We start from the raw sequence: 72,089 nt of genomic DNA on the forward strand, positions 1-72,089 counted from the left end.
GGTTTTTTTCTTTCTTTCTTTCTTTTCCTGCCCTGCAGTTATTGGTAGCTGATAGCTCCTTTTAGGAAAAATAGCCAATTCAGTTTGGGGTCCTTTGACCAAATACTCCTGGCTGCTGCTTTGCCATGTCTCCCTGCCCTGTTTCCCACTCCTGCCTCTCTTTAGGCCCTTGGAGTCTGCATCTCCCTCCCTGCACCAAAGCCTAACCTAGGCTGAGTAGCTGCAAATGAAAACTCCTGTACTCTGGTTTAAAAAAAAAAAAAACTAAACTGTGGCTTTCTCTCCAACTGGCCCTGGTCTACGGGCTTCAGAATCCACCAAGGCCAGCAGCCTTGCCTCCTTTCACAGCTAGATGCTGCATGGGCCATGGGTCTCAGTTCGGGTGCTCTGGGCTGTGGAGCCCAGCCTGGGTTCCAGGCCGCTATCTTCTGAGGGAACAGGCCCTCCCGTAGCCATGAGAAGGAAAACCCCTATTTTGTAAAACTACTGTTTGGAATTATCTGCTGTTATTTTGGACAGACTCCAAAGTTAAAAAATAACTTTGCTTTAGTCTGTTTGAATAATGAGAAAGATAAACTTAGCTGCCTGACCTTGTAGGCCAGACACTAGATATGCCCATAATCTCAATGCCATGCCAGGTGCATTTTTTAATTGGATAGAACTGTGTTGTTTTCAAGGCCAGCAGCGAGATAACCACTAAGTGCACATAGGGCTGGCTCTTTAATAAAAAGGGAAGTTCTACTTGTAGCCTTGCTTAGAATTTGAATTCATTTTCTCTAAGCCCACTGCAGTGAATAAAGTGAGTCTCTCCAAACTCTCCTCCGGCATTGTTTGATTGTTCCGAATCTCTGTAACAGCCAGGAGCTCCCTCCTCACTCTCAGCCCCTGGGAACTGGGTCAGCTCCTCTATTGACTTCACCCTTCCTACTGGTCTCCAGGTGTTTTCTGTCCTTCCTTAATATAAGTCTCCTCCTCAGCTGGACCTCAGTTGGTAATTCCAGGTGAATGCGCTTCACTTTAGTTATATTTCCAGTCTGGCCCTGGGACAAGGTGCAGGACAGGTCTGCCTATTCAGCTGCCATTTTTCCTCTCAAGACATAAATATATCTAATGCCAATTTGTAATATCATTGTTTTTATGAACCTATTTCATGATGTTCCACTCAATTTTCTTTCTTCATCCTTCATTAAAGCACTGTAAAGTAAACTCTAGTGTGCAGTGATGAGCTAATACCCATTTATTATATTATACCATTGTCAATGAAACTGATTTTTTTCACATTGTTAACCTTACTTTCATTGATATTTCTATCCTTCATTTGACCAGATGTAACAGACTAAAATACAAAGATCAGTTGGAAGGTAATTTTCATTTCTCTATTTAAACTGTTATTGTGGACTAAAAAGGGGACATAGGCAAAAATATATGGATAAGAGAAAGCTAATAGTGGGTTGAGGACCTGGGGAAATAGATTAATGATTAAAGGTTAGGAGATAAAGAGGTACATGCAGCCCTGGCCAGTGTGGCTCAGTTGGTTCAGGTTCATCCTATGTATTGAAAGGGCATCAGTTCTTTTCCTGATCAGGGCACATACCCAGGTTTTAGGTTTGATCCCCAGTCAGGGTGCATATCAGAGGCAACTGATAGGTTTCTCTCTCACATAGATGTTTTTTTCTCTCTCTCTCTCTTAATCTCTCTCTCTCTCTCTCTCTCTCTCTCTCCATTACCCACTCCCTTCCTCTCTCTCTAAAAAAAGTCAATAAAATCATATTTATAAAAAAGAGGTCCATGCAGACTGTTTAGGTCAGTGAATCCTAACTTTTTAAAAATTTTGTAATTCATTATAATTCATTTGAACTTACCAGTACATGTAAATAATATTTCAAGGTTATTTTTTTTAAAGAAATGAAATCATCTGCCAGCTGTGCGAAGGAAGGCCTAGAGATGTAATAAAGATATGACAGCAAGATTCCTTAGAAAACCTTTACTTATGTAGGGGAGGCAACATTTTACTACTCTGTTAGGCTCTTCAGCTGGGCCTGAGAATTAAATTGACACAATACAGATTAACAAGAGAAAAGAAGATAATTAATTTTTTGTGTGTGTGTGTGACAATAGGTGTATTTACAAGAAAATGAAGTTTCAGAAAGTGGCAAAACCTAAATGTTTTTATATTAGTTTGAACAAAGGGAGGCAATTGTAAAAAAATAACCAAAATATATGGGGAGGCTAAAAGATGATAAGAGTTATTTTTAATGAAATCTGTTTGTATAGAATTCTCTTAGTCCCTAATCTCTGTCTCTAGTGATAAGAATGTTTCTTTCATCCTTGTGTAATAAGGAGGATATCTTTCACAAAGGAGTGTTACCTTCTGCTTTCTGGAAGAAAAAAAAAAGGTCTTACACCTGCTATTTTTTCAAGTGCCCTTAGCTCAAAATAATCCTTATGCCACAGGAGCATATTTTGAGGCAACATATTCTGCCACCCTTCACTTTAGTAAGATACTCTACAGAAGTTAAAGCAAAACAATGAGGATCTGGTTTAGAGCAGCAACAATGCAAGTGAAAGGGAGAAGACCTATGAGGCAAGTTGCAACTGTAGGTGTGGTTATTGCTTAAAATATGAGGATGATTTAGATCAGATGAAATGAATTACAAAGGCTCTAATCCAAAGAAAGGAAGCTGGTTGCCAAACTGCTAGTTAAGATATGAAACACACAAAGAGAACAACTACCTGTAACCATGTGTGTTACCTTGTAATTTTATCTTAAAGATAAAAGCAAGAAAATTATGTGAATTTATATAATTTGCAATGTCACTAAAAACCAGGCACTGAAATTCTTTTCACTACATAATCAATTCAGTAAAGCTTCTAGATTTCTAAGTAAAAATGATAAAATTAAGCCATATCATAAAGTCATGTTTTATCCTATATCCTATATAATAAAAGCCTAATATGCAAATTGTCCCCTTGACCAGGAGTTTGACCCAGGGGGTGGGGCCGGCTGGCCAACTGCGGGAAGGGAGGTTACGGCCAGCAGCCACCAGCTGCTAGGGACCCTACCTGTGCATGAATTTTGTGCACTGGGCCTCTAGTATGGTAATAAAAGCCCAGCAACCGAAACGGTGGGATGACCAGAATGACCAGAGACCAGAGGACCTTGGCCCTTGGCCCAGCCAGCCCTGCTCCCCAGCAGGGACCCCCACCCCGATCTGGGGCCCTCATTAGGGCAGGCCGGCCAGCTCTTACCAGTGCACCGGGCCTCTATCCTATATAATAAAAGAGTAATATGCAAATTGACCCTAATGGTGGAACGACCAGAGCGACTGCTCAACCAGTCACTATAAGGTGCACTGACCACCTCTCGGTCCCTTTTCCTGACCAGCAGTCTCCAATCACCCGATGGCAAACAGGGAACCAGGGGAGGGTGATGGGGGATGTGGGTGGTGCCAGGCCAAGGCCCCCACCCTGCCAATTGCCCCACACACAGAGGGAAACCCATGGAGGGGGTGGGACCAGCAAGTGGGCGGGAATGACCAACCTCTCAGTCCCTCCCCCTGGCCGTCAGGCTCTGATTGCCTGATGGCGAATGGGGAACTGGAATGGGTGGTGTGGGGGGGTGGGGCCAGCTGCGAGGAGCTGGGGAATATGGCCTTGATCACCGGCCAGGCATAGGGACTGTACCCGCGCGCGATTTCGTGCGCCAGGCCTCTAGTTAATATATAACAAAATGAAGGATAGCTATAGATACTGGGGAAAATTTCAACAGCAGAAATCAAACAAGAAAGTTGATTAAAAGAATCTTTATTTAAAACGTTTATAAGACAGCTGCAAAAGAAACAAAGAAAAGGTTCTGATGAAGATGAGTGAGACTCAGCATGACTCTAAACCATACCTATCCCCTTCAGAAACAGAAAGGGTGAGTTGGTATTTTCTCTACAACTTAGGAAAAACATACTGAAGAGCATCCTTATTTTCTCACCTTCTAACTCAGACAAAATATTGGAAGAGTGAGTGCTGAGGTGAGAATCTGAAAATGTGAAAAATGAAAATGTATTGTAATTTTAGGCCAAGCATTAAAAAGAATTATAAGTGATTCACTAAAGAGGAAAAAAAATGACATAATATAAAATGTTTAATTAAAACCAGAGAAGTCAGAAAAGAGGAAAAATTAACAAAAACACATGAAATAAATTTTAAAAACTTTTACAAACATTGTAGATAGGCAGAGCAGACTTCAAAACAAGAATACTGTCAGAGATAAACAAATGCACTACATAATAAAGTGTTAAGTCTTCAAAAGAATCATCCTAAGTATGTCCTAACGTGACTTAACAACAAAAAAGTCAAAATATATGATACAGAATATATAACACAATGAAGAATTAGAGGAATTTACCATTAAAGTTGGAGAATTCAACTTCTCTGTCACTAATTGATAGATCAAGTGGCAGAAAATGAGTAAGAATAGATAACAGTATCAATCACTTTGATTGAATTGATATTTTTAGACCATTCCATTCAACAACAGCACAAAACACATTATTTTAAGCTCACTTACATAAAAAATATAAAGTATGTCTCATAAAAAAATAGAATTAAACTGGAAATCAGTAACAGAAAGATGGTTTAAAAATTTCAAAAACACATTTGTAAATAACACATTAGTCAAAGAAGTGTCAGGAGAAATTGAAAAAAAATTAAAGTAAATTAAAATGAAAATACAATCAATCAAAATTTTCAGTGAAAACAGTGCTTAGAAGTAAATTTATATAATTAAAAGCACATATTAGAAAAGGAAGATTTAAAACTAAAACTTCTGTTTGAAAACTAGACAAAGAAGTGCAAATTAAGCCTAAAGCACACAGAAAAAGTAAATGACATGAATTTGAAGATAAAACAATCAAATTGTATGGTAGGCTGAATAATAACCCTCCCCTGTAATTTAGGACCTAATCTTTGGAACCTATAAGTGTTACCTTATAAGACAAGTAGAACTTTGGACTTGGGATTAATTTATGGATCTTAAGTAGAGAAATTACCCTGGATTATCTTATTGGCCTTAAATGAAATCATAAGTGTCCTAGAAGAGAAAGGCAGAGGAAGATTTGAGATATGAAGCTGAAAGCAAGAAAATAGAATAAAAGAAAAAAGGAAGGGATTGTGCACTAAAGATTCAAGCTGCTTCCAAACGCAATAATAATAATAATAATAATAATAATAATAATAAAAATATTTCTCCCTTAAGTTTTTCAAAATGAACCAGCTCTGCTGACACTTTGACTTTAGCTTCAGTGAAACTGATTTCAGTCTTCAGAAATTTAGGATAATACATTTGCATTATTTTAAATCATAAGTTACTGGTGAATTGTTACATCAGCCATAGAAAACTAATACCAATTTAAAACCCAATGAAATAATAGAGAAAAACACACACAAAGAAAATAGAAAAAAACCTCAGTAAAACACAAACATCCAGCCAAGCTAACCAAGAAAAAAAGAGAGAATATACTTATTATAATATGAAAAATAAAATAGCCATCAATACTGGGTATTAGTGATAATAAGAGAATATAATAAACAACTGCAGGCCAAATTTTTATAGCATAGATAAAATGGACCAATGTTGTAAAAGGCGCAAGCTACTAACACTCAAAAAATGAGAAATAAATAATCTGAATAACTCTCTACCTATAAGAAATTGAATCATTAATTAAAATCACTCCAAAATATTAAGCACCAGGCACAGGTGGTTTCATTAGGGAAATCTTCCAAATATTTAAGTAATAAATGATACACAGTCTCTACAATCCTTCAGAATAAAGACCATTTTGGAACTCATTTTATGAGACCAGCATTATCCTAGTAGCAAATGCAGATAATTACAAGAAAAGAAAACTGCATGCCTCTATTTCTCATGAACATAGACGCAAAAATCTTTAACTAAATATTAGCAAATCAAATTCAGCAATATATACTAATGTATAATGCAGAAGAATATGAGGTTGGTTCAATAGTCATCAATCAATCAATGAACTTCAACATATAAACACACTGAGATAGTATGTGTGTGTGTGTGTGTGTGAGAGAGAGAGAGAGAGAGAGAGAGAGAGAGAGAGAGAGAGAGAGAGTTTATATCAATGGATGCATAAAAAATAAACATTTGACAAAATCCAATACAAATTCACAAGAAAAATACTCAAATACTAGGGATAGAGATGACCTTCTTTAACCTAAAAAAAAATGAATATTTAAAACCCTATAGGAAACATCATATTCAATGGTGAATTACAGAATGAATTCCTAAGGTTTGAACAAGGCAAGAATGTTCTCTCTCACCACTATTATTATTATTTTTAAAATATATTTTATTGATTTTACAGAGAGGAAGGGAGAAGGATAGAGAGTTAGAAACATAGATGAGAGAGAAACATTGATCGGCTACCTCTTACATGCCCCCTACTGGGGATGTGCCTGGAACCAAGGTACATGTCCTTGACCCTAATGGAACCTGGGACCCTTCAGTCCGCAGATTGATGCTCTATCCACTGAGCCAAACTGGTTAGGGCTCACCACTATTATTTAGTATCACATTGGGTGTTCTAGGTAGAGCAATAAGAAAAGGAAAGGAAAAAAAATGTATACTGATTGATAAGGCAGACATAAAACTGTCCTTTTTCTCCTACAACATGAGAGACTCTATAGCAAACCCAAAATAATTTACAGGAAAAAAACACATCTGGTACTAATAAACAAGTAGAATGCAGTTGCAAAATACAAACTCAAAATATAAAAGTTAGTTTCCTACATATCAGCATATACTTGGAACTTAAACTTTTAAAAAATACAATTTACTAAAATACTGAAATACTGAGATATAAATCTAACAAACTATGTATAAGATCTACTGGTATATATAGAAAACTACAAACCATTGAAATAAATCATAGAAGATCAAAATCAATAGGCAGACATGCCATACTCATGGATTGGAAGTTCAATGCTATTAGAATGTCAATTATTCACAACTTCTTCTATAAATTCGATGAACTCTCAATCAAAACTTCAGCAAGATATTTTGTGTCAATATACAAACTAATTCAAAAATGCATTTTGGAAGGCAAGGACTTAGAATAGCCACCAGAATACTGAAGGAGAACCAGCCTGCAATATTGACACTAATCCATTTCAAGACTTCCTATAAATCTTATTTTAGCTTACCATAAATACAGAGTTATAAAAAATGTAGCAATGATAAAAGAATAGCACCTAGATAAATTGAAGAGCATAGTGTACTAAAAATAGATCCACATAAATGTTGTAAACTGATGTTGGACAAAGATCCAGAGAAAAGATAGACTTTCAATAAATATTGCTAGACAGCTGAATGTCCATTTAAAAGGGACAAAGATACAGACCTACAAGTTTACATAAAACTTAATACAAAATAAATCATAGACCTACATTGTAAGTGCAAAACTATAAAAAAAATGAGAGACAACTCATAAAGACATGGGTTTGTAATGAGTTTTTAGATATTGCACCTAAGCACAATCCACAAAAGAAATAAATTATGTGATACTTTTCAAATTAAAAACTTGTATTCTGGGAAAGACAGTTTTAAGTGAATGAAAAGACAAGTCACAGGCTGGGAAAAATATTTGAAAATCACAGGAAATAGAGGATTTGCCTACATAATATACATAGAACTCTTAAAACTTAATACTAAGAAAATAAAAATTCAATTAAAAATTGGCAGAAAATAAGAACAGATAACTTCACCAAAGAAGAATAGCAAGTGACAAAAGGACATGGAAATTATACACAACATCGTTTGTCATTGACATTGAAAATTAAAACAACAATGAGATATGACTATATATCTATTAAAATGGCTGAAATCCAAACATCTGATAGATCAATAGTTGAAGAAGATGCAGGGCAACAGAAACGTTCATTCATTGCTAATAGGAATTCAAAATGGTACAGCCACTTTAGATATAGCTTAGCAGTTTATTACAAAGCTAAATGTAGTCTAACTAGAGGCCCAGTGCATGAAATTCGTGCATGGGAGGTGTGTCCCTCAGCCCAACCTGCACCCTCTCTAATCTGGGACCCCTCTCACAATCCAGGGCTGCTGGCTCCCAAATGCTCGCCTGCCTGCCTTCCTTATTGCCCCTAACCACTTCTGCCTGCCAGCCTGATCACCCCCTAACCACTCCCCTGCCAGCCTGATTGATGCCTAACTGCTCCCCTGCCAGCTTGTTTGCCCCTAACTGCCCTCCCCTGCAGGCCTGGTCACCCTTAATTGCACTCCCCTGCAGGCCTGGTCACCCCTAACTGCCCTCCCCTGCAGGCCTGGGTCCCCCACAACTGCCATTCCCTGCAGGCTTGGTCACCCCTAACTGCCCTCTCCTGCAAGCCTGGTCACCCCTAACTGCCCTCCCCTGCAGGCTTGATCGCCTCCAACTGCCCTCCCTTGCAGACCTGGTCCCTCCCAACTGCCCTCCCCTGCTGGCCATCTTGTGGCGGTCATCTTGTGTCAACATGGGAGCAGTCATCTTTGACCACATGGGGGCAGCCATCTTGTGTGTTGGAGTGATGGTAAATTTGCATATTATTCTTTCATTAGATAGGATAGAGGCCTGGTGCATGGGTGGGGGCCGGCTGGTTTGCCCTGAAGGGTGTCCCGGATCAGGGTGGGGGTTCCATTGGGGCGTGGGGTGGCATGGGCAAGGGGCCTGTGGTGGTTTGCAGGCTGGCCACACCCCCTGATGACCCAAGCGGAGGCCCTGGTATCTGGGATTTATTTATCTTCTATAATTGAAACTTTGTAGCCTTAAACGGAGGCCAAGGCAGGCCAGGGTGTGCAGAAAGCTTGGCTTCCTCCATCGCCGGGGAAATCCAAGCCTCCTGCCCACTCTGTGGTCTCAGCCTTCTTGGTTGGGTTAATTTGCATACTCACTCCTGATTGGCTGCTGGGTATGGCTTGTGGGTGTTGCTGAGGTATAGTCAATTTGCATATTTCTCTTTTATTAGATAGGATAATATAAATTAGCAATTGTACTCCTGGGAATTTTCTCAACTGATCTGAAAATTTATGTCCACAGAAAACCATGTACATGAATGTGTGTAGCACATTCAGTTATAATTGCCAAAAATGGAGGCAAATGAGATATCCTTTAGGAGGTGGATGGTGAAACATATGTATATATCCACACAATGTAAAATGTCAAGTGAGAAAAAGGTATGTATTATCAAGTTTTGCAAATATGTAGATGATTCTTAAATTTGTACTGCTAAGTCTAATTAGTAAATCTAAAGTGGGTATATAGTCTATTACTGTACTTAATGGACATGCTGGAAAACATAAAACTATCAAAATGGTAAACAGATAAGTGGCTGCTTGGCTTGGGGGGGAGAGAATGTTGAATAGGTAAAGCACAATGAATATTTATAGCAGTGAAACTATTATTTACAATACTGTAATCACAATTACTAACACCAAATTTACAGCACAAACAATAAAAACATGCACATGAACATATTTTTTAAATCATCTGGGAGAGCAAGGGATTACAAGATAGAATACAGAATGGGACAAAAACAACTAATAATATTACAAATGATGAAATAACTTCATTGAAAGGGTGGGGGAAATATACTGACAAGTAATTTTGGAAATAAGTAGTGATTGTAATCTATAGGCAAAATAAACTGTATATAAGCACCATACTCTAATTGATAAATGTGTGCTCCATGGGGAAAGGTTTAACAATTCTGAAACCACTACATATGTATTCTGTAATTTTAAAATTGAGTAAATTAAAGGCAGATGATTGGAGCCAGGTTTGTTAGTGTAAGAATATAGACAAGCAAGAGAAGAAGGCCAGAATGATCCATGTGGTTGATTAAATTGCAGTCTGAATTCATGTTTAGCTTCACGTAGATACATATGGTTATATATAGAAATATTTATAGATATATGTGTATATAAAGGTTAGTATACACAGAAATATTTATTTTCCCTAAAACCAACAACACTCAACTAGTGTGACCATAAGCAGCCATCAGCCAGAGTGTGGGTTTGGCTGGCAATGGAGGAGGGTTTGGCTTCCTGGGGCCTGTGCATGGGATATAGGCACATCGGAATCCTCAGGAGACCGTGGGCTACAACTGGCTTTCCCAGATGTGTGGGCACTGTGTCCAGCATCAGGTAGTGGACTGAGGGCTGAGGCATCTCCAGGCTTCCTGATGGTGGGTCCTGTGGCTTTTCATCCCCACTACTGTAGATAGTCAGGGAGCACTGGGGAGTCTTACCCATTGGCTAAGATGGCACAGGGGGAGGTTTTTACACCCAGTGCACTAAAAGCTAAACAGATGAGTGGACAGGGCCCCCAGAAGAAACTAGCAAGATAATTGGATAGAAAAAACAAACAAAACACAACCTTCCCCTCCCTATTCCTATAAAAACTGTGGGCATGAGTAGGAAGGGGAGATAGTCTTAAAGAGGGGAGTCCACCATTCTCTCAGGTCATGGCACCTGAATAAACATCTTTGTTTTTACATCACTACCTGTCTCACAAATTTTGCTTTCATTGCAGTAGGCTGCCGAACCTGCTTTTTTGTTACAGGATTCTTGAGCACAGATAGTAACCAGATGTTGGTTGTAATATCATTCTCAGATGAAACACACACACACACACACACACACACACACACAGAGCTTCTTGGAGAAATAATTGGTTAGGACTGGGGCAAAAAAATATACAATATTAGCCTATAGCATTACTCAGTATCAGAAAGTGATAAATTATACACATGCACACACACACACACACACACACACACACACACACAAGTAATATGATGGGGATACAGGATACAGGAGACAACCCCAAACTGTCCACATTGAAATATAAATATGAACAAGAAAAATGTACTATTGAATTATAACTCAATATACAAAATAAATATAAATGATTCACACTAATATTTCAATAATAAAATTAATGTGGAGAATAAACAAAACTCCTATATAGAAGCATTTGAAATATTTTATGTAGATACTCTGACCTCATGTAGGTGGTGCATAATCCTTGCATTCCATGTGTGAGGGCTGCACATCGTAACTTCCTTTGAAAGAGTGTAGTATGGAAATGGAGGAGAAGGTAAGTCATGAAAATAGTATGTACCATAATAAGATATAAAAAGGGCATCACACATCTGTTACCTTCTTGCTCCAAATTTATAACTTCATCTAATCATGATAAAAACAGATCTGAACTGAGGAATATTCTATAAAATATCTGATCAGTACTTGTCAAAATTGTCAAGGTCATTAAAAATAAGAAAACGTCTGAGGAACTCATAGCAACTAGGACCTTAAAGAGATATGATTACTAAATAGGATGTGATAGGATCCTGGAATTGAGGGCATTTTGGTAAAAGCTAATGAAATTTGAATGAAGAATGAATTTTGCTTAATCAGTATTGGTTCATTTGTTATGACATATTCACCCTAGTGACTTAACATGTTAACATTAGAAGCTGGTTGTGGAGTATATAAAAGCTCTCTATACTATCTTTGAAACTTTTCTGTAAATCTAAAATAAATGTTTACTTGCAATATACAGATGATGTACCATAGAATTGTACCCTTGGAAAAAACCTATATAATCTTATTAACTATTTTCACCCCAATAACTTTAATTTAAAAATATATCAAGTTTATTCCCTCCTAATAAAGCATGCAATCAAAGGTTCCATGCTGGAGAAACCAAGATGGCGGCATAGGTAATCACCTATACTTGCTGCCACATCCACATCACAATCACATCAAAAACACAACTAAATGACAGGACAACAACCACCCAGAACCACGGGAACGCTGGCTGAGAGGAAGTCCCACAACTAGAGAGGTGAAGAAAGCTCATTGAGACTGGTAAGAGGTGTGGAAGTGCGGAAAGTGCTGGCACCTGGATGTGCTGCTCTTTAAACTGGGAGGGTGATACAAGCTCCCACTTGCTCTGAACTCCAGTTCTAGGTGAGACTCTGGGGGACCCAGGCACATATGGGGAGAAACTGGACTGTCTGGTATCGGGACAGGAACACAAGGGCGGCTTATTCTTAGAGGTGCTCTCAGCAATCATTGTTCCTGCACAGGGGCGTGGGATGTGGAGAACCGGGGACTTCTCTGATTCAGGGTAGCCATCACTGTTTGCTCCACTCTTGTGATTCCCAGAGACCCCGCCCCCCCAATTTACAACCCCACCCAAGCTGTGTGCATCAGCTTTTGCATATGAATGGCCTGTCCTTTCCCCTAAAACAAACTGCAGCTGGTTCAGAGAGCCCCAGAGATTCCAAAAGAAGACCCACTGCCTGGCAGTAGCAGCAGCCTTGCTTCACAGCTGGGCCTCAGCTGGGCACTTCCAACCCCATACAAAGAGGAGGAATCTGCAAATGTCTCTGTAGCTCCTGCTGGGCAACCCCAGACAGTGGCTGACCTTACACCTCCTTGGAGATGCAAGAGCCAGTGTACCCAGTGGTCAGAGTGAGACCATACCAGATTACAAATCTTCACATCCATAAGAGACACACTCAAGAGTCAGACTCAGTGAGCACCAAAGCCCTACTGAAGCAAATTCTGCCCCATAAGGGTGTCTCCTGCGCAACAGATCTTCCAGTGTAGATACAGCTGGTCACCACAGCCAATTGGCCTGGTGGTCAATTCCTCCCAATGATACCAATAGCAATCAAGGCTTAACTACAACAAGACTGTGCAAACAGCCCACCAAGGGGTGCAACAAGAGCATCCACCTCAGGTGACTGGGAAGGTTGAAACACTGGGCCCTATAGGACACCAACCACACAAGGCCACTGTATCAACTCAAGGAGACTTAGCAGCTACCCAGTACATAGAAACAAATATAGGTAAGCAGCCAAAATGAGGAGACAAAGAAACAAGTCACAAATGAAAGAAATGGAGGAAAACAAACTACTGGATATAGAGTTCAAAACCATGGTTATAAGGTTACTCAAAAATCTTCTAGAAACCTCTGAGAAATTTAGTGAGACCCTCAAGGATATGAAAAAGGACCAATCAGAAATTAAGCATACACTGACTGAAATAAAGAATAATATACAGAGTTCCAACAGCAGACTAGAGGATCCCAAGAATCAAGTCAAAGATTTGAAATATGAAGAAGCAAAAAACATCCAACTGGAAAAGCAAAAAGAAAAAAGAAACCAAAAATATGAAGATAGTGTAAGGAGCCTCTGGGACAACTTCAAGCATACCAACATCTGAATTATGGGGGTGCCAGAAGAAGAGAGAGAGCAAGATATTGAAAATCTATTTGAAGAAATAATGACAGAAAACTTCCCCTGCCTGGTGACAGAAATAGACTTACAAGTCCAGGAAGTGCAGAGAACCCCAAACAAGAGGAATCTAAAGAGGACCACACCAAGACACATCATAATTAAAATGCCAAGAGCAAAAGATAAAGAGAGAATATTAAAAGCAGCAAGAGAAAAACAGTTAGTTACCTACAAGGGAGTACCCATACGACTGTCAGCTGATTTCTCAACAGAAACTATTCAGGCCAGACGGGAGTGGCAAGAAATATACAAAGTGATGAATAGCAAGAACCTACAACCAAGATTACTCTACCCAGCAAAGCTATCATTCAGAATTGAAGGTCAGATAAAGAGCTTCACAGACAAGAAAAAACTAAAGGAGTTCGTCATCACCAAACCAGTATTATATGAAATGCTGGAGGGTACTCTCTAAGAAGAGGAAGAAAAAGGTAAAGACAAAAACTATGAACAACAAAGTGACAACAAATACATATCTATCAACAAGTGAATCTAAAAATCAAGTGAATAAAAAGTCTGATGAACAGAATAAACTGGTGAATATAATAGAATCAGGGGCATAGAAAGGGAGTGGACTGACAATTCTCAGGGTGAAGGGGGTGTGGGGGGTGCAGGAAGAGATTGAACAAAAATCTTACACCTATGGACGAGGACAATGGGTGGGGGTAAGGGCATGGGGTGGGGTGGGAACCAGGTGGAGGGGAGCTATGGGGGAAAAAAGAGGAACTACTGTAATAATCTGAACAATAAAGATTTATTTTTTTAAAAAAAAGGTTCCATGATGAAGTGAGCATGTATCCAAATCTCAAGGGGTCTTCACATTGAAATAGGATTTGCTTTCCAAGAGATTGAATTAATTTTGGTGCCAAACACTTACAAAATATGTAAAACATGAAGGTTAACTTTCTCTTCCAATTTATGCACATAGCTCCAAGTACTCTTCTTTCCCAGTATTATGGTATATATTCCATTCAGCAGCCTCCTTTTAAGCTATAGGTTCAATAATCATTCTTCAAAGTAGATATGCAGTTTGAAAACAAGTAAATGAGTCACAAGAACTAAGTGAATGTATAACATAGTCAATTGAAGAAGTGGAAAAAGCTACCCATGATAAATATGATAATAATATGAAGAAAGACAATGAACTTTCATTATTAGGATACATGGGGACTAGATATCCTAAAATGTTTCTGCTAAAACACAGCTAAACTTGCTACATGAAATAATTGTAAATGATTAGAGAAAACTTCAAAATTCTAACAGGAATTTTATAAGGATGGGAATACAGAAACAGAAGACATGAGCTAAAAGTGCCTCTGACATATATCCTGAGAATATCTAGAGAGATCTAAAAATTATGTGCCCCAAGTACAGTACAAAGCTATAATGAAGAACACTCCATATAAAGGCAGGCTGTGAGAAGATTTATCCAGCAATGCTAGACTGAAGGGAGAATTTTCTTTCTCAGATTTAGTTTAGTTGGAGGCAAAATGCCTTCTTTAAAATCATAAACATAAATAAGCTAACATACAGACTTTTGGAACAAAATATCAAATTGTCTGTGTAGCCTGAATCCTTAAGATTAAATCCATTTGAAAACAAAACAAGAAATGTAAAGTGTAAACATATGTTAGATAATTTAGCAGAGGCAAAAACATAAATCCTTCATGGAAGAAGGGCCTTGAAAACATGCCTCACAGAGAACATGTGGAGAGAATTGTAACACAAACACAATTAAAAATAAAAAATAAAAAAACTAAAAAATTGCCAGTCAAGAAAAGTAAGAATTAGCAGATATTTTAAACAAATGAACCAACTCCCACCTAATTCAGCTAATAAAATCATCAACATGAAAATTTTAAATGAGCATCTATATATACTTGATGGAACAGAGGAAAGAATATATATATATAAGCGTCTAAGTGACCGGAACACCGAAATGACTGCAATGACCGGAACTAGTCACTATCATGCACGCTGACCACCAGAGGGCAGACACTCAACACAGGTGGTGCCCCCTGGTGGTCAGTGCAATCCCACAGCCAACCTCCCTTGGCCAGTCAACCTCCCCTGGTCCCTCTCCTTGGCCAGCCAACCTTTCATAGTCCCTCCCCCAATCCGGCAGGCCCCAGCTGGCAGCCAGAAGGCTCCACTCAGCCCTGATCGCCGGTCAGGCCTAGGGAACCCACCAGAGCACAAATTTCATGCAATGGGTCTCTAGTATAATATGAAAGCAAAAAGCAATTATCATGACTTTTTTTTTTAATAAAAACTGTTGTCCAGCCAGAGTGGCTTGATTTTCAAATAATGGAAATACAAATAAACACCTGGATATTTGGAAATGGAAGTCAACACATTTCAGAGTCTGGGATGAGATTACTAGTATAAGGTAGACAGTGGACAAGGAGAAATGTCCTGAAAGAGACAATGACTGAGAAATATACTGAAGAGATTCAATGGCAAAGATTTTGAGTTTCTGGAATCCAAGCAGAAAATAAAAATAAACCCACACCACAGCCGAACTACAAAACAACACAGACATAGAGAAGAATCTTAAAGCAGATATTGGAAAAAATAAAAATAAAAAAGAGAGAGTACTTAGAAGGAACTACATTGACAGTTGCAGGCATCTCAACAAAACCATTTGAAGCCAGAGGCAATTTTCTCAATGTCATATGACAAAATGTCAAACTAAAATCTTATGAAAAGTAAATTATTATACAAGAATGACTGTGAAATAAAAATATTTTAGATAAATAAAACAGATTTCTATCAAGAAACTCCTGCTAATGAAATTTCCCGAGAATGTACTATAAAAATAAAGTTCTGGGAAGCATAAAGGACAAATAAATGAAGAAAATTATAAACAAGAAGTTGAATATAAGCAAATCTTTACTGTATATATAAATAATAATATTTAATTTATAGAATAAACTAAACTGATAAAGCTAAAAGCTAAATAACAATAAAGGTGATCAGAATTTCAGCATTGAGAAAGAGCAATCATTGTGAAATATGCCCATAGTCTTTTTCATAACAAAAAATAACTCTTCATAAGAAACCACTTTGCCACATCTTTATCTGAGAGGGAGAAGATAATTTCTCCCACTACAGCCTCTTCCAATCTTCCTACCTCACCTAAGAGAGAAAAGAAACATAGTCTAAAGGAGTCAAGGTTTCAAGGAAATAAACTGGGAATGCTGCAACTAGAGAATGGAGAAGAAAACAATCTGTGCTCCTGGAGAAACAGTGAATGTCACAGGACGATTATGGAATGCTTCTCTGCTCTCATCTGACCATCTCACCATGGGGGCTCCAGTATAATAGCAGCAGATTTCCACTAATAGAGCTGCAAGACACAGGCTTTCTCTGAGGAGGAGGAGTTAGGGAAGCCCAAAGTCAAGAAAAGGAAATCAAAATCAAAACAAGCACAACTGGCGTGGCTTAGTGCTTGAGCACCGACCTATGAACCAGGAGGTCATGGCTCCATTCTCAGTCAGTGCACTTGCCAGGGTTGCTGGCTTGGTCCCCACTGGGGGGCATTCAGGAGGCAGCTGATCAATGATTCTCTCTTATCATTGATACTTCTATCTGTCCCTCTCCCTTCCTCTCTGAAATCAATAAAAAATTCAACCAAATAAAATAAATAAATAAATAAATACATAAATAAATAAATAAATAAATTCAAAGCATGTCCAGTTGGTGTTGCTCAATGGTTGAACATCATGAACCAGGAGGTCATGGTTAGATTCCTAGTCAGGGCACATACCCAGGTTGCTGATTCCATCCACAGCAGGAGGCTGCAGGAGGCAGCCGATCAATGTTGATATTTCTTTCTCATCAATGTTTCTAATTTCTCTCTCCCTCTCCTTTTCTCTCTCTTTAAAATCAATAAAAACATATTTTTTAAACAGTTAATGGAAAAGTATAGAAATAGAATGTATAGCTTTTAAACCATACTTTTTTTTAAAAAAAGAAAAATGAAGTTGGGCCAATAAAAACAATAAAAATATAACTTTCAACAAAAGCCAAAGAATGATACCCTCAATTATAAAATAGAAATAAATCCAACTATGTCAGTAATTCAAATGAATGTGAATCTATTAATCTTTTCAGTTGAAAACATAGATGCTCATTTAAAATATGCAAACCAAAAAAACAAAGCAGGTATAATTTTATTAAAATCACATTATTATCACTTCTATGGAACATGGACCAAAAGTTCAAGCCAGCACAATTTGACAAGTAAAAGAAATACAAGATAAAATTTAAAATGGGGAAAACAAAATTGTTATTAGTTGCAGATGGTAAATTATTCTATTTGGAAATCTTCAAATAGTTTATAAAAATATCAGAATCAATAGATATGACCAGTGTTATTATCTGTAAGATGACATATATATATATATATATATATATATATATATATTCTACATTTATACCAGTGATAGACATTGAAATATCAATAATTTAAAATAGTATCATATATTATAGTTTAAAAGAAAAACAAAGAACATAAAGCACTGCCTCTGCAATAAATTTGCAAAATAAGCTGGGAAATTCTAAAACATTTAATTCAAAAATATTAAGGAAGTACAGAATGATTATATTTTTATAAATACATATTACACTAATTTATAAAGATGTCAGTGCTTCCCATTTCTATGAAGAGTCATTATAATTTAAATCAACATTCCAACAAAATTTTCATTGACTTGACAAGTTAACTAAAATTTATCTGGATATCCAAAGCCAAAGAATATTCAATATATTTATGACAAAAAGTGGGGTGAGTATATATTTGACCTAGTAGAAATAAAGATCTTACAAAATGAAGACATTAAGACATTATGTGGTATAATACTGATACGGTGATGGAAAAATAAATAAATGACACAGATCAGAAAGGTAAGGAAAACACTCACATATGTGGAAAAGCTTAATATATTCCACAGGAAGTCATTACAGGTCTTTGGAAAGAGGATGGATTATTTAATCAAGTATGATGAGAAAAATGATTATTGATATAAAAAATAAAACAAAAAACCTAAAAAATGCTACTTACAAAATTTTACATCACCTTTAAATTTATTAATTAGAATGGACAAATTTTAAAAGTTACATAGATGTTCTGCTCAACTTGAGGAATGGGAAGGATATTTTAACATGACCATAGAAAACAGAGATGAAATACTTGACATTATCAAATTTAAAAATTCTCTCAACTAATAGATACCACACAAAAATAAAGATAAAAGCTACTAACTGAAAACAGATATTTGTAAAGTTTATAATCCTATCTAATAAAAGAGTAATATGCAAATTAACCATCACTCCGCTACACCCACAAGCCACGCCCACCAGCCAATCAGGAGCTAGTATGCAAATTAACCCAACCAAGATGGCTGTGGCCATGGAGCGAGCAGAAGGCTTGGGTTTCCCCGGCAATGGAGGAAGTCAAGCTTTCTGCACACCCTGGCCGGCCCAAGACTCCACTTAAGGCTACAAAGTTTCAATTACAGAAGATAAATAAATCCCAATAAATATGGCGGCAGCCATGGAGCTGGAGAGAGCAGGAGGCTTGAGTTGCCCCTGGCGATGGAGGAAGCCAAGCTCCTGCAGCCATGACCTGCCTTGGTCTCCACTCAAGGCTACAAAGTTGCAATTATAGAAGATAAATAAATCCCAGATACCAGAGCCTCAGCTTGGGTCACCGGGGGGCATGACTGGCCTGCAAACCACCACAGACCCCTTGCCCTGGCTGCCCCACGCCCCAAGGGAACCCCCACCCTGATCCAGGACACCCTTCAGGGCGAACCAGCCAGCCCCCACCCATGCACCAGGCCTCTATCCTATCTAATGAAAGAGTAATATGCAAATTGACCATCACTCCAACACACAAGATGGCTGCCCCAATGTGGTCAAAGATGGCTGTCCCCATGTGGACACAAGATGGCCACCACAAAATAGCCAGCAGGGGAGGGCAGTTGGGAGGGACCAGGTCTGCAAGGGAGGGCAGTTGTGGGTGATCAGGCCAGGAGGGGAGGGCAGTTGGGAGGGACCAGGCCTGTAAGGGAGGGCAGTTGGGGACAATCAAGCCTGCAAGGGAAGACAGTTAGGGATGACCAGGCCAGCAGAGGAGGGAAGTTGGGGGCGACTAGGCCTGCAGGGAAGGGCAGTTGGAGGGGACCCAGGTCTGCAGGGGAGGGCAGTTAGGGGCAAACAGGCTGGCAGGGGAGCAGTTAGGCATCAATCAGGCTGTCAGGAGAGTGGTTAGGGGGTGAGCAGGCTGGCAGGCAGAAGCAGTTAGGGGCAATCAGGAAGGCAGGCAGGAGAGCAGTTGGGAGCCAGCATTCCTGGATTGTGAGAGGGACGTCTGACTGCCCGTTTAGGCCCGATCCTACCAGGTTCAAGCCTAAACAGGCAATTGGACATCCCTCAAGGGGTCCCAGATTGGAGAGGGTACAGGCTGGGTTGAGGGACACATCCCCCATGAACAAATTTCGTGCACCAGGCCTCTAGTTAAATATACTAGAGGCCTGGTGCACAAATTTGTGCATGGGTGGGGTCCCTTGAGGTGGCCTGTGGGAATCAGGCCCCAGCTCGCACACCAGGCTAGCAGCCCCAGCTTATGCCCCCAGCCTCGCTGTCCCACAGCTCTGCCTGGCACTCTACCATGGCCTGGCGCCACTCTCTCACCTGCTCCACCATCCCACCTGTGGGGCAATTGATCAGGGCTGGACCTTCTGCCCAGCTCCCTCAGTGCCTGGAAGGCAGGCGGTGGCCCCACCCCCCACCACCACTGCTGGTTGCTAAATGTGGGGCAATCAGACCCCACTTGCACCCGCCTTGGCCTGGTATCACCCGCTCACCTGCTCTACCATCCGGCCGCTGTCCCACTCTCCATGGCCCATCAGGGCCAGCAGCACCTCCACTGCTGCCCACTGCCAGCGCCATGTCACCAACACCCGCCATGTTCCGTGCCACCCCCTGGTGGTCAGCGCACGTCATAGTGAGCGGTTGAATTCCCAAGGGGACAATTTTCATATTAGGCTTTTATTATATAGGATGTAAAATCTCTACTTAGAGTAAGAGCAATTTCTCAAATATCATCTTATTAGCATTGAATATCATCAAACATAAAATAGGAAAGCTATTTTATATTTTATCAAAGTAAAACTATGAGATTATATTTTGCCAAATTCAGGAAGTCTAAAATGACCTTATATCATAGACCAAATAGTAGCATATTGATTGTCATTCCTATCTGGTGCAAAAATCTGTATCTGTATTTTGTTAGTGTACAGAATACAGATTGCATGCTCTAGTTTATGGATGGGATAGGAAAACATTTTCTCCCTGGTAACACAGAAAGTTAGCTGTATATATAATTTGATATATTTGGATTGCATAGCAATACATTTTCCAAGTGCTTCCTGATGTGAAATTTAACTTGAAAGCTACATTTGTATGCTCCAGCTCATGAACTTGACACTGTTCTCAGTATCACCATAGGCAAGTTATTCTCTGCACCATACTGTAGAATTTTGGGAGTTAATTAGAGATGCTACATGATTTCAGCTACTTGTAAAATATTGAAATGGAGATATGATAATCCTCAGGAAAATGTTGTTCTGACAGAGAAAAAGAATAGATATGTAGCTGATTTGCATCTTAGTGTTTGATGTAAGGGTGACTGCTTTAGAGAAAATTGTAAAGTTGTCTATAGTTCATCATTTACTCAGAGGTTCTGTGTCTGGTGTGATATTCTAGTGATTACACAATTGATCAGGAAGTTACAGGAACAGGAATTTTTATGTTAATGGTAATTAAGACTAAAGGCAATGCCAATAACTCTGAGTAATAGGAGATAGAATTTCTTCTTTTTGACTAAAAAAGGCACTCTTTCAAATGATGGCCTGTATAAGACTATATTGTACCTGATTTTGTGTATCTGTATCCACAACTATGCCCTAAGCTCCATGCAAACAAGGACTCTATGGAAACTAAGTTGGTGTCAGGAACTCAATAAAATATTGCTAAATAAATAACTGAGTAAATAAAACTTGCCTTTTTTCCTTGATGAACATATTATACAGAAACTAGATATAAGGTTAACCACATTAAATACAAAGATTATTTTTTTTTCATTTTTATTTGGTAGATATGCATTAATTTAGCATACCAATATATGCATTCTTAGGGGAGCATAACATCACACTCCCATCCTGGCTTAGTTGGTTGGAATGTTGTCCTGTCCACCCAGGTTGAGAGTTAGATTCCCAGTCAGGTTGTGCACAGGAGGCAACCAATGGATGTTTCTCTCACACATTGATATTTCTCTCTCTCTCAAATCAATAAACATGTCCTCGGGTGAGGTAAAACACACACACACACACTGCCAATAATGCTGCAGGAGGGGGAAGAAGGCATTTAGGATTAGAATTAATTTTAAAATGATGCAGTTTCAAAATGTTCTAAGCATAAATGCTATGAAAGTGAATTATTATTAATTATGACACTTTCAGGCTTCCTCTTACACTGTAGTTTAAATGAGGCCAGGAAAGTACAAGTTAATTATATAAATATCACAAAGTGCTCTTTACATGTTGGTGTTTTCATTTATAAATCTTATTATAAAATGTGTTCATATAAAGCAGAGCTTCATAAATTTTATCATATTTTCTGAAGAAAAATGGTATAATTATATTTGTGACAAGAAAATAGTGTATATTATCAATACACTATGTAATGCAATCTTCTGCAATAAATTTAACAGTAAAATTAGACTACATCTTACACAAAGCACATAAATGTAGTTTACACATGCAATAAAATAATAATACAGTCTTCATTGCATAAATATAAATGAAAAACTGTTATCAATTTATTTGGAATTTAAAAAAATGTTTTTATTGATTTTTAGAGAGAGAGAAAGGTAGAGGGACAGAGAGATAGAAACATTGATGAGAGAGAAACATAATTGATTGGCTGCCTCCTGCACACCCTTAGTGGGGATCCATTTGCAAATCTGGGCATGTGCCCTGACCAGGAATCAAACTGTGACTTGGTTCCTGTGTCAACATTCAACCACTGAGCAACACTAGCCAGACTTTCCAAAATTATGTTTTAGGTATGTAGCAAAAAATCTGAAGATTTAAAATTGACTTCTAGAAAAGGCTACTACTATGTAATTTAAGCTCTTAGAGAACAGGTTACTATGAACCTACAGTAAAATCTTGTAAGTAAACTAGAGGCCCAGTGCACAAAATTCATGCATGGGTAGGGTCCCTATGCCTGGCTGGCAATCAGGGCCGATCTGAGCCTTCTGGCTGCCGGCCAGGGCCTTCCTTCGTTCCGCGCTGCCCCCTGGTGGTCAGCGCTTGCCATAGTGAGCAGTCGAACTCCTGGTTGGTCTAACTTCCGAGGGGACAATTTTCATATTAGCCTTTTATTATATAGGATCATTATTTTATAAGCTGAGCATGTATGCTTGAAAGACATGAAATACCATACCGGCCAGGGTGAAATACTATAGATTTTAAAATTACATGATTGAATACTCCATTGTAAACTTCTCATATGAAGGCCTTTTTTGTTGTTGTTTTGTTTTTTGCACACTAGATAATATCCTCTAAAATGGCAACAAATAATACACATTTTTCTCTGCAGCACTGAAAGAATATGTTTAGGCACCACAATGTTGTATAATAGTCACAAATGCTTTATGCTATCCTATCTAATAATAGAGTAATATGCAAATAACCATCACTCCGCTATGCCCACAATTGGGCAGCGGGAGGCTGGGGGGTGGGACTCAGGTGGCCTATCCGGCCGTTGAGAGGCGCGGGGGGTGCGACTCCCGCCCCCCGCACCTCTCAACGGCCGGATCCGCGGCCGCTGAGGGGGGCTGCCGCGGACACCCGGCTCCCCTGCCATCGGAGGCGGGGAGCTGGGTGTCTGCTCCGGCTCCAGTCCAAAAGCCTAGGGTCATCACGACCAGAAAGGCCTACCGATAACCAGGAAGTGCATGGAGCACCTCTTGGTTCCTCCCCTCCACTTCCCCCACCCCGGGCCCACAGGCTCCCATCAGGCTGGATGGCCAATGGAGAGCCATAGGGAACCGGGCTGGGTGGCAGTGAAGCGGGACTGGGGATTGGCGAGCGGGTGCAAGGCAGACCTCCTGCTCCCTCCCCCAGCTGACATTCTTCTGAAAGGCATATGGAGCCTCCACTGCACAGCCTTCCTGGACGAGGACTCACAGCTGTGAGAGGCTCCAGAGCAGAGACTTCAACAAGGACTTTAGCGCCTCCTCAGGGGGGAAAAAAACACCACCTCCCTACTCCCCAGCTGCTTCAGTGTCTGCAAGAAACTGCTCATGCTCCTCCCTGAGAGATGGGCGGTTCCCTGATGGCTGCTGGGCCAGTGCAGGGATGGAGGGAGGGAGGGAGGGGGAGGAGCAAGGGGGAAGCCCCGGTTCCCTGCACCTCTTCCCACAGGCATAGCCCTTCCAGGTGTTATGATAAAGAACTGTGTTTTTCTAACTCTGTCTGGGTAAAGGAAACAAGTGTCTGTTGACTTCCGATCTTACTCTCCGAGCCGCCAGTTAATCCCTTTGGATGCATCATATCCAACCTCCAAAGCATCTGAGGGGCAGGTTCAACCTTCGTTCCATAGGTGAGGAAACTGACCAATAAACACGTGGGTCTCATAACTCAGTGTCAGCTCCCGCAGAAATCTCCGGGTAATAACTCAGATTGTATATCTACGGGTATATTTTCTTCTATTTTCATGTTTAATTCAACCCCAGGAATTAAATAATACAATAAAAAATAAAATGAGTTCAGAGGGCTCAGCATTGTATTCCCAGAGCCTTTGGTCCCACACAAACCACAGAGCTCAGTTATCCTGAGATGAAAGAAAAGGAAAGAGAAACATGAAAGGTTTCCCAGCTCAGTCACAGAGACATCTCATAGCCACATACTAAGGACACGGCATTAACTTAGGGGTGGAAAGGACACAAAAGGAATAGAAGATGGAGCCGTTCCGTTCAGATTCAAACCAAGTTAACAAGGCAGAAGAAACACTGGATGCCATGAAAGAATGAGATGAAATGGTTTGGTAGGGAGTGTCAAAGACCTCGCAGGGACAGCACCTGGGGCTCTGGACATGACGGGAGGAGAGAGGGGGCTGGTTGAGAGGAAGTGCATAGAAAGGCCTGGGAGTAGGAACAAGAGGGTGATATGCAGAAGGTGGGCCCCACCCGGGTGATGATAGGGGGCAAGCCTGCGGGAGGTGGCCAAGTGCCCCACCTCTGCTGAGGGGTGCATGCGTCTGTCCTGGGAGCTACGGCTGATGGAGAGGGAGGCTATGGCTCTATGTGGATGAGTTGCCAATGAGAGCCTCCCTGCAGCCACAGTACTCAGTGTTCTCAACACGGCGGGAGCACAGGATCATGTACACAACGTAACGAAAGAAAAAGCATCCTATTCCCAACTTATTCACAGACTCCTGTTTCTGGTATCTATATTCCCAACGTGTCCACAAGTAAATTTGGAAAAAGAAAAAAGATTTGTACATGATATGACTGCATCTTTAGAAAACCCAAGTGATCACAACCAGAGCACTTTTAACACCTAATGAGCCAAATACACTGATGAACAAAAAGAGACACAGATGCATGAATAGACTGTGGAATCTCAGAGGGAAGGCGGGGGACGGTGGGTGGGTGGGAAGAGATCAACCAATGGTCTGTGTACATATATGCATCATCCCTGGACACAGACAATGGGGTGGTGAGGGCCTAGAGGGGGTTGTAGGCTGGAAAAGATTAATGGGGGGAAAGGGGACCTATGTAAACCTTTCAACAATAAAAAATTAATAAAAAAGAGTAAAAAATAAAAATAAAATAAAAGCTAAGAATAACTGCCCTGGCCAGGTGGCTCCATTGTTTGGAGCTTCGTCCTGTACATTGAAAGGTTGCGTGTTTGAACCCATGTCGGGGTGTGTGTGGGAGGCCACTGAGCAAGTGGTGCCTGGAGAAGGGAGGCTCCTCGGATCTAAACACAGTCCAGGCCTCACCCATGATCCCAGGCCCATCCTCTGCTGAGTGAGACCAGACCTCCCAGCTTCCTGTCAAGTCCCTGGTCTCTGAGTCATAAGGCCACTTCCCCATGTTCCCCAGAATGGACTGCTCAGTAACCATCCATACTAATAAAAGGGTAATATGCTAATTAGACTAGGTGACCGGACATCTTCTGGACATCCAACTTCCTTCCAGACAAAGCCATGGTGGTGGGGGCTGAGGCAGAGGTGGTTAGGGGCAATCAAGCGGGCAGGGGAGGGAAGTTGGGGGCCATCAGGCCAGCAGGGCAGGACAGTTGGGGGCCATCAGGGGAGCAGTTAGATAGCGATTAGGCCAGCAGGCAGGCAAGCAGTTAGGAGCCAGCAGTCCCGGATTGCGAGAGGGAGGTCTAACTGCTGCTGCCCTGAGAATGGGGCCTAAACTGGCAGTCAGACCTCCCCCAGGGGGTCCTGGATTGGAGAGGGTGCAGGCTGGGCTGAGGGGGATTCCCCCCGCCACCCAGTGCACAAATTTTGTGCACCAGGCCTCTAGTACATGTATAAGGATTCATTTAGCCCATGAATCTGCTGGCCAGCAATTAATTATAGGCATGGATTGAAGGGCCTTTTGGTCTTGGCTGAGGCGACTTACATACTTGAGTATCTGCTGGGAAAACTGGTGTACTCGTCTCTGCTCCATGTGTCTCTCATCTTCCAGTAGCCAACCAGGGCATCCTTTACGGCAATGAAAGAAATACAAGAGGGCAAGTAGAAACACTCAAGGCCTTTGAAATCTTGGTTTATAATTTCTAGAATGGCACTTCCACCTCATTTCATTGGCCAAATGACCAAACCCCATAAAGAGAGAGCACATTGAAGCTACATGGCAAAGATCATGGTTACAAGGAGTGAAAAATCATAATTGGGCCCCATTTTGCCATCTACCTCAGATTTATACAGGATTTCAGTGTTTTTGTTTATTATTTTTACAGAACAGTGAATTAGTTTGCCAAATTTTTACCTTAGAAACATTTTTAACATCTTTGAGTTAAAGTGATAATTTCCTAAATATTTTTATTTTAGGGGGAAAAAAGAGAAACTTCACTTTATGTAGAATCAATAATTTCCAAGCTATACAATTCAACATATAGGATAATTAAAATATGTACTACCATGCTTAGAAAAAGGGAAAAAGAAAGACCTCACAATGTGGGTAGGGCCTAGGATCAATTTGAATATTCTTCCTACTCTTTATATTTCCTGTATTTACCTCCTATTACATATGTGATTTTTCTTACTTTTCTATTAGTATAATAAGTATGTATTGCAGCTGTAATAGAAAAAAAAATGGGGAAATAATCAGGAGATAAAGTTGAGTTTAACACTGAATCTAAGTCTCCCTTTCCCTAAGTCAATTTCTTAAAATAAAAAATATATATATTTTATTTTATCTTCTCTGTCCTCAGATATATTCATTTTTATAGCATATCAGCAGTGTAAAAGATAACAAATTTGTGGCTAAATGGTGATGATAACAACAACAAAAATTTGTGCTTGCAAGGAAAACCCTAGAAGAGGAGAGCGTTTTATATACATTTGTGGTTGCCACAGACATTTCACTATTTAGCAAAAAGAAAAAATAGTAAATTATTACTTTTTAATCTATGGATAGGAAAAGCTTTATAGGATATTCACTTAAGAAATTTCAACAAAACAAGGGAAATGATATATTTACATAGGGTAGCAATTACCAAATTTACAAGGTGGTATAATTAGAATCAGGTCTTTGTCTCTGCAAATATTTAAGACAATTTTTTTTTCAAAACTCACTGGCATTAATGTCTTATATTTTCACAGAATATGCTACTGAAATATAATACTGTCCTAATAGTGACAACAGTAGATTTTCCTCCAATAGAGCAATAATTGGTTAGTTAAAGCAACAAGCTCATGATAGTGAATCATGTTTCAATTCCCCAGAAAATACACTTTTTTTCTAGCTTCAATACCCAGTTTTAAATTTCATTAATATTTCACACTCTATGAGTATGCATTTGGTGACTTCTGCCTGTAAAACACTGGAGTGGACATTTGGGATGAAAGAGGGGGTAGGGGGTAAACAGTGCGATCACCCTAAAGTTGCTTACAAAATATTAAGAGAAATAAAACATGTATGCAAATAACTAAAAGGTAATTGTCTATATTTGGAAAAGAGAAATGATAACGAGGTCTGGGACTTCAGAGGAAGGGCAAGCATACTGCACCATATCAAAGCCATTATTGGTTGCCTTGATAAATAAGGAACATAATTCAGTCAGATAAGTAACAAGTGTTAAGAAGTATCCTCTATGGCTGCATAATAAAAATAGGCTAGCAACTGTGCTAGAAATCAAAACAAACCAAAATACCAACACAGTAACTGATCTGCCTAATTTTCCTAGACAAATACTCGCAGTACAGAATATATTAGGGTTAGGGAAAAAAAGCTCAGTGGTGCCTAGCAGGAAATACTTCTTGGAAGAAATAAAAACCCAAAGTGAGGTTAGAAAGACCAGGGAAGACAATGCTGTGAGGTAAATTCAAGGGCATATGCAGAGATGGAGAGAACATAATGAGCATCTGCATTCCAGGACAAGTGACCAGACACATTTATTTTATATATATATATATATATATATTTTTTTTTTTAGGAAATAACATTGGGCAAAATTTTTATATAATGAGCAATATCGCAGACAAAAAGAGATAATGGCATTTGAGTAGTGATTTGTGGTTCAAAATGCAGTCTGGAGAACTTGTAGTTTCATAAACAAGTCAAGTTTTATTTGGCAGCTAAATGCAGGATGGATTGGAAGAGGCAGAGAGGAAAAACAGATGTCAGGAAAAACTCAAATGCTTTTATCAATATCAAGCTCTTTTCTATTCTTTGCTTCCCCATGAGGAATGAAGGATTTATTGCCCCACCTGCTAGGAGTGCTGCCAGCAGACAACTTCAAATTGTCAGACCCCTTTGGGGATTCTTTCATGGAAAGGGAACCACTGGCCGAGCAATACACTGCTGTCTCAGGGTGGCCTGCATCTTCTTGCGTCACGGGGGAGATCTCTGAAGGGTCAGGTCATCTTCAGACCACCCTTGTCAGCTGACGCTCTCTTTGGAGTAAATTGAAGCTTGACTTCTTCAGCCCAATCCTGCTTCCTTCCCTTCCCTTTCACAGGTTATCTCAAGAGATCTGCGCAATAACCTCATCTCAGAGTCAGCTTCACAGGGAATCAAGTTGTGAGCTTTCTCTTTTGCTCCTCTTTATAGAACTGTAAATGGTTCTTTGAGTTACACCACATTGGATGTGATAATAGTGCTTTGGCAGCTAAGTCCCCTGTTGCCTGTCTCTGTTCTTGCTTTAAGGAGCTCCTGTTACACTGACATGTCTATTAAGTACTTCCACAGGGCAAGGAAGCACTAAAAAACAATAGCAACAGCTACAGAAAATATTAAAAAGAATAGTTTCTCATTTTAAACAGTGATGAATAGCTGTATGTTAAATGTTTGGCCTCACTCCATCTTTTCTTGAGTACTGTTTGATAGCCAAAGAATGATTTAAAAGAAATTTAAAGAATATACGGTTGGTCCTGGCCTCCCTTCAATGCTCTTCCCACTATCACCTTCACTCTGGAAAACCCTTTGTGCTGAATTGTGGTAGACCCTTGAAAAACACTGGGGGTTAGGGGCAATGAGACCAAAGTGATCAGAAATTTGCATGAAACATTTCACTCTACAGTCAAGTCTTCCCATCCCCACATCCAACCCACTGCAGATTAAAAACAGTGTTTTCAATCCACGGTTGGGGAAACCATGGCTGGAAATGTGAAAATACTGTTTAAATAGCAGAGGCTGAATCTGGTAGATTCAAACCTAAGGAACAAAGTGCCAATCATATTTTTTTAATGTATATATATATATATATATATATTTTTTTTTTTATTGACTTTTTACAGAGAGGAAAGGAGAGGGACAGAGAGCTAGAAACATTGATGAGAGAGAAACATCGACTAGCTGCCTCTTGCACACCCCCTACTGGGATGTGCCCGCAACCAATGTACATGCCCTTGACAGGAATCAAACCTGGGACCTTTCAGTCCGCAGACCGACGCTCTCTCCACTGAGCCAAACCGGTTTCGGCCGATCATATTTATTAAACACAGCCTCATATATGTGGACCCACACAATTCAAATCCATGTAGTTCAAGAGTCAACTGTATTTACTTTTTTCTGCAGTTATGATAGGTTAGACCCCTAAGAACTGTGGAAAAAGAAGACATGTGTGTTCCTCTGTAAGTAGATTTTCTCTGTAAAAAGTCCATAGTGCATATTGCTTCTGTTGTGAGAGTTTTAATGGTAGAAAGCTTTAATAAGTAGAACTAACCCAAGAAAAACGCTCTAACTATATGCCCATATTTACTTTTTAAGCAACATTTATTGTATGTATGCAGAAACCTGTTTTAAAATAGTTGAAATGCTGCTTTTCAAAATGTATCTGTACTAATTTTTTAAAAATCATTTTGACCATTTAGAAACATTATGAGTTTTAATTAAGATATCAGAGAGACCATGGTGATACTTAATAGATAAGACAAGACAGCCTGCCTGGTGTAACTTGTTCTCCACAAATTCAAAGGAACAGAACTTTTAAAAAATCTAGAGAATCCCCAGTATTTGTCTCATTGGCTCATAACAGAAGAAAAAGCCAAATTTTTGATAAGTGCAAATTTATAAGCAGAGCTTAAAGGTCACAACTTCTATCATTTAATTCGTTTGACCAAGAATGCTTCAATTAAACTAAGAATGGTTCATGCTTCTTTCAGAGCCTGAGAACATTAGCCTGAGACCTATCCACCAGATTAAGTGTGGAGAGCATAATTAACGAATTAAGTACTCATTTCCAGTGAAGCACCCAGCTGAAGTCAAAAGCAAGGGAGGGCTGTTCAGCAGACCAGCCTTCTCTATTAGACATTATAAGTTGATTTCATAGTTCTGAGTTTATACTGGGAGACTTACAGCAGAATGCTTTTGTTTTATAGAATTTTAAGATACATTATAATGTTAATTTTGTCTTTAAATAAATTTAAATCTAATTAGTCTTTTATTTACCTAAGTAATATGTATTTGTTAACTTAAGTAGTATTAAAGTTAAATTAAGTAAAGTAGTATTATTTTATCATCTCATATATTATAATGCTAAGTGGCTCACACAATATTGAGGAACAACCTGTAAAGATACAGGCTGATCAACAAAAAGCACTCCATTGTTTTCTAGTAACCAATTAATGGAAACTTCTCTTCAACTGGGAAAATAAGTTGTAAGCTTTTATAATTTAACACTTACGTTGATATTAACTGAGGAAGTGTAAACTCCGCTAGCATGCAAATATAACTAAATTTTAATGTTAATATCATAGAGATAATAAAAATTCAATTTGCCCTATGCCTAACTTCTTTGAATTTTTCAAAAGTGATTAAAAAAAATCAATAGTTAATGTTTCAAAATATTTATTCTGATTGCCAAACACTGTTTTCTGTTGCTTTCCCCCCAACTTACCTATCAGCTTCACTCTCTGAACCTGTGACTAAAAAGATCAATTGATTAATGATTAAGGTGTCTCAGTCATCACTTTACCATTTCTTTTTATTTTTAAATATAGTTTTATTTATTTTAGAGAGAGAGGAAGGGAGAGGGATAGAGAGAGAAAAACATCGATGAGAGAGACTATCCACATGGAGCCTGCAACTCAGGCATGTGCTCTGACCAGAAATTGAACTGGGGACCTCCTGGTGCATGGGTCAGCATTCAACCACTGAGCCACACAAGCTGGACTGGTTTCTTGAATGGTTACCATATTTTCATGATGATACCAATTTTTAAAGGTCCTTCATTGCCCTGATAAATACATTTTGTATGACTTATAATTACCATGACCAATGCAAATTTGGCCCATGCTCCCTACCTTTGGATTTACATATTTACATTCATTCAAAAAGAGTAAAATGTTACAGAAACAGGGGTTTAAACAGAAAATAATTTAAAGATGGCAAAGGAATTAGGTTCATAGGTAATCAGTGAACACTATAATATAGTCTCTTGTTCATTAATATTTTCATTCCCTTACATAAATTGACTCACACTTATATGGAATTTATTCTCAAAATACCTTCTCCTGCCCTAACCGGTTTGGCTCAGTGGATAGAGCATCAGCCTGTGGACTGAAGGGTCCCAGGTTCAACTCCGGTCAAGGGCATGTGCCTTGGTTGCGGGCACATCCCCAGTAGGGGGTGTGCTGGAGGCAGCTGATTGATGTTTCTCTCTCATCGATATTTCTAGCTCTCTATCCCTCTCCCTTCCTCTCTGTAAAAAAATCAATAAAATATATATTTTTAAAAATACCTTCTCCTATGCATAGCTATATAGGAATTTATTAGAGTAAATAAAAATTTATTGCAGCTGTTACTAAACTAAAAGTGTTCATTAGTCTGCGTGCATCAGAGCCCAAACAGATGAAAACAGAGGAGTTTGCAGTCAAGAAAGTAAAGGTTTATTTTAAGGAAATTATGCCAAACCCAGAGTACAGGTGAGCTCATATTCAAAGGCCTGGCCCTCCAATGGCTTCTAGTGATGAGTTTTATAAGGGGAAATCATTAATTATGGTGAAGTAAGGGTCACGGTCTATTGATTGGTCAGTGCTAGTGGAGGAGATAGTTGATCATTGCATCTGGTCCTGATGGCAACCATGTTGTCGCTCTTTCTGGTTTTGTAAGTGTATTGTTGGCAGAGTCCTTTTGCTTTGCTGGGTCTGGAGCTAAACACAACTGAGGCTTAAATATCTTTACTTTGACTAAAACTCTGTCTCTGTGGTCAACAGTCCTGAGGTTTCGTTCCTAAGATTATTTGGTACTGATCAGACCTATTTGTCCTGAGGGCTTAATGATTAAGGGAGTCATTGTGCAAGGAAGAGGGAAGGGACGTGGGTGAGTACTCCCAGGCTAGGCAACACCAGTTTGAATCAAAAGGAAAGGAGAAAAGGTCAGATTAAAGAAATGAACTTTCTGCACAGTTACACAGCTTTACTTATAACTTACAACTGTAGCCTGCTACAATTGCCAAGTAGTATGTTTAGATATTAAAATCACACTCATTGAGAAAAATCTTTTATTTGCCATTATCTGTGTAGTATAATTTTGTAAAAAGGACAATACAAACTTAAACAATTGATTGCACAAGGATGTGTTTAATCCTAGAGTAATTCAAGAAACATCAGAAAAGTATGAGAAATCATCAGCCAAAATTGCTTTTAATTAAAACATATAAAACCATAATAATTTTTCATTTAAAAATATGATTTTATGTGTGATTTTTCTCTTTTTTCTTTGAATATTTATAACCTAACAATAAATATTGCTTTTTTAATTATCTATTCCTACTAGATATTGACTGTTTCTTTGTAAAAGCTCAACATTTCATTGACAATGAAAAGATATACTCAGTTTCTTGAAATGTTTGAATTTTGATACCCACTGAATATACACTGGATATAATTCAGCTTTGCAAAGATCGGATGACTCTAGGCAGGTTCAAACTCAATCTCCAGGATCCCTGGAGCAGCAAACGGCCTACCAGCAGGGAGTAAGGCACAACAAAGCCACCTGGGGAGCAATGTGGTTTGTTAGGTCCATGTCGTTACAGCCTGAGTAATTGCAGGGTGCTTGCTACTGCAGCAATTTCGTTTTCTAGGTCTCTGGAGCCTTGCAACAAGTAATATATCAGATTAGCCACCAAGGAAAGAGCTAATGGTACATGGCTCTGCATATGGCAAGGAAGGCAAAAACATCCAAAGATGGGAATCAATCTCTTTTATGACTTCCATTGGAAAACCAAAGTAACATCATGTGGTACAAGACGAGGTGACCCACCTTGGAGGAAATGCAATTGTACCAATTCTCTGAAGCACTGAAACGGCTCAGTGGGTCTTTGGTGGAATGATACGTGTCTCCTAAGTGCACTGTTGGGAGGAGGATGGCTCACTGGAGAGTGAAATGTTTTGCACCGTTATTTCCTAGGCTGGGTTGTGGGAACAAGGCTGTTCCTCTGGTTTATTCTCTCTGTGGTGGTTTAAAAGGATATATGTTGCTTTACTAATGTTTTCTATTCAGTTGCTAATATGTCAGTATTCTTTCCAAAAGATACTCTCTTCATTTCAGAAATTACATTTTTATAAAGAAATTGAGTTTATCCAATACTTAGCATTGAGTTAGCTTAACTGAGGAATCAGGCATCTAAAATCATTTTCTCTTAGAGAATGACTGTGTTGTCAGTGCTCAGTATCCAATAAAAAATAAAACAAAAAAAATAAGTAAGATGAAAATACATTTTATCTAAAATCGGTCCCATTATTTTTTTCTTTGATAACCACAGGTATTTTATAAAAGGAATAAATTCCCTGCCATGATTGTGTTAAAATCATTGCACCATGCAAACATGGAAGGGAAGCTGAAAGCCCATTAACATCAGCAGAGAATTTAGATCTCTCCTCCACTCAGAGCCATGGTTGGGGCCAAAGAGAATGTTAAACACCTGTCCACTGAGGTAATTAAGGAGCTTTATTTAGAATTCCAGGGATTCAAGGGGGCAGACTCTCTTAGGTAAGCAAAGTGAACCCCAATGAAGAGTAGAGAGGATAGGAATGGTAGTCAGAAATTTAAGAGCAGTATAAATGTCTTCTGCACAAACATCTCTGGTTAGTAAGTATTACAGTTTTATTTTCTCAATTGTAATACTGAGGGTCAGGTTATAATGACAAAGAGAACAACCAAGAATGTAACTTGATTCTATGCACAGGTGACATTCCACCTTGTTGGCACAGAAATAAGTCAAAGGAGGGGCTGATGATATATATGTCCTTCAATTATTTTACAAAAGCTTGGAACATCTTGATTTTTTATAAATTCTACAGTCATTGCTACCAGACTTTCTGACCTTGGGATAGTTCTACTCAAGGAAGCTGACCTAGTAGCCTCTGTCTCTTGATCTACAGCTCAGGTAAGAAATACCAGAAGGGATTCCAAACCCAGTAACATTATTTTTTTTGAGTTTCACAACCATAATTTTATGTTACGCCCATTTAAGTTCTTGGAAAATAAACAACAAAACCCCAGTAAGGCAGCAAGTAGATGCTATCTATCTCTGATCGATAGTAGAACATTAGACATCATGTTAATCTAAATGGTTTCAGAATCATAGCGTAGTCTGGCCCTGATAACAATTCAACCAAAAATCTTATTGTGAAAAAAGTTAAGAAGGTTTATACAATTTCCATCCATAGTCACAATAATTTATTATTATTTTTTCATTAAAAGGCTTGCACAGAAATATTTCAGAGGCATTTTGATACATCAGCCTTGGAAATTTATGCATAAGCTTAGCTGTATTGGAAGTAGTGTCACATCTGGCATTTTGTCATCTATATGGAGTGACCAAAAATATGAGAAATCCTATATAATAAAAGGCTAAAATGCAAATAGACTAAACAGCAGAACAACAGAACTGAACAACCGGTCGCTGTGATGTGCGCTAACCACCAGGGGGCGCATGCGGAACATGGCAGGCATTGGCAACAGGCAGCAGAGTGCGGAACATGGCAGGTGTCGGCTGCAGCAGGATGGTGGAGCAGGTGAGAGGGGGCACCAGATCAAGGCAGGGTGCAGGTCACTGTCATTGGGGCGAGCCTCTGGTGGTTACTGAAAATTCTTTGCTTCCTCATGCCACAGTCCTGCCCAGTGCTCACACCTGCTGCTGGCACCGGCCCCTTTCACACCCACTGCCAGCACCAGAACCACTGTTTGCACCCACTGCTGGTGCCTGGTGCGGGCCCCGATTGCTCGGTACCATCAGAGGGTGTGATCGGTGGCTGCCAGCCCCAGTTGCCCCTGAGGGTTTCTCTACCTCCCCCTGCTCCTGAGGGGCGATTGGGGCAGCAGCTGCCACTCACACTTACTGATGGTACCGGCCCCAATCGCTCCTGATTGGGGCCCACGCCAGTAGCGGGTGCGAGCGGGGCTGGTGCCTGATGCCATCAGCGCATTGGAGCAGTGGCAGCGGGAGTGGGGCTGCCGGCAGACAGGGGACTGGGGGCCGCAGCAGGAGGGACCGGGCAGGGGCGCAGAGGATGGGCCGAGACCCGCCCCTGTGCCCACCACAGCCTTTTGGCTCACAGTTCCTTTCAAGGTGCACGAATTCGTGCACCGGGCCCCTAGTATAAATTACAATATAGTTGAATTACTTTAAAGACTAAACTTTCAGTATCACAAAAAGAAAAAACTAAACCCATTGCTACACATCTTTGTGTAGTCTATAGTAGTAGCAGGAGGAGCAGGTGGAGTGAGAGCAATGGTATAACACAGATAATAACAATAATAAACATTTGCTTAGCCCATCACATGCATTAACTCATTTATTCTCTACCTAAACTGAGAAACCACAATTGCATTTTCCAAGTAAGAAAACTTTGGCAGAAATAATAAGTAACTTGCTCAATGTCACAGAGTTACATTGTTTCAGAGTTGGTACAGGAACCCTTGCATCAGATACCAATGCCTATATGAAAGTGAACAATCTGAGACAGAGAAGCATCGATCAGACTGTCAAAACTCAGAGGGAAGGTAGGGGAGGGGAGGGGTAAGGGGGAGAGATCAACCAAAGGACTTGTATGCATGCATATAAGCCTAACCAATGGACACAGATACCAGGGAGGTGAGGGCATGAGTGGGTGGGGGAGGTTGAGGGGGTAATGGGGGGATGAGGACACATATGTAATACCTTAATCAATAAAGAAATTTAAAAAATAAATAAAATAAAATAAACTAGAAAAAAAAGAAAGTGAACAATCTGGGTCAGATATTTGTAGTTGAGCATAGAATGAGGACCTCAACGTGAATGAGACAATCTCAAGATGTTGCATAAGTGGCCATTATTAGCAACAGTGACGATAAACTAAAAGTTAATAGTAGTGATCATTGTCAATTATTTATTATTATAACGATTCCCATACCTTATAAAAAGTATATAGTCCACACTATGCTTAATTTAACCAAGTTCTTCCCTTTAAAACATTTAAAAATTAAAGAACCACATTAGTTAACAGTTGAGATGAGGTAGCTGAATTTGTTAGTTTAAGCCTTATCTGGCATTTCTATTTTTATATTAAAAATTAGAAGTCAGATAAGACACACCTCTACACAATGATTTTGACTTGTATTCTTAGCACAGATTTGTATCTACCAATTCTCAATATTTGTTGTGTACTAGTCATTGTCACTATCCACTGAGCTTTTGAGCTAGTTTACTAGATGTGATATTACACAATAGTTTATTTAAACTATCACAATAAGCTGACATTTTTTCGTGTGGATAGCCTTACTTCTCTTTAAAATATACTGTTTGTAAGTATACTTTTAAATCATACTCTGAAATTTCAGTAGTGTAACTTTCATCATTATGGAAATGGCCCTGCTGAAAACCACATGATGCTTGCATAATGTACCCTGCAGTCTCCAGTGAGCAATATGGCCTATCACATATTGATCCACTCATTACTCTATGAAGCTTCAAAAGTAGAGACAACTAGTGCACTGTTTTGCCATAGTTACGTTGTTACTTTGCTTCCAAATGAAAAACAAATATTTCTTCTAACTATTAAAATCACAACCCAAAACCTAAGAATTATAAGTAAAAGCAATTGCATCACAACTCATGTTAAAAGGCCAATACTGAATGTTGTCTTATTGAGCAGTCTTGCTGTATGGCGGTTGCAGGTACTGTATATCAGTCATGCTTCCAGGACTACAGAGTAAATATCATGCGATGCAAAATAGAATTCTGAAGTATAAATCTACTGATTTGAATTTTTTTTCAGGTTTACGGATATAAGAAGCATTCCTTAAACAATTCTACCTTGCTTTAAAATTGCTCAGATTTCTGTATTATCTCTTTCTGTTCCTAGTACTTGTGAAATTGTATTAATTATAACACAAAATGACTTGCAATACATTAATGGTAATTCAAGAAAGCTATATGACACTTTCACTCCACTTCGTTTTTAAAAGAAGATGTGATTAATTCCCTCTGGAATTAATTTTACATATATAGTCATTAGTGAACTAGAATTGCCAGTCAGAAACATTAACAAGTATGTAGGTTAAATGTCTTAGTTGAGAGAATTAAGATTTGGGAAGAGTGGGGTTAGGAATTTCATTAAATATAGTTTTAGCAAGAAAATTCTTTTAATGTTAAATATACCCTTATGAACCTTCTAGGGGTTTAATGAATGTCAAAAACACTCAGTATAACATAAGAAGAGATGAATGGAAGATGAAAGGTGAGATGAAGTTCAAAAATTCCCTATTACTAAGTCTGCCCAAAGCCATAACACCATTCCATAGATCTGTGATTGATTTTAGGGAAATCTTGGAGGAAAAGACCAAGACATTATTTCTGTAAGTCAAATTTATGTCTTATTCCAACGTTCTTCTGCATTCCGGTCAGTGAGTTCATACATTTTTTCAACATTAAATAAGGAAGTTAGTAAGCCCACTTATGAAACAACTACAACACAATTATTTATGCTGGCAATCTATTGAGGTGGAAATAAAATAAAGTAAAAATGAAAACACTAATAAAAACACAATTTTCAATAGTAAATATACTCTCTTGATAGTTGTCCATTGTATTTATTTCAAAGGTCCATTTATGTATATTTGTATTAATCAAAAAATTCTTAAATGTACCCTAAAAATGGAGAGACCCAATTTTCTAGTGTTTTGGGTCTGGGACGATGTTGTTAAAAATGTAGTTTTACTCAATGAGGGATTTCAACCATAGGATAGCCCTGTTGTAGGTATACTTATGTGTGCATGAATTAAATGTACAGGGATGGGTAAAAGTTGGTTTACAGTTGTGAGTACATAAAACAGGTTATTCTTGTATTATTATTTATGTATTAATTATTGTATTATTTATTACTATTATTAATCTACTTTTGCCAACCTCATATATTAATGTATTCTTAAACTACTGAAATTGTTCGTTTCTATATCTGTGGTAATAGAGGTGGGCATTAAAAAAAAAGACATGATGTTTTTTGATTCATTCACATATATATAGTTATTTAACTCAGTTTCTTCAATAGCTTTACCTAATAAAGACATACATAAAAACGATAAGATTTTTAAAATTTATTTAAAGAAAATTTAATAAATGCCCTTGATCATTCCTTTTTATTGCTTAACTAGTAGCCCGTTTGCACGAAGATTCGTGCAATAGACCTTCATTCACCTGGCTGCCTGCACCAGTTTTCTGCTGGCACCAGGGACCCAGGCCTTGGCTGTGGCCACCGCCTTCTGCCTTTTACAGGGTCGGGGCTTGGCCCCAGGATGTGGCCTTGGGCTCGGCGGCACCCAACATCCTTGCTAAGGATCGCAGGAGCCGACCCCCAGTGGTTTCCTGCCATCGGTGCAGGCTCCCCGCTGGTGCCCAAGGCCTGGAAAGCCTCGGCCCCTGGGACCCCTGGGAGCGTCGGGAGGGGCAGGATGGGCACGGCCAAGCCCCCCCAGGTGGCCGATCGACCCCCGGGACCCCCGTGAGCGGCGGGAGGGGCGGGATGGGCCCAGCCACGCCCCCCCAGGTGGCCGATCGCCCCCCGGGACCCCCGGGAGGGGCGGGAGGGGCCCGGCCACGCCCCCCAGGTGGCCGATGGCCCCAGGAACCCCCGGGAGGGGCGGCATGGGCCCGGCCACGCCTCCCGGGGTGCCGATCGCCCCAGGCACCCCGGGGAGAGGCGGCATGGGTCCGGCCATGCCCCCCGGGGTGCCGATTGCCCCAGGCACCCCCGGGAGCGGCAGCATGGGTCCAGCCATGCCCCCCCGGGGTGCCAATGGGCCCGGCCACGTCCCCCGGGGTGCCGATGGCCCCAGGCACCCCCGGGAGCAGCAGCATGGGCCCGGCCACGCCCCCCGGGGTGCCGATGGCCCCAGGCACCCCCGGGAGCGGCCATGGGCCCGGCCACTGGGCACCGCCATCTTGATCTTCTCAACGGCGGATATGCCACCCGGAGTCCCGCCCCCAGCCTCCTGCCGGCCCAATCGTGGGCATAGCGGAGGTGCAGTCAATTTGCATGTTTCTCTATTATAAGGTAAGATGGCTGTTCAACCAAAATGCTACATCATTTATGTGATGTCAAAATCCTCTATACAGGTTTTAAGCCAATTTATTCTTATCTCTCACTGAGAAAAGAAAGTTTCTACTCAGCCTGTAACTAGAGATGTTTCCATGTTTCAAATGCCCCAAATTAAAGAAAGTTTCTCCTCAGCCTGTATCTAGAGATGTTTCCATGTTTCAAATGCCCCAAATTTCTCCATATGGTCACATTTACGTCTATTCTCTAATTTTGAGATGCTATTTTCTAATTTAATTTTCTTCATAGCTACTTTTATGGGTGCAATTAATAGACCCTTTCGTAATTATTTAAATACAGTTTATTTTAAGGATAATATCTAGGATGGTCTCCCCTGTGGAATATCATAACTCCGTAAGATTTTTTTAAAGGAGCTATGGCCAATCTCAAGAAATAAAAAGGTGTCTTCTCTCCTGAACAGAAAGTATTTATAGAAATTCAAATCACATTCAGTTAAGACAATGATATGTCAGTTTCAGATAATTATTTCACTGTTTATTTTTCAGGTTAGCAAAACTTGATAACCTGAACTATCCCCTTCTTATTCAACTTCTATCCCTCTTTATTTATATGTTTCTCTACTCATTGGCTAAACTATTTTAATAAATTATTTTCTCACATATGGTAATCATTACTTTTAAATGAAAGAAAATACATTTTATGGATATAAATGTGATGCCAAAAATATCTTAATCTTTAGGCTTTAATTTATATTGTCTGTAAGTAACACTGTAGTAAATGGGTTTATAAAGTTACTTATGGCTTCGAAAATGGATCAACTCAATCAATTTACAATAACTAGTTGAAGATCTCTTGTATAAAAATTAGTAATTTTAGTAAGATAAGAATGATGCCATGGAATTCTCAATTGAGTTGTTATATCTTAGAGATACTACAGATTCGGTTCCAGACTAGTGCAATAAAGCAAGTATTGCAATAAAGCGAATTGTAGTCATTTTGCTCACGAAGGGTCTTGCCTTCTATATGTAAATAAATGCAACATCTATGAATCAAAATAAAGAGCAATAAAACAAGATATGCCTGTATTTTTGTAATCTGAATGAAGATTAGGAGGGGTTGAGAATGAATAATACTTAGAGTCAGAGTTGCCTTAACTTTATTTATTTATATGTAGACATTCTTCTGGTTATATGCAAATTTCTATTCCCCCCCCCCCCCATTTATTTTTATTGATTTCAGAGAGGAAGGGGGAGAGAGAGAGAGAGAGAGAGAGAGAGAGAGAGAGAGAGAGAGAGAAACAACAATGATGAGAGAGAATCATTGATCAGCTGCCTCTTGCACGCCCCACACTGAGAATCAGGCCTGCAACCCAGGCATGTGCCCTGACCTAGAATTGAACCATGACTTCCTGGTTCATAGTAAACCACTGACAATGCTGGCCGAGCCCTATCTTAATTAATGTGATTTGGCAAGCATTTGACTTGGAGGAAGAAAATGGGAAATTAGACATAAACAAAGTATATTAACTAAGTTTGTTTTTCATGTTTGTACTAAATGATGTAAATGATGTGCTCTCATTTTAATCAATCCAATAAGGCAAATACTATACACCATTGAAAATATGGTTTCTAGAGACTTTCCTTTCAGCAGTCCCACACACTTGGCCTACTTCTCCCAGTTTCAGGTTGGGTGCCTATTCCTCCATTTAACCTTTAAAAATTAAAGTAAGAGCTCCTTCTTTTGTACAGCTGCATAAGCCAGTCAGAGAAAGAAAAATACCATGTGTTATCACTTACGTGTGGAATCTAATAAACAAAATAAACTGACAAACAAAATAGAACCAGAAGCATAGAAACATGGAACAGCCTGATAGAGGTCAGAGGGGAGAGGCCTGGGGGTTGGGGCGGATGGATAAAAGAAGGTAAAGAGAGCAGCCAGAGGACATATGTGCATAGCTCATGGAGCTCATGGACATGGACAACAGCGGGGTGATGAGGGCTGGGATAGGGCGGGGCAAAGAGGGGGGAAATAAATGGACACATCTGTAATGGTGTCAACAATAAATAAAAAGTGACATTCCTGAGTTGTCTTAGATCTCTTTAGAAAACATGAAAACCCTTTTTTTAACATAAAATATTCACATGGAAGACATAGTCCATGGCCCTGATGAGACTGATCTAAGAGTGAAAGAAGCTGACTTTCCTGTGATGCATCATGGGATTTCTTTTGTAGTAGCCACATTTGATAGTCACAACGTTTATTAATGTTCCTTCTCTCACAGCTAAGAAATGATACATTTTCTAGCATATGCCCTTTTAATAAAAAAAGGCATTCCAGGATGCCCTTTTAATAATAATAAAAAAAGCTATTGTCTATTTATAGTTGTCATGGCACACATTGTTTCAACTTCAGGGTTGAGGTTATTGCTTACCAGGCCTGAAAGGGAAGGCTATTTTCCCAGTCCCCAAATCACACACTAGCATCCTCTCCTCAGCAGCCTCAAGCCACAAATCACCGTGTGAGTACAAGCTCCACAAGCTGGGGACTTACACGAGATATAATCTGGAACAAACAAGCTGCTCCACACTGATATAACTAAAGTTATAATAGGAGTTTGATGAAAACTGCAGGTTTCTTGCAGAGATTTTCAGAGATGTGAGATTCCGTGGTGATAACCATAGAGCTAAAAAGCAAGGTAGAGAAAAGAATGTGTCTTTTTGTTGTCATAGTTCTCTTTTCTAAATAGTAAAATACGGCAATAAAAAATTGAAAACAACAAAAATTAGTTTATACTGGGGTATATGCAGGGTGTCCAAAAAATGTGTACACACTTTAACAGCTGATAGCTTAATTGATGTTTCTTTTCAGATTTAACCCACTGGAATATATAATTATTCAAAGCATGTATACATTTTTGGGACGCCCTATGTTTTTACTACTGTACTTGGATTCTCACTGCACAGCTCCAGTAGCACTCAAGAATCTCCTGGATTCTACCTTTCCCATCATGAAGTTCAGGTTCAGGTTCATGAGTACTCACAGTTGACACTGTGTGACCCTCCTGGAAATCTTACCACCAGGAAGGCTTTACTTTTGCATCTATTTCATCATTGCTTCAGGTATATACTCAGCATCATTCAAGATATATGAGAATTGGACAAAGTGTATAAAAAGAAATACAGATGTATTTCAAATGCATCTAATTTCATCTGCAATGTCTCAAAATGCTTTCATTTGGAGGAGTCACAATTTGCATAAAAAAATAGAATGTACCTAAAACATTAAACCCTGATTATAATACAGGAGAGATCCCATTTCAGAACATCTGTGGACATTTACTTCTTTCTGATAATAACAGGATGTATATCAGACTATCCTACATTCCTAACTTGAAATAAAATACCATGGTATAATAGATTAAAATGAGTTACTGCTTTTGCAAAGATTTTTATTTATTAGATAAGAGGTACAATTACCTATAGTGACAAGAGAAACACCAACATCAAAATGGTAAGTATTGCTGGTTATATGTTGACTCAGAAAGGAGCAGCCAATGGCAGCTAATGAAGATAGGATGAGTCAAGAGTAACATCCTGAAGAATATAGCTTTATACTTTTGTAAATCAAAAATACATATAAAAGCTGGAATTGTTCTTCATAAAGTAGAAATAATCAAAGTGGCCCAGGATTGTATAAACATATACTAAGTGACCTTTTAGAACAAATTTAGGACTTTGTGTTAACACCATATGTATATGTCAATTTCTTATAAATAAACTAAAGAATTAATAGTGAATGGTTGTTAAGTTTCTAAGGACAACATTTGTTAACCACATTAATGAACACATAAGGAAAAAAAAGTGACTGTTCATATAGGGATGATTCTTTCTTAGGGTCTGTTCTCTTCAAATGATGGTTCAAATAACCTGGAACAGAATAAGCCAGTGGGGGTGAGCAGGGGTGGAAAGTAGGCAATTAACATTTTAAAAAATGTGACTATAAAATATCAATTACTATATTTCTGTCTCCTAAAGTAACCAATAGATCACGTATTCGTAACATAAAATATATTATTTCTTCTATAGTTGTTTTAATTGTATAAATATTACATTAGTTATAATACCATTGGAATGACCATATCTCAAAAAGTAAAAACTATGTTTAATAATAACACATTAGTGATTATAATTAGTATCACTAAGTTTAGGTACATAATCGCTTTTTTACAGTTCTTTTTAAATTTTATTTTATGGATAATGGGATAAATAGTCTAATACTGTATCTTTTGGGAGATCAGTATGAGTTCCATTTGTGACTTTTATTGTTAGTTTTATTGTTAGGAGCTCTAGTAGTATTAACAACAATACTATGCTTCTTTTTTCTGATAGTAAAAGAAACTGGTGAAGTTATCATTTATACACTAGAGGCCCAGTGCATGAAATTCATGCATGGGGGAAGGGGGTCTCTCAGCTCGGCCTGTACCCTCTTGCAATCCGGGACTGCTGGCTCCTAACCTCTTGCCTGCCTGCCTGATCACCCCTAACCTCTCATCTGCCTGCCTGATCACCCCTAACTGCTTGCCTGCCTGCCTGATCGCCCCTAATCACTTTGCCTGCCTGCATGATCACCCCTAACTTCTCCTCTGCCTGCCTGATCACCCCTAACCACTCTGTATGCCTGCCTCATTTCCCCTAACTGCCTCTGCCTGCCTGCCTGCCTGATCACCCCTAACCTCTCATGTGCCTGCCTGATCACCCCTAACTGCTTGCCTTCCTGCCTGATCACCTCTAACTGCTCACCTGCCTGCCTGATCACCCCTAACCATCTCTGTCTCAGCCCCTGCCACCATGGCTTCATCCGGAAAGACGTCCGGATGGTCGATTGGCTGTCCAGTCTAATTAACATATTATGCTTTTATTATTATAAATGGCATTTTCAATTTCACATTTTATATTGTTAATATAATTGATTTTGTTATTACAATAAACATAAAATCTTGTTCAGTAATATATTTTAAAAACCTTAAATTTGCTATATTGCATATATATGATATATATATGTAGCATATATATATAAAGGGTATGTATAGATATGGAGATTTATTGGATATGTGTGCATTCACATGTATGAATGTGGATAGAAATTTTTATAGAAAGAAAATACTTGTCTGAAAAACTGAGAGACAATAGTCATGAAATTTTCATCATTATCACAGACGAGCTCTAGGCAAGTTATGATTATCATAAGAAGACACATTTTTGTATTTCTTGACTGTAATGGTTTTCCATTTTCCATCTGCCACACTGTTAAAAACCTCATCCCCTGATGCCTTCCACAGTAAATCATTCCTGAATGCTCAGAACCAAGCATTATAATTTGAATCTCTGAGCCAAAACATTTACTAATGATCACTGTTCCAAATAGGAATAATTAATAGAGCTTACAATTGCTGCACTGGTCTTTCCAGTTTTAAAAATCAAGCTGTTTTTCTGCACTTATTATGTCCTAATTTAAGCAAATAAAATCCTTTCCTTGGCCTTTCCCTCCAAAAATTAATTTGTGTGCCCCTATAATGCAGTCACAATAAATTTAATATTTTAAAAAGGCATGCTCTTGAGAGATACTAAGTGAATCAAAATCCCATAGACAAGATGTTATACTGAATGAAAAGCTCACAAGTAAAATCCTAAGAACCACAAAGCCAGGAGACTGTATACTCTTTTTTTTTTTTTTCTATTGTTTCCATTCAGTCGTTTAAATAATTTTTCTTCCTTTTATTTTTTTCCAAATTTTTCCTATTTTTAATCATTATTGTTCTTATTTGTTCCATAAAATATTAACTTTCTTGTTGTATGTAGCATATACTAAAAGATCTATTAACCATCCAAAAGGCTTTAACATGTACCTAAATTGAAGATTCTTTCCTAGCTTAGTTTAAGTGTTCATTCAATTAAAATATAGCTGCTATCACTAAAATGGTTAAAAGCCTGTCAAATGCCTGTTGATCCTGAAAAGATCAAAGTAGTTGCTTGTTCGTTTTTGTTGCCTGACTTGACAAATGCAGACATTAAATGTACTGTTGATTAGAAAACTGTCATTATGGGAACAATGAACTAATCAGCTGATTGTTAATGAGTATCATTAGATAATTCACTGCCACATTTAATACAGGAAAATTCAATTCCCATAATTTCCTCTGGAAATTTACTTAATTCACTTCTATTTTTTATGTGCCACATAGATTGAAAATTGTCATAGAAATAGTAACTCTCTCATTTATGCCAATTGTTTTTCAATAAGGAATTTAAAAAAAAAAACACATGAAAAAACAAAGAGCTAATGCTCTAGGTAGCAGTTTTTTGAGAAGTATACCATCACTTAAAGGTAAATAATAAGAACAATTTTGGAGTGGGAGTATAATACCATGAAAATATCTTTTTTCTCAACATTATAGGCATCATTCAGTTATTTTTAAATTACAATGCTGCCATTTAATCCATCAGCAAAACCATAGTATAAAATTGAAAGGAATTTTATAACACCAATATTTTTAACCATTTATTTTCATAAAATTTCCCTATTTTGACCTCTATTTCCCCATTTATTGGTCATATATAATTAGACATGAAAATACAAATTCCAGTTAATGCACACACATCATTTACTAGTATACACATGAGCTGCTTATATTTGAACTAGAGGCCTGATGAACGAAATTTGTGCAATGGGCTCGGCACCCCGCCAGCATGGCGGCTGCCTCTGCCTCGGCCCTCAAAGCCCTGGCTTCGTCCGGAAGGTCGTCCAGAAGAATGTCCAAAAGGACGTCTGGTATAATTAGCACATTATGCTTTTATTATATAGGATTGTTTAAAGTTATAACTTGTGGAATACTTATTTATAATGAGATGTTATTTTTGCCAAACATTACAGTGGTTTATCTAATGCTTTGTGAATATAATAATGCCAATAAACATGCTTGAAATGAAAAAAATTATATATAGGAATATTTTATATAACTAAAATAAAATAAATTGAATACAATTTTACTTCCGTCTGAATGTTGCCCTCAATTAATTTGGGGATCAAGTAGTAAAAAGAGTTTTCAGTACTTACAATCATGCTACCATTTCAACAACACACAATAGCTTCATACCTTATCTTATTTAATCTGTATAATAATCTTAGAAGATAGATATTTGTATTTGCAGTTTATTATGATAAAAATAGGGTTCAGAGTTTAAATTACTTGTCAAAAGACACAGAGAATCAAAATACCAAATACAAGTCCTAGAGTTTCAATGCTGTGCTCTTCAATGCACAGTATCTTGTCTTCCCAGACTGCATTTCCAAACAACATGAGAAGGAAATTGTCTGTATGGTATATGAAGTGGCTACTAGTCATCACAGTAAACATCTATCCAATAAAAATAGATAAGGGCATTGCACAAGCCCCTTTCTGCCAACCATCCTCTTTCCCACAGACATACCTGCCCAGAAGGCCCTCAGGTAAGGAGGCCCTAGGTACGGTCAGTTTAGTGACCATAGAAAGAAGTGCTTTGCTTTCTTCCTCAGTGTTGGAATTATCTACAAGGACTAATATAGACCCACCTCCTGTTCTTTCCCTGGAGGTCTACCTGAGCTATATTGAAAAATGGAAATTCAAAGACTACTTTTGAGTTTTCATATCTGTAAGTACATGATATGTAGCCTAAAAGCCAAGGACATTCTTTGGAAAAGAGGTGTTTTGAAGGGATTTGTATAAGGAAATTAAGGAAATATTAATATAAACCTATGTAGGTAAGACAAACAACACAGGGTGTCCCCAAAACAATTACAAGGGCAGTGTTTATTAAAGTACATTTCATCTTTAAAATGTAATAGAATCAGCTGTTAAAATGTGTATACATTTTTGAGATACCCTGTATTTTCCCTAACCTAAGTATATTATATTTTCCTAGAGGCCTGGTACCTGAAGGGGGTCCCTCAGCCTGGCCTACCCCCTCTCACAGTCCGGGAGCCCTCAGGGGCAGGAGGCAGCCCGGCAATCAGGGGAAGGCAATGCCCCCGTCACACCTCTGCTGCTGCCACTGCTGGCAGCACAAGCCTCGGCCGGCCCTGGTTACCTGAGCCTGGGGCGGCCCTGGGTGGCTGGGCAGCAGACATTGGAGGCTTTCCTGTGCCTCAGGCCAGCTCCGGGTGGCTGTGGGGCTGAGGGGAATGGGGAATCTGGAGGCAGGCATGCGGAGCGGCCGGACCCGCCTGGTGGCGGGCCCAGCCATGCCACATGCCTGCCACCCTGGTGTCCCTGAGGGGACTGGGTGCTGCCATCTTGTGGCTGTGGGCGCCACCATATTTGAGGGTGTGGCAGTCAATCAGCATATTTCCTCCTTATTGGCTGTGGGCGCCACCATCATGGTGAGGGTGTGATGGTCAATTAGCATATTCCCTCTTTATTAGATTGGATCATCTGTACAATCTTATTTCTGGGGTAAGATGCTTTTGTTGGTTCGCCACCTTCTCAGGAGCTTCCTGGCTAAAATCTGAAACCAGCCTCTTCCATTCACAGAAGGCAAAGAGATACCAAAGAAAGTGCAGACAGACTAGTCTAGATTGGTAGGTGGAAGGTTTAGTAAGCAAGGAACCATACTTACAAGGATACAGATAAGTAGATCTTCGCACCCTGTCCACCAAATCTCAATAGTTTCTATAGAGGTCTTAACAGGGTTCAGTCACATATGTTGTCCAGATAGACACAACACCACATTTCCATCTCAAGGCTGTGTCTTGGGGCAGCTCTGGGAAGGGGAAAGGCCAGTGGAACCCACATTCCAGTAGCATGAAGTGGGTAGGGAGCCCCAAATTACCCAGGTCATGCTCTAGAGTTAACTGGCTATCACACGTTCTCAATAACTTTCCTCAACAGTTTTTCATTTTTATTAGTCAGTTATTGGTATGATGCATGGGAATGTTGAATCTATTAACATATGTAGATGAGCTATCTAAAATAATATATTATTCATCCATATATATTGCAGTTTACCGGTTTTACTGGAAAAGTGAAGTCAAAAGAGTCCTCAAATCATTTTTTAAAATGACATCAGCAGAAAGGCATATTCAATGAGATACATAAAGGTGATTTTCTTATAGCCATAAATCTTTTAACTTGATTAGAAAAAATAGACTCTAAGACAATATCTACAAAATGTTAAGAATCCAGTTGACAACTTCAAATTGAAACTCATATGTGAGATAAGCTCACATGTGGCATAGTAATTTAGCAATTTCTGCTGTAAAAAATGTTTAAAACTGATGAAATTTCATGCATAACAATCCTATATAATAAGAGAGGAATATGTTAATTATCCCTTATGCAATGAGGCATAACGACCAATGGCATAAGGACCAGATCACGGATCTGCAGGAGGGTGGGGCAGCGAACTACAATTGGGCGGGCAGAGGAGAGCTACAGGATGGGGCAGGGCAGCAAGCAAGCAAGAGGTGGAGAGCTACAGGTTATGGGGGGCGGGGGAACTACAGGAGGGCAGCAGTGACCTACTGGCACATGGATTCATGTGCAGGGCTACTAGTATGTATATGATTACCACAACTATCCTGTACACTTAAAAACAGTTAACATGGTAGCCCTAGCCAGCTTGGCTCAGTGGATAGAGCATCGGCCAGTGGACCAAAGCGTCCTGGATCCATTCCAGTCAAGGGCAGGTACCTTGGTTGTACGCTCCTCTCTGGCCCTGGCCCTGTTCAGAGCTCCTGCAGGAGGCAACTAATCGATGTGTTTCTCTCATATTGATGTTTCTCTCTGTCTTTTCCTCTCTCTTTTACTCTCCCTGAAAATCAATGAAAAGATACCCTCGGGTGAGGATTAACAACAGCAACAACAAAAATGGTTAAGATGGTAAATTTTATGATATGGGCTTTTTAACACAATAAAGAAACTGATGAGATTTCAGTGTTTTAAAATTGATTATAAAGATGGAAACAATGTAGGAATTTAAGATTAACCCAAATTAAGAAATAAGTTCTATCTCAAAACTATTATTGGCATCCATAATGTGCAATATTATGACATTATCTTGAGAACATTTACAAGTATAAGTATATTTTACACAGAATCAATAACAAATATTGGCCATTTTCAATCACTGTATGACTGATGAAATATTTTTCCTGAATAAATAATTGTTGCTCTTATATTGAGCTTACATATTAGCTAAATGAGATATAGAAATATAAAATGAAAAATATTTTACTAATAATTTTGATGATATTATTCTATTGCCTTTGACCTATACTTGAGGTAAAGATTCTTAAATTTAAGACCAATAGTTTTCCTTTGTTGAAAAACCAGTACTTTTTTCTCTGCATTTTTAATTGTTAATATTACCCTTCTTATTATCTATATATATAAAGAGGTAATTTGCAAAGAAGCCGGGATGCCATAACAATCACGACCGGCTCAGGAGGAGGTTGCACCTGCAGACGGGCAGGACAGGACTGCTTGCACTATGAGGCAAGCCACGGATGGCGCAGTCCCAGAGCGGAGGCAGGGAGACATGCCTAAGCCACCACCGCCGCCCGGCCCCAGCAGGCCCACCTCTTCATGGGAGCTGCAGAGGAAACACCTTTTATGACCGCTCATTGGCTTAGCTCCCAGTATGCCACTCGCAGTGTTCTTGATAACTTGGGTAATAAGAATCCAAGAAGGTGATCTAGGGTTTTTCCACCACACTCCTGGAGGAAAAAATGAAGGTCCGCTGCTGGAAGGAAGAAATGTCATATCCTGCCCTAGGCGGTTTGGCTCAGTGGATAGAGCCTCAGGCTGCCAACCACAGGGTTTGGGTTCAATTCTGATGAAGGGCATGTACCTAGGTTGCAGGCTCCTCCCTGGCCAGTTCCCAGGTCAGGGCTCATGAAGGAGGCAACCAATCAAAGTGTCCCTCTCACAATGATGTTTCTCTTTGCCTTTCCCTCTTCCTTCATGCTCTCTAAAAATCAATGGAAAAATACCCTCAGGTGAGGTAAAGGAAGAAGAAAGAAAGAAAGAAAGAAAGAAAGAAAGAAAGAAAGAAAGAAAGAAAGAAAGAAAGAAAGAAAGAAAGAAGGAAGGAAGGAAGGAAGGAAGGAAGGAAGGAAGGAAGGAAGGAAGGAAGGAAGGAAGGAAGAAAGAAAGAAAGAAAGAAAGAAAGAAAGAAAGAAAGAAAGAAAGAAAGGGAGAGAGAGAGAGAGAGAGAGAAAGGAAGGAAGGAAGGAAGGAAGGAAGGAAGGGAGGAAGGAAGGAAGGAAGGAAGGAAGGAAGGAAGGAAGGAAGGAAGAAGGAAGGAAGGAAGGAAGAAGGAAGGAAGGAAGGAAGGGAGGGAGGGAGGGAGGGAGGGAGGGAAGGAAGAAATGTCATATCCTATGAAAGAGACATCTTGAAAATGCCTAAAGAAAGTTGTCATTTTCTTGTGGTGAAGGGACTGAAGTCCATGTTGATGAAAACACCTTGGCAGCCAGCAGTTGCAGCAGCAGTGAGGTGATGCAGGTGACACCTTCCCCTGATCAGCCCACAGAGGGAGGCCAGACTGTGGTTTAGGCCCACTCCCCACGGGGAGCAGACCTAAGTCATCAATAGGACATCCCCTGAGGGCTCCCAGACTGTGAGAGGGGGCAGGCAGGGCTGAGGGATCCCCCCAGTGCATGAATTTTGTGCACCAGGCCTCTAGTCTATATATGTATAAAAGAGTAATATGCAAATCGACCGAATGGTGGAATGACCAGAACGAACGCTCGACCAGTAGCTATAAGGTGCACTGATCACCTCTTGGTCCCTCCCCCAGGCTGGCAGGCTCCAATCCCTTGATGGCAGGGAAAATGGGCTGGGTTGGGGGGGGGGGCAGGGCTGGTTGCCGACAGATGAGGAAGATGGCCCTGATCACAGGCCAGGCCTAAGGACTGTACCAGTGCATGAATTTTGTGCGCCGGGCCTCTAGTATTATTAATAAGTAAACTAGAGTTTATGCCACTTCAGCTGTCATAGATCTTTTCTCCAGAATCAAATGATTCTGTTGCTTGTTTTTGTTTTGTTTTGTTTTAATATATTTTATTGATTTCAGAGAGAAAGGGAGAGGGCAAGAGAGATAGAAATATCCATGATTAGAAAGAATCATTGATAGGCTGCCTCCTGCATGCCCCTTACTGGTAATTGAGCATACAAACCGGGCACATGCCCTTGTCTGGAATCAAACCTGGGACCCTTCAGTCCGCAGGCCAATGCTTTAGCCACTGAACCAAACTGTCTTAGGCCTGTTGCTTGTTTTGACAGTAGTGATAAAAGTCTGTGTGGCTCACTGTATCTGACGTCTCGATGACTCAGTTAATTTTTTGACAAACCAAATCACATTGACTGTGTTAGTGCTCCATTTCTCCATCATACTATCTTACCAATTATGCCAACACTAGACACCCAATGCACAAAATTCGTGCACTGGGGGTGTCCCTCAACCCAGCCTACACCCTCTCCAATCTGGGACCCCTCCGGGGATGGCCAGCTGCCGGTTTAGGCCCGATCCCTCAGGGGTGGGAGGCAACCTGGCAACCAGGGGAAGGATTTATTAGATAGGATTTTTTTTTAAATTATTTTAGAGACCAGGAGAGAGAGAGATAGATAGAAACATCAATAGTGAGAGATAGAAACATCATTGATCAGCTGCCTCCTGCATGCCCCCGACTAGGGATTGAGCCTGCACCCCATGCATGTGCCCTGACTGGGCATCAAACCGTGACCTCCGGGTGCACAGGATGATAACCACTGAGCACACCAGCTGGGCTATGTTTCACTTTTTAAGGAATCACCAGGCTGTTTGCACAGTGGCTGCCCCACTTTAACTTCCCACCAGCGGTGCAGACGCCGGTTTCTCTGCATCCCACCAGCAGTGTTGTTTCAGGGGCGGGGCTTCGTCACAGCCAGGGCGTGGGTGCGAGTGGCATCTCATCTCTTGTTTGACTGCGTTTCCCTGGGGTGTCTTGAGCAGCCCTGGCGCATTGAGCATCTGTTCAGCTGCTCATTGGCCATTTGCATCTTTTCTTTAGAGAAATGTCCATCCGAGGCCCTTGGCCACGCTCCGTCAGGTTGGTGCTGGGGTTGAGTGAGGGGAGCGCTCCAGGTCCCAGGTGTCGGTCCCTTCACAGACGGGGGACCTGCAGGCACTTCCGGGGCATTTTCACACCGTGGACAGTGTCCTCTGATGCACAGACGGTTTTCGTTTTGATGATCCCAGTGTGTCCTCTCCCCACTGTGGCTATACCAGTGGGGTCACACCGGCACCTTCCTTAAAGGTCTTTCTTCTTCCTGCGAGACACCCACAGGTACCCACAGCAAGGCCCTGCTTCCCAATGCAGACGCCCTGCGACGGCCCGCCTCCACCCCCGCCGGCCCACCGCCCACCGCAGCCCCAGCCAGCTTCCTGCAGGTGGGCGTAGGCCTCTGGCCTCAGGCAGGAGATGTGGGCTCGGCGCCCTCCCCGCCAGCCTTCAGGGATTCTAGTCCTCGGGACCCAGTAAACCCCTGGCACATTTGTATTTGAATCTTTATAGTTTCTAAAGTTCATAAGTCTCAAAGGTTACAAATGCACGTGGTATGAGAGTTACATGTACACAGATACACTCTAACGGCGTCAGCTATGTGCCTGGCATGGGCATGTGCTACAGAGGCCCAGTTTCAGAAGTAATTTTTATTATGGGGTCTCTGTTTTAAAAGTGAAAATCAGCCCCTGGTGGCTGCTGGATTTGCTGTTGTGTTTACACACAAAGTCTACAAATATAAGGTGGTCATGTTTAGAGGCTCACGGCTCCCTTGGTGAACACGGGCTCGCACATGGTGGGCTTTCCCTTTCCGAGAAAACGCGCCAGGGCTGCTCAGGGCCCTCAGGCCGCCGGAGAGTGCGGTGCGGCCCTTGGAGGGCAGCGTGCTGGACGCGGAGAGAGCATCCTCTCAGGTCTAGAGCCGAACTCTGAAGCTCCTGAACCACCTGTGGTCCACTTTTCAAATCCCCAGGACCTGCACAGTGGGGGCCACTCTCGACCCAGCTTTGCACATCCGGTCCCTTTAGGCCACAGACCTGTCTCGGGATGGGCAGGAAGCCCTGAGAGCCAGCGCCCCTGGGGGAGAGTTAGAGGCCGCCCAGCGGTCGCACAAAGACGCAGGGCAGGGACCCACAGCTCAGACTCCTGGGGCCTCAGTCTGGGGTGCGGGCGGAGGGCAGGTGTCCACCTGATGCTCAGGGTGCTGGTGGAGAGTGGAGGTGAAGGACAATGCCCCAGCAGGACGGAGGCCGGGCGCACTCGGAGGGGCGGGTGCGGTAGCTTGGAAATGGGTGGGAGGGCCACGTGGAGGGGATGCTGTGAGGGCACAATGGGAGGTGAGGCTGCAGGTTCTGCTCCAGGTTGGGACTTGGCCCTAGAACTGGGGATGTGGGAGGAGGGAGGGATCGGCCACGGCCACGGCCACGGGGGAAGGTGGGCAGGCTGCGTGCCTGTGGGCTCTGCCCTGCAGTGTCTGCATGGAGTCAGCTTTGGCATCCAGAAGGTCCAGCCAGGCTGGGGGCGTGGACCCGGGCTGCATGGCTGCTGCCGGGGGCATGCCCCCAGCCGGGCAGGCCCTCGTTGTGTTTGCTGGGCTGGCGGCAGCCACCTCGCAGCTCAGGGCATGCCCCCAGCCCAGCCCTCCAGGCCAGAGCCACCGGGGTGCTTGGCGTCTGCTCGATGTCCTGCACCGTCCCCGGCAGCACACAAGCGGCTGTCCCGCCCCCAGCCAATCGGTGCCTGCTTATGCAAATTAACCTGCCCTCTTTGGTGGGTTAATTTGCATACTCACTCCTGATTGGCTGATGGGTGTCAAAGAGGTATGGTCAATTTGAATATTTCTCTTTTATTAGTGTAGATTATCATTATTTCTAATAGTAAGATATACTTCTAATAGTAATAGCTACATCTTACATTTGAGCACATTAAAATTAGAGATTTTTGTTTTGTTTTTTTTTCTTCTAGGCTTCTATTAAGTTCTTAGTTTATTAATCCTCTCATGAAAACTCTGTACAGTGACCACAGATAAAGTCATTGAAGGATCTTTACTCCTTCTGTTGTCCAGTGTCCAGCTCACTTTTTGGCAGCACCGACCTAGACCTTTGCCATCCTCCTGACTTCCTTCTTTCTTTTCTTGCATCCCTTTCTCTATTTTTTTTTTTTTTGAGGTTTTCTTCTCATACAGCCATGTTTTGCAAGTCTATGTTTGGGTTCATTTTTCTTTGTATAATCCAAGGAATCATAAATCACACAAAGCCAGTTGTGTTGTCACCACGGAAATGGGTTCTGAATCCAAACACAAAGATGACATCTGCTGTGGTCTTACACATTTTGTCTAGTTTTCCCTGAATTTCTGTCTTAGGTACTATTGCTTTCCCAGGGTGAATGACATCAATGACCACATGTTTCCACTGAAGTAGTCTGCTGGTCATGAACTTCCTGGTCTGGATAGTTACTGTATCAATGAAGCTAAGCTTTACATTTTATAACAAGCATGAGATGTTCAAGGTTTCTTCCAGCTTTAAAATACTACAATGGCCTTTAAGATCTAAAATTAAATCTAATGTCTTTTTCCAGATTTTTTTTCTATTTCAAGAAAAACTCTTTTAAATATAATAATGTTACATGCAATATACCTTAATTTATTAAGAAAAATGATCTTAATTATAATAATGTTACATGCAATAAGCATTAATATCTCAAGAAAAATGATTTTAATTATGATAATGTTACATGCAATAAATACCAATTATTCAATGAAAATGATCTTACATATAATAATATTACATGCAATAAACATTATTATTTCAAGAATAAAATGATATTAAGCATAATAATATTACCAAAGCTGTATTAACATAGTATGATATCACAAAAGTTGTAGGAAATATTAAAAATCTGCAAATAACAGGATTACTTCTATTATATTCTAGAATATTTTTCCCTCTGGCTCTATTTTGTTCATTAGTTTATGTTGTTCATTATATTCCACAAATGAGAGAGATCATATGATATTTATCTTTCTCTCACTGGCTTATTTCGCTCAGCATGATGCTTTTAAAGTCTATTTTCTTGGATATGAGTATTGCTACCACAGCTTTTTTTTTCTTTTCCATTTGCATGGAAAATTTTTTTCCAGCCCTTCATTTTCATCCTGTGTGTGTCTTTTGTTTTGAGGTGGGTCTCTTGTAGACAGCATATAGTTGGACCATTTTTTTGTATCCATTCAGCTACAGTACACCTTTTGATTGGAGCATTTAATCCACTTACATTTAGGGTTATTATTGAGAGGTACTTATTTATAACCATTTTAATTCTGTATGACTAGTTTTCTCTCTCTGTTTCTACTACTCAGCAATCCCTTACAGCAATCCTTTTAGCATTTCTTATAATTCTGGCTTGGTGGCGATGATGTACACCTTTAGCCTTTTTTTTTTTTTTTTGGTCTGGGAAGCTCTTTATATAACAGTCTTTTTTGAATTATAGCCTTGCTGGATATAGTAATCTTAGTCTCAGACCCTTGTTTTCCATTACCTTGAGTACTCCATGCCATTCTCTTCTGGCCTGTAGAGTTTCTGATGTGAAATCAGGTGTCAGCCTTATAGGAATTCCTTTGTAGGTAACAGTTTTCTTTTCTCTTGCTGCCTGTAAGATTATCTCTTTGTCTTTAATTTTTGGCATTTTAATTATGATGTGCCTGGGCATGGGTCTATTTGGGTTCTTCTTGCTTGGGGTTCTCTGTGCCTCCTGAACTTGTGTGACTTTTTCCTTTACCAGGTTAGGGAAATGTTCTACCATTATTTCTTCAAACACCTTCTCTATTCTGTTCTCCCTTTATGCCTCTTCTGGCACGCCTACTATTCTAATATTGTTACATCTCACATTGTCCCACAACTCCCTTAAGCTTTCCTCCTGTTTTTTTAATTGTTTTTTCTCTTTGGTTCTCTAATTGAGTGATATCTTCAACTCTGTCTTCTAATTCACTGTTTTGATCTTCAATTTCCCCTAATCTGTTGTGTCTTCCATCCAATGTGTTCTTTATTAGTGTTATGTCATTCTTTATCTGACTGTTCTTTTTTCATAGTTATTATATCTTCTTTTATACTGTTGAGCATTTTTAACATCATTACTCTGAACTCTGTTTCAGATAAATTTCTTATCCCTGCTTCATTTATCTCTTCTTCTGGATAATTCAGTAGTTCTTTAATTTGGGGGTTGTTTCTTTGTTTCTTCATTTTGGTTTTCTGTTTGGGTTTGTGACTATGTATTATACTAATGTTACATGCAATAAGGATTAATATCTCTAGAAAAATGATTTTAAGTATGATAACGTTACATGCAATAAACACAAATTATCCAATGAAAATGATCTTACATATAATAATATTACATGCAATAAACACCTCTCAATATCTAGTACAGGACAGTTTTTAAGGCTGTTTCTGACTAATTGGATCAGGCAAAGACTCAAAGTCTCCAGAGATTGCCTCTGTCTACAGACTAATAGGATTCCAACTTGAATTGCCCCTGGGCAATCATCCTCAGGTGTGAATTTTGTCAACAGGGTGGGGCAGTTGCTTCTGCCTGGAAGCTAATTGTTACTTTTAATCTCTTAAGTGGCCTCAGGGTAATGAGTTTTCCAATAGAGTGTGTCAATTGCCTTCCCCCCAGGCAAGGCAGATGTCTATATGGGAAAGATGTCCTCCACTGTGTAAGGGAATGACTCAGCCCAGGAAACTTGGGGTGTCTGCCTTCTGGGCTCTATCACCCGAATCCCCAGTCCCAGGTTCTGCTCTCACAACTCCAGTTCACTTCACCCTCCCTCTGCCAATGCATAAGGTGGGTGGCTCCACAGGGAATTTTTGTGCATTGGCCCTTTAAGAGGGTGCCCAAACTTTCAGCTCCCATTCCCTTGCAGACATTACCTCATTGCTTTTCACAGCTGAATATTATGTGGGTACCCTTCTCAGTTTGGTGCTCTCTGATGGGAAGCCCAGCTTTGAGATTAGATCCCAGAGTTCTCAGTGGCATCATTCCCCCCCACCACTCCCTACAGCTGAGATATCTCTCTGGGACTTCAGTTGCTGTCTGTAGGTGCTCAGACAGCCCTTTCTCACCTCCGCCCCTCCTACCAGTCTCTATGTGGTCTCCACCTTCAGTCCTTGCATATCAGGGTTTTCTCCTGTGATTTTCCAATTGATTATTCAGGAAGCCTTTCTGTATTTCAGTTGTAATTCCAGCTTGTTCCTGGGGGCATGTCCATGCAGCATTCTCTTACTCTGCTGCCATTTTTAATCTTCTCAAAATTAGAGATTTTACAGTTGAGCACTTTTAATTGGCACTGTTATAAGCATTCTATCATTATTAACTTACTTTTATTTCAAAAGAAACCGAGGGAAATTTTTTTTTTCAGCTAATAACTCTAAGTAAAGAATAGGTGAGAAAGGAGAGGTAAAAATAGTGTGAATATCTTGCTCAGTGTCACACAGGTAACAAGTGATAAGATTTGTTTGCAAATTCAAAGATGTTGGATTCCAGAGATAGCATCTTAAAAGCTATATGAAATTGTTCCACCATTCAATGCCATGCAATTGAAAGGGATACTTACAGAAATCTTGCAATTCAAGTTGAAATATTAACTTACAGCGAATACAGAAAATGTAAAAATATTATTTTCACTTTGTTAAAATACTTTTTATTGATTTTACAGAGAGGGAGGGAGAGGAAGAGAGAGTCAGAAACATTGATAAGAGAGAGACATCGATCAGCTGCCTTCTGCATACCACATCCCCTTGACCAAAATCTAACGCAGGACCCTTAGGCCCATAGGCCTACCCTCTATCCACTGAACCAAACTGGTTAGGGCTCTTTTCACTTCTGAAGTTGACCCTTAAAGTTAATAACAAAAGTACAAGTCACAAGAAAAAAATTGTAAATCTTAAAGACAAAAGAGAAGATTGAAAAAATCACATTATATTTACTATACTTAAAGACTCAAATGTATAAAGATGTTATTTCTCCCTCAGTTATATCATGGATTCATTAAGAAAAATACAAGATAATTTTAGCTAATAAGTATGTAAAAAAAGTTATAGAAGAACTTGGATTTAAACATATAGTATAAAGTTAAGTAAAAAAATTTGATATGGTATTAGTCAAATTTATATAAGAGAACTGCATGGTATTTGGTTTCTCACATATAATTTAAAAATAAGTAAATGGAGGTATTATTTGATAAGTAATGCAAGTGAAATTTTTTTCAATTGAAAAATTAAAAATATACTCCTTTATATACCACACACACACACACACACACACACACACACACACACACACTATACTTCAGACAGAACAGAAAGTTAAAAAGAAAATTTTAAAATAATTCATCAATTTAAAGAAAACATTGGTTAATACTCATTATCAAGACAATAAAGTAATTCTAAATATAAAGACAAATAAAAGTACTACCCAGAAAATAATTTATATTTAAACTAGATATAAATTAAAACTACAATATTTGCATAATATAATATGAACATATAAGGCAAATGACAAGCTCAGAAAATGTCAATAGACATGACAATAAGTTGTTGATATTATTCTAATATATAAAAACTCAGGGTCTGTAACTACCTACCAAAGGCTAGACTGAACACCAGAAGTCAGTTCTGCAGTCAGTGCTGGGTTGCCGTGGTGACCCAAAACTGACTGCTGCTGGTGTGGGCGTGGGGACAGTGACTCAGCACTGAATGGTGAGGGGGCTGCGGGTCAGGCCCAGAGAGAGGCCTGAAGAGAGAGGCAGGGTCTGATCCGCAGCCTCCATGGAAGCTGTTGATCAGCCTTTGCCTCTCTTTTTCTCTCCAGGCTTCGCCAGTAGCCATGCCTCTGTTTCTCTCCCGGCTACCATGGGGGCTGCTGATCAGCCCTGTCTCTCTGATCAGCCCCAGAGATAGCCCTGGAGACACTGACTGGCATAGGAACTGACCAATCAGAACAAAATTGGCTGGCAGGCGAGGGCAATTGGGGGTGAGATCAGGCTGAGAGGGGAGGGCAGTTAGGAGTGATCAGGCAGGCAGAGGCAGTTAGGGGCAAGATCAGGCTGGCAGGCGAGGGCAGTTGGGGTCAAGATGAGGCCAGCAAGGGAGGGCCATTGGTGGAGAGATCAGGCCAGCAAGGGAGGGCAGTTAGGGGTGATCAGGCTGGCAGAGGTAGTTGGGAGTGAGATCAGGCTGGCAGCAGAGAGCAGTTGGGGCCAAGATCAGGCCAGCAGGGGAGGGCAGTTAGGGATGATCTAGCAGGCAGGCAGAGGCAGTTAGGGGCAATCAGGCAGGCAGGCAAGTGAGCGGTTAGGAGCCAGCGGTCTCAGATTGAGAGAGGGATGTCCCCGATTGAAGAGGGTTCCGCACCACCGCAGCCGCTCCAGGCCTCTGAGCAGCGTGGGAAGGTGGAAAGGTGGCTCTGGCCAGAAGGAAGGCGGTGCCAGCAGCCAGGGGAAGGAAGGCCCATTCTTGCATGAATCTTCGTGCATCAGGCCTCTAGTAAAACAATAAACATGTAAAAAATTGACCAAATTCATTATTACTCAATGATTTACCCATATAGTTACTTTCAATACTGAAAATTTGTCAAAGACTTTATTTTTTTTTTTAATGATAATTTCCATATTAGTGAAGGTTTGGTAGGATAGGTGATACTGATACAGAATTTTTGGATTGGAACCTGGATTCTTTGTCTGCCGAAGTCAAAGAATGAGTCCACGGACAGAAGCTGGTATAGCAAAGGTGGAGATTTATTGAAGAACAAGTACAGACTCCCACGTGGGGAAAGGGAAGGATTCTCACAGCACAGACTCCCATGTGGAGAGGGGAAAAGAGTCCCACAGACTTCCAGTTTCTATGGTCAATATCCCCTTTCAAATTGGTTACTATAGTAACTCCTGAGGCACTCCTCCCTCTTTGTCCTCCCATTCCATCTGGATTTTCTTCTTCCTTTTTTATTTTGTAAATATAGACCTCTTGGATACTCCCATTTCCCTTAGCTTATGTAGATGTAGCTGTTGCCTCTCCTTTGTGTTATGGAAATGTACCTGTTATTGCTTCCTTTGTCTTATGTAAATGTAACTGGCCCTGGCTTCCTTGTCTTATGGAAATGTACCTTTTCCTAGTCTGTAGCCCTGTGTTTTTTCCATGGGCCCCAGTTCTAAAAATTCCCTAAGCCTGTCTATATTCCCCTAAAATTCCTGTTTCAATACCATGCACTTTTGATGTGAAGATGACTTGATTCAACAGTTCTGAATCACATTTTGGTCACATGCATCAAGAATCCTCAGAATGACAATCTCCTTTTACTGCTAAAAATAGTTTTAAGTATTTCTCTTACTTGTTTTTATACCACACAAAAAGAAAAAAACACCTTAATACAGTAGATAGGGGTATTGTTTGAACAATTAAAACCAATTCATTTAAAAAGTTGATTCTGTGGACAAAAGGGAATCACATGCTAACCTGACAAGCTCAGGGGAGGCCTGCATGGCAGTCTTGCAAACTCAGAGACCTAAAGTAACCACAAAGGATGGTCTGAATTTAAACTTTAACTAAAAGCAGTTATGGTGGGTCCTTATATCCTAGGCCGGTATCTTCACTGACAAGGTCAACTTTTACCTTAACTGAGCCTAACAGTCTTTTTGCATCTATGATAACATACCCTTGATGTACCTGGGTAACTTGTAACTTCCCTTTTTCTGGACCCATTGGGGCACAACCTAATGTGCCTGGTGCCAGCACAGATACCACAAATTCCTTCATTGTTATTGTTATCATATTAATTGTTCCTGCACCCACCTAAGTATGTGTCTATCATTTTATTTTTTATCCAATCCCAGAGGTTTCCCCACTTTGCTTTCTCCCTCCTCTCTAGTCTATCACCAATGGATTTCATGTAACCCACTTATATCCCTTCCTTTGATGCAATGTATAACTACAAATGTAACCCGCCATTCTCCAGAGCATTATCTCAGTTTATTGAGGTTCTGCTTCCTGGCATATGTCGACAGTTTGGCTGAAATAAACTCACAAAATTATTTACAGGTTTGAATGGTTTTTACATTAACAATTTTATGTAATACTTTGCATAATATTTTCAAACAGTGTTTGATAACACAAGAAAATACTTCATGATTCACTGATTAATAAAGTGAGATGAGTATTATGTATAGTAAATGGTAAATGTACTTTGTGTGGATATATATATTTTAAAGTAATAGCTTATTCTGTTCTCACAGTGTCAGGAAAAGAAAGGGTAAAACCGGAGAGAGGGACTGGTTTAGAGATAAAAGGGCTCCGGTGGACTTTCTTCCAATGGTCAGGAGGATACTAGAGTGGTGCTTAGACTGCTTGTCCTGGAAGTTCTGCAGGGTGAGGGTGGCATGCAGGTGCCACAGGTTAGCAAAGGTCCAAACAGACACAATTGGCATGGGATGCTTCATTTAGTCAGAAATAGTAGTACTGTCTCGTTTGATAGCATAGTGTTCACCTTTGGGTGATGTTTTCTCTTTTTCCTGTTAAAGATTACTTTAGAACTTTCAGAGTAGTTCTGTTTTACAGATTTAGAGTAGAGTTAATATACTAATCCAAATGTAGAGAAAAAAAGATGCTGGTGCTTTAAAAATAAACTTGGTACATTCTTATATTTGCACCTAAATTTCCATACAATTAAATGATTTCATATCTGTATATATAAAGAGGTAATATGCAAATTAGCCGGGATGCCTTAAGGCGTCACAACCAATAAATATCTGTGTTTTCCGATGTACTGAGGCTCTACAGCAGCAGTTCTCAACCTGTGGGTCCCCACAGGTTGAGAACCGCTAGCAGGGTCGCCTAAGACCTTTGGAAAACACAGATATTTACATTACAATTCATTAACAGTAACAAAATTACAGTTATGAAGTATCAACGAAAATAATTTTATGGTTGGGGTCACCACAACATGAGGAACTGATTAAAGGGTCGTGGCATTAGAAAGGTTGAGAACCACTGATCTATACTAATAAAAGGGTAATATGCTAATTATACCAGGTCGACGGGACATCTTCTTGTAGTCTGGTCCGCCTTTCTGACAAAGCCACCGTGGTGGGGGCCAAGTCAGAGGTGGTTAGAGGTGATCAGGACAGCAGGGGAGGCTGGTTAGGGGCAAGCAGGCTGGCAGGCAGAGGGGTTAGGGGAGATCAGGCAGGCAGACAGGTGAGCGGTTAGGAGCCAGTGGTCCTGAATTGCAAGAGGGATGTCTGACTCCCGATTTAGTCCTGATCCTTGTGGGATCTGGCCTAAACCAGCAGTCAGACATCCCCCAAGGGTTCCTGGATTGGAGAGGGTGCAGGCCGGGCTGAGGGACACTCCCCTTCTCCCCCCACCCCCACACCACCCCCCGTGCATGAGTTTCATGCACCAGGCCTCTAGTTAGCATATAATCTATACACATGGAAGTTTGACTAAAACGTTTTTCTAAGTTTTCCAGGCAGTTCTATATCCCAAAGGCCAACTTCTTACTTGTTGTTACAGGAAACCTTTAAGCCATCAATCTTGTATCTACTTAGTGGGCTTAGTTTTTTGAACAGATAACAGGAGCAACAAAAGTTGCCTTGATCTCCATGAACTCTATCCCCATTCTTGTATATAAACAATTAAAATTGTCTCAATACAATGTGAAGTTTTAGGAAAAACATAGCCTCATGCCTGTGTGTTAAGTAGATTATAGCCATCATATGGCCTCAGAGAATTTTTTGAGCGTCCACAGAGCATTGGCATGAACCTTACAAGGATGTCACCTAAGAGGTTATCCACAGGTGATGAGAAGGCATTGTAGATAAACTTGATTACTCAACATTTCAGCCAAGGCCCATGAGTACCAATGAGAATAAGGCTCAATAATGACATAAAAAACTATATAAACGGCCATGGCCAGCATGATTCAGTGGATAGAGCATCAGCCTGTGCACTGAATGGTCTCGGGTTCAATTACCCATCAAGGAAACATACCTGAGTTGCAGGTTAAATCCCTGGCTGGGTAGGGGTCCGTGTGGGAAGCAACCAATTGATGTGTCTCTCTCACATCGATTTTTCTCTCTCTCTCTCTCCCTCTCCTTCTCCATCTTTATACTCTCTCTGAAAAGCAATGGAAAAATATCCTCAGGTGTGGATTGAAAACACACACACACACACACACACACACACACACACACACACACACACACACTACTGTATATAAATATATTATTATCACATAAAGCAAATAAAATACTAGAGAATTATGATAGGCATTATAGAATTTTGAATATCTGTCCTCTAAAATATCTTAGCTCTCCCATGCTGAATAAAGCTTTCCAAGCAAACTATAAAAGGCAATACTGTATCAGCTTCTCCTAATGAACCTATAATTTCCAACTCATATAAACATGATGCTTAAATAATTTAACCTAAGGGAATTAGACCACACTTAAAACAAAAGTCAATTTATATTGTTGGAAGAAATAGCTACTTCTCTAACATACTTGAGTTCTGTCTCCAAACTTCAAATGCTAGACTATGATTTTTGAAACTTTATAAATTATTTCTATGATGCTGTAAAAAGGTTATTAGCATATGGTTTAGTGGTTACATTCAAGAGTCAGAAGTCTTGAATTATATTCATCAACATGTAAATTATTCCTTTTTTTTTTTTTTACCCTGGAAAATAAACTAAACAATCAATGGATAAATGTAGTTAGTTTAGAATATAGACTGATGATACTATACTGGGGCTTTTAAATAAGGTCATCAGTTTCAGCCTAACTTTAATCTTCTTCATTCTAGGGCACCACACTTTGGCAAGCTCAGGAAAGGAAATGTGGGTAAGATAAGTAGAATTCACAAGTAGAAAATATCTATTGTTGCCTTGCCTGGTGTTGCCCAGTAGTTAGGGTGTCAGCCCTCATACCAAAGGGTTTCAGGTTTGATTCCTAGTCATTGACAAGTGCCTGGGTTGTGAGTTTGATCCCAAGCCCTTGTCAAGGTGTATTCAGGAGGCAACCAATGGATATGTCTCTCTCACATTGATGTTTCTCTCTCTTTCTCTCTCTCTCCCCCTCCGTCCCTCCCTCCCTCATCCATCCCTCTCTCCCTCCCTCTTTCCCTTTCTCCCTTCCTCCCTCCCACTTTCTGTAAAGATTGATAAAAAAAAGATCCTTGGGTGAGGATTAACACAGACACACACACACACAAACACACACACACAAATATCTATCTATACTAATAAAAGCCTAGGTCAGTGGTCAGCAAACTCATTAGTCAACAGAGCCAAATATCAACAGTACAACGATTGAAATTTCTTTTGAGAGCCAATTTTTTTAAACTTAAACATCTTCTAATGCCACTTCTTCAAAATAGACTCGCCCAGGCCGTGGTATTTTGTGGAAGAGCCACACTCAAGGGGCCAAAGAGCCGCATGTGGCTCGCGAGCCGCATTTTGCCAATTATGGGCCTAGGTGGTCCTTGTGCCCTCATGCACAATGTCGTCACAAGATGGCCTCCACAAGATGGCCACCGCAAAGATGGCCACCACAAAGATCGCCACCACAAGATGGCCACACGCACAGAGGAGGTGGGTCCCAGTGGAGGAGGCCGGTCACGGTAGGGGAGGACAGTTGTGGAATATCAGGCTGGCAGGGGAGAAGAGTTGGGGGCAATGAGGCCGGCAGGGGAGAAGTTAGGGGGCGATTAGGCTGGCATGCAGTAGTGGCTAGGGGCAATCAGGCAGTCAGGCAGGTGAGCGGTTAGGAGCCAGCAGTCCCGGATTGTGAGAGGGATGACCGACTGCCAATTTAGTGGGATCAGGCCTAAACCGACAGTCGGACATCCTCCAAGGGGTCCCAGATTGGAGAGGGTGCAGGCCAGGCTGAGGGACACCCTCCTGTGCACAAATTTTGTACACTGGGCCTCTAGTTGTTATATAATTGAACATGAGAATAAAATCTAGAATAGACACAGAGATAATATAAAATTCATCACTATTTCAATTTTAACATGCCCTCTGTTTATTGTCTCCACATGAAAGTATCCTATACTATTATGTTTTTATTCTTTGGAAATTAAACATCTGTCTTTACATTCTTTCATACCTGGCTTAGTCTCTAGCCTATTCAATACTGACTCTTTCAAAGTGTAAGAGATCCTTCTTTTTTACAGTTGCATAGTATTCCATAGTGTAAATGTACCATGGCTTTTTTATCCACACATCTACTGATGGGCACTTGGGCTATTTCCAGATCTTAGCTAATTTAAATTGTGCTGCTATGAACATAGGGTGCATATATTCTTTCTGATTGGTGTTTTGGGTTTCTTAGTATATACACTGAGTGGCCAGATTATTATGATCTCTGAACGCATAATAATATGGCTGCTCAGTATATATCCTACATAATAAAAGGCTAATATGCAAATTGTCCCCTTGACCAGGAGTTTGATCAGCAGGCAGGCTGGCCAACTGCCCATGTTCCCTCCCCCTGGCCAGGCTGGCCAGACCCCACCCATGCACAAATTCATGCACCGGGCCTCTAATATATATATATATATGTACTGAGTGGCCAGATTATTATGCATTCAGAGGTCATAGTAATCTGGCCACTCATTGTATTCCCTAGAAGTGGGATCACTGTGTCAAATAGCAGTTCCATATTTAATTTTTTGAGAAAACTCCCTATTGTTTTCCATATGCTGCACCAGTCTGCATTCCCATAACAGTGTACTAGGGTTCCCTTTTCTCCACATCCTTACCAGCACTTGACATTTGTTGATTTGTTGATGATAGCATTGTGAAGGTGTGTGATGATACCTTATTGTCATTTTAATTTGCACCTCTGGAATGATTAGTGACTTTGACAATTTTTTCATATGTCTCTTGGCTTTCTGTATGTCCCCTTTGGGGAAGTGTCTATTTAGGTCTTTTGCCCATTTTTTAAACTGGATTGTCTTCTTTTTGTTAAGTTGTATAGAGTTCCCTATAAATTTTGGAAATTGATCCCTTTTCAGATTTGTCATTGGCAAATTTGTTCTACATACAGTGGAGAGTATTATGCTAAGCCAGTCAGAGAAAGATAATTATCACATGATCTAACTCATATGTGGCATCTAATGAACAAAATAAACTGATGAAAAAAATAGATCCAGAGTAATAGAAGCATGGAACAGAATGAAGAATCTCAAAGGAAAGGCAAGGGTGGAGGTTTGGGTGAGGAGAGATTAACCTGGAACTTATATGCATATATGCATAGCCCATGGACACACACAATAGTGTGGTGATGACCTTGGAGGGGTGGGTGAGGGATGGAGAAGGTCAATGGAGGGCAAAAGGGAGCACATCTGTAATAATCCTATATAATAAAGAGGTAATATGCAAATTGACCCTCATGCACTCGCATCACAAGATGGGCACCCCCACGTTGTCACAAAATGCCTGCCCCCATGTCATCATAAGATGGTCACCACAAGATGGCTGCTCCCATGTCATCACAAGATGGCCACCCCCATTATCACAAGATGGACGCCACAAGATGGCTACCCTCACATCATTACAAGATGGCCACCACAAGATGGTGCCCCCATGTCATCACAAGATGGCTGCCCACACATTGTCACAAGATAGCTGCCACAAGATGGCCACCCCCATGCCATTACAAGATGGCCGCCCCCACATTGTCACAAGATGGCCAGCATGGGAGGGCAGTTGGGGGTGACCAGGCCTGCAGGGAGGGCAGTTGGGGGTGATTAGGCTGACAGAGGAGCAGTTAGGTGTCAATCATGCTGGCACGGAAGTGGTTAGGGGGCGATCAGGTTGGCAGGTAGAGTGGTTAAGGGAAATCAGGCATCCAGGCAGGCAAGTGGCTAGGAGCCAGCAGTCCCAGATTGTGAGAAGGATGTCCGACTGCTGGTTTAGGCCTGATCCCACAGGGACATCAGACAGTCAGACATCCCCAAGGGGTCCCAGATTGGAGAAGGGGCAGGCTGGGCTGAGGGACACCCCCCAGTGCACGAATTTTGTGCACCAGGCCTCTAGTTTAGCAATAAAGATAAATTAAAAAAATAAAAAATTAATTAAAAATGAACTCTCATAACAACCTTAAAAGTATAATGTATTTTACTTACTGAAATTTGCCTTGAGTCTAGAAATATATCTCATATCTTCATTATCATGCTTTTTGTTTACCCCGAACTTTCTATTTTAAGAACTTTTGACAATTTTCTACTCTATATTTGCCCTCAGATTCCACACAAATTAGTAAACCCATCCTATAGATTCAGCCTTCTATTATTTTCTTTAATATACTCTGTCTTCCTACCAACACCCACTGCCCTGGTTTCTAAATTTATATACATAATTTCAAAGATTCAAGTCCTTACCTACTCTCCCTCCCTAGGGTTTTACTTCTAATTCAATTTATTTTAATAAGACAAAAAATTACTTTAATTTACTGTTGCTAGATGACTTGCATATCTTTGTAAATGTAATTTGTTCATTTAATACATTTAGTCTTTCTATTATGCCTAGTTTTTGGATATTGTTAAATTATAGGTACTACCAATAACAAAATAACTATAAGGACTATGACTCTAATACATTTAAAAAAGAATCAACACCAAGAAATAATCCTACAGCCAACAAAGAGAAGAAACAAATAATTAAATTGCAGGTAATTCAGTCATTTAAAACATCTTGAGATAAAAATATGAAAATATAGCTGAATATATAAATTATAATTCACAAATAGAGTAAATAGTATAATTTGAAGATAATTAATTAAAAAATAAAATTATGGAATATTACATTAAAATCTACACCATGAAACAGAAGCAGAATAAAAGTTGGAAAGATAGGAAAAAAAAAAACAAAAAATTAGTGTACTAATAAGATATTCCTCAGAATTTAAAAATTTAACACTGGGGAAAAGTAAGAAATCTGTTTTATTTACTTACTTACCTAAAATAACTGGACATTGATTAATTACCCACTATTTTATCATAGCTATATCTTCCAAGATTGTCTGGAAATAAACTCTCCTTTTAGATTATCATTAATACTAATTAAATATAAATATTTATATTCAGATTAGTTGATTCATTAAAGAGTTAACTAATCTAACATCAAGATGATGCTTTTAGAATACAAACTTTAGGGAAAATTTTTATGGTTATAAAAATATAAAGTATTAAAATGTTACATAATTAATTACTATTGATTTAGAGACATAATTTCTTATTGATTTAAAAGAAAATATTATGATAATCACTTTAATGAAATGAATGGCATTAATTTACTAAAATATTGTCTGAGTTACTGATGTTGATTTGCTCTCTTCTTTTGTGTCCAAGTCTTATATTATTCACAATTTTGGCCACATTTTGAGATGTGAGGAAACTTGAAATTCCAAGGAATGCAATTATAGTGACTAACTTCCTTTTTTCCTTTGGAAAACTTTGATGCTACCTCCATATTATTCTCCTGTGAGCTAATGCTCAGAATAAGGATGAAAGCACTATAATAAGCATCGTTATGAAACAACTTAATATTTTTTGAAGTTTAATTAGAATATTAAATTTATATAATTAAACATTGCAACAAATTATTTGATAATTTAGCATAAAATAGTGAACTTTTGTTTGATAATCTGTGAAATTTTATGCCCTAAACAGTTTGACAGTGTCATTTTATTTTTTTTTATTTTTTAAAAATCTTTATTGTTGAGAATATTATAGATGTCTCCCCTTTTTGCCCCAATTGTCCCCAGCCACCTGGTTTCTGCTCCACCCCAGGCCTTCACTATCCTATTGTCTGTGTCCTTAGGTAATGCATATATGCATATAAGATCGTTAGTTAATCTCTTCTTATTCCCCCTCCCTCTTTCTCTCTGAGGTTCATCAGTCTGTTCCATGTTTCCATGCCTCTGATGCTATTTTATTCATCAATTTATTTTGTTCATTAGATTTCTTGTTCATTTATTTTGATTTTCAGATTCAGTTGTTGATATATATGTATTGATTGCCATTTATTATTCATATTTCTTCTTCTTCTTCTTCTTCTTCTTCTTCTTCTTCTTCTTCTTCTTCTTCTCTTCTCTTCTCTTCTCTTCTTCTTCCTATTCTTCTTCCTTCTCTTTCTCCTCCTCTCCCTCCTCCTCTCCCTCCTCCTCCTCTTCCTCCTCTTCCTTTTATTAAAGAAGACCTTTCAACATTTTATGTAATACTGGTTTGGTGGTGATTAACTCCTTTAGATTTTTCTTATCTGTGAAGCTCTTTATCTGACCTTCAATTCTAAATGATAACTTTGCTGGGTAGTATAATCTTGGTTGTAGGTCCTTGCTAATCATCACTTTGCATATTTCTTACCACTCCCATTGGGACTGCAAAGTTTCTGCTGAGAACTCAGCTGACACTCGTAGGCATTCCCTTATAGGTAACTAACTGTTTTTCTCTTGCTATTTTTAAGATTCTCTTTTTGTCTTTAACCTTTGGCATTTTAATTATGATGTCTTGGTTGGGTCCTCTTTGGGTTCCTCTTGTTTGTGACTTTGTTCTTCTTGGACTTATAAGTCTATTTCTTTTGCCAGGTGGTGGAAGTTTTCTGTCATTATTTTTTCAAATAAGTTTTCAATATCTTGCTCTCTCTCTTCTCCTTCGGGCATTTCCCCCCTCCCCCAATGTCCTAATGTGAATAGTAGCATTCTTAAAGTTGTCTCAGAGGCTCCTAACACTATCTTAAAGTATTTTCATTCTTTTTTCTTTATGCTCTTCTGATTAGATGTTTTTTGCTTCCTCATATTCCAAATCATTGATTTGATTCTCAGAATCTTCTACTCTACCGTTGAATCCCTGTGAATTATTCTTTATTTCAGTTAGTGTAGGCTTAATTTCTTACTGGTCCTTTTTCATGTCTTTGAAATTCTCACTAAGATTCTTGAAAGCCTTACAAAGTCCCTTGAAGTTCTCATTAAGTCCCTTGAAGCTCTCATTAAGATCCTTGAGCAACCTTATAACCGTTGTTTTGAACTCTGTATCCAGTAGTTTACTTGCTTCCATTTGTTTCATTTGTGACATGTTTCTTTGTCTCTGCATTTTGGCTGTTTCTTGGTGTTTACTTCTATGTATTAGGTAGAACTGCTATGTCTCCTGGAATTGGTAGAGTGGCTTGTGTAGTAGGTTTCCTGTAGGGCCCAGTGGCTCAACCTCCCCAGTCACCTGAGCTGGGCCTACTAGGTGTACCCCTGTGTGGGCTGTGTGCACAGTCTTGTTGTAGTTGAGCCTTGACTGCTGTTGGTGTCACTGGGAGGAATTCATCTCTAGGCCAATTGGCTGTGAGAATCAGCTGTGATTACAGTGGAAGATCTGCTGTGCAGGAGACAACCCTATGGAGCATGACTTGTTTCAGTGGGGTTTTGATGTTCACTAAGTCTGACCCTTGACTGTGTCACTAATGGATGTGTAGAATTGTAATTTGGTATGGTCTGAAGCTGTCCACCGGGTGCACTGGCTCTGTGGCCCCCAGGGATGTGCAAAATCAGCCACTGCCTGAGGTCACCTGGCAGGAACTACAAAGAGAATTTCAGATGGCTGCTATTTGTATTGGGTTTGGCAGTACCAGGTGAGGCCCAGCTGTGAAGCAAGGCAGGCTGGTGCTAGTGCCCTGGTCTTGGGTATCTTATTGATAGGTATGGGACATGCTGACATCAGCTGCTGCTTGTTTAAGAGATTTTAGGAAAGTCTGAAGCCTGAACCAGGACAAGCCATTCATATGGAAAAGCCACTGCAAACAGCTTGGGTGGGGCTGCAAATTGAAAGGGCCTGGGCCTCAGGGAATCACCAGGGCAGAGCAAACAGTGTCAGCCAAGGTGATGGAAACTCATATATAAATACCAGTCAGCTCTGAGAGAGGGGAGGTCCTAGCACAGGAAAAAAGAACCCTGAATGCACCCCTGTCTGGGAGGAAGTTGCCCCTGAGTTCCTGCCATGATACCAGACAATCCAGTTCCTCCCCAAATGTTCCAAATTCCTTTCAAGCTTCCATCCCAGTTTTGGAGCTCAGATGAATTGAGTCTGTGTAAGTTTGTGTGCCAGCCCTTTAAGAGGGATACCTGGGACTCCAGTAGCCTCTTGGTCACTCAGCCACAATTCTCACTGGTGTTTATAGCCCAAAGTTAGGGGGAATTCGGCTTCCCAGCATTTGAACCCTGTGCTGAAGGCTCTGGTGTGGGTCTGGGACCCTTTGCTCCTCATGGGAAACCTGTGTATCCACCATATCTCTCCCAATTTAAA

Source organism: Cnephaeus nilssonii (genome assembly GCF_951640355.1).
Source record: "Cnephaeus nilssonii genome assembly, chromosome: 1".
Lineage (NCBI taxonomy): Eukaryota > Metazoa > Chordata > Mammalia > Chiroptera > Vespertilionidae > Cnephaeus > Cnephaeus nilssonii.